The 70,438-nt window shown below is 36.9% G+C and overlaps 2 protein-coding genes and 1 non-coding gene across 3 annotated transcripts; all 3 read left to right on the top strand.

Annotated features, from left to right (window-relative positions):
• Positions 1 to 6,441: 6,441 nt before the first annotated feature.
• Positions 6,442 to 7,890, top strand: LOC128983043 (CD2 antigen cytoplasmic tail-binding protein 2 homolog). Its single transcript, XM_054402172.1, has one exon. It carries the CDS (start codon positions 6,767 to 6,769, stop codon positions 7,796 to 7,798), a length of 1,032 nt encoding a protein of 343 aa, XP_054258147.1. The 5' UTR covers positions 6,442 to 6,766; the 3' UTR covers positions 7,799 to 7,890.
• A 30,027-nt stretch (positions 7,891 to 37,917) lies between these two features.
• Positions 37,918 to 37,988, top strand: Trnag-gcc (transfer RNA glycine (anticodon GCC)). The gene has a single exon. It is a non-coding gene; the product is annotated as a tRNA-Gly (tRNA).
• Positions 37,989 to 50,766: 12,778 nt separating this feature from the next.
• LOC128988091 (protein HEXIM1) lies at positions 50,767 to 69,024 on the top strand. The gene is made up of 3 exons (XM_054409297.1): positions 50,767 to 52,124; positions 62,615 to 62,745; positions 67,818 to 69,024. Exon 1 carries the CDS (start codon positions 50,920 to 50,922, stop codon positions 51,925 to 51,927), a length of 1,008 nt encoding a protein of 335 aa, XP_054265272.1. The 5' UTR covers positions 50,767 to 50,919; the 3' UTR covers positions 51,928 to 52,124; positions 62,615 to 62,745; positions 67,818 to 69,024.
• Positions 69,025 to 70,438: the final 1,414 nt, after the last annotated feature.

Here is a 70,438-nt window from a genome sequence, read left to right as displayed (position 1 = left end):
ACCACTCTTTTACGAGGTGGTGGGTTGACGTGTACGCTCCGTGTTCGGTGCCGTCAACGCACCACCTCGCTCATAGGCGACAACGTGCCACCTCGACAACCCGCCACCATGCACTCTTGTCGTAAATCGGTTAGATTTATATTCTGTAGCATTAAATATATTGTACTTTGATTCAGTTAATTTAGAGAAAGTTAATGTAACTCTTAAATAGCATTTCTGGAAACAATTATTAACATGGTGAAAACCAGACATTTGATAGGGTCTTACGCCCTTAAGGGTAGGAACTTTTAAATTATAAAAGTATAAAACCTTAATTCAAAACTACAAATTGAGCCGAATCTTTTAACACCTTAAACGTTGAAATTTGTCTACAAATAAGGGAGGAGTAGTGTTCACAAAAAACAGTATACATTTTTATGATCTCTTATATTAATACATGAGATATAAGAGATCATAAAAATGTATACCAAAAACAAAAATAGAATAAACCATTTTTTTTCGTTAGGCGTATAAATATATATATATATATATATATATATAAGTTTTTATGCTTACCTACCACCACGTGCGTACGCAACATGTGAAAAGCGTGCATTTTATAAATTTAAACCGGCGATAGTCAGGGATTGCCCATGTGCCATATAAATGGTGATTGCGAAAGCAAGACGCAAAGAAAAGTGTATTCACTTGAATTCAAAAGGTAAAATGATCGGGTGAAATGATCGGTATTCTGTGATTAGACCACGAATAGTAGAAAAGGCTCGGTATGGATTATAAACATAAACAAATAATGTTTTAATCCCGAAATTAAACAAAACCATATCTTAGTTAATGAATTAGTATAGGGGTTTTGTTTAATTTCTGGCCAAAAACGTAATTTGTTTATGTTTTTGATAAATACCGGTATTTTTCCAGTATTCGTGGATTAGACTATTTCACCTTTAAACTTACCACTGATGATTGTTGCTTCGTCGATCAAGTTTAAAAAATCGTAAGTCTGGTTCCGTTGCACAGTTTCCACCGTAGTGACTTCTGACTACTTACGGATTATTTACGATGGAGACCAGGTCAAGTCCCTTCAAACGCACGCACCCCCACAGGTCTCTATCGGCACTCCCGTTTTGCTAACACTATACCTGTACATTAATTCTTATTTAACATATGATATGATTTTTTTACTATTCATTCAATTATTGTTCACTTTATCTTTCTACTAAATACACGTATTTTTTATTATCATCTTGAATTTGTGAGTTTACAACTTCATTTTGGTGACCCCGACGTGAAAGAACTTAGTTTCGTCGACCATATGATCCCCGCTAGAGAAAACTGGGTTTCGATTTGTGCAAACCACAATAATTCTGGATCTGAGAGCCCGAAAAGGGGGGTAATCTTGACTTGAAAATTCTGTCTACTGATTTTTCTCCGTTTGACATCACGTCGGGGTCAACCCCTGGCAAGGTGCTGAAGTTATGGCTCTTTTAACTTTGAACAAAATGGTACAAAACAACCCCCATGACTGTGGAGGTTACAGTACAATGGTTATTATCATGTAACAATGGTCAATGTTATTATTAACTTTTGTGATTTAAACCACAAAACTAACTAAGCTGAATTTTTATTTCCTCATTATCGAACCACAATTTCTCGAATGCTAAAATACGTATAATTCACTTATCTTAAATTAATAAAGATGCCTTCTCACATACATCTTGCAATTCTCAACTTCATTTGATATTTTGTAAAATAAATTTTAATAATCTAAAATACAGTTGATATGATCTGAAATTAACACGATGCTTTCTTTAGATTAAATCGATCGATTGTACCTATTATATCTATTGTAACTTAAGCTCATGTTGAAATTAGTCACTTTACGCCCTAGTTTTAAAATGTATTATAAATTGGTTATAATTCGATCATTTAGTTAGTCATCACGCCTTTTTTTATTTCGCCAAAATGAAAAAAAACACGTATCAACAAAGACACCAGCTGACTAAGAGAAATGAAAGAAGAATTATTGTACCTCACAAGCGGGCCCAGCAAAATGTTTATATGTTACGATTAATGTTCATATTTAGTCCAGTCAATGAATTATCCAAAAGTAGGTGTAGAGTGCGTGAGCAGGTAACTAAGCGATTCCTTCAGAAACTTGTTCAGGGGGCTTAGGGTGTTAACATACCAAAAGTCCTGACTCCTAGGTGGTGAGCCAGTGGGTGGAGGGGGGAAAAAGGGGGGGAAAAGGTACGCATTTTGGTTTTTTTATTATATCTCGAAAACTATCAACTTTTTGTATACTATAGTAAATTATAAAATTGAAGAAGATTAGATTTTCTACAAGAAAAGTATATAATGTGTTTATTTTGGTTCAACAGATTACGAGTTATAACTTATTTAATTGATATCTTATTAAAATACTCCTTCCATAAGAAATACATGTAAATTAGTATGCGAAATGGGGCGAATCCTATCCACCCAAAGGAAATATAACTGATATTCTGGAAATATTGACAAAATTTCCAGTAATTTGACACTTTAATCATGTAATTTTGTCAAAAATTAAAGCGAGGGTGAGCGTTTAAAAATGGGATGATTTAAGGATTTTTTTTATATTTCCAATAAAAAAACACCAAAACTCGAAATTTTGTTACCTCGCCCTCGCCTTAATTTTGGATCAATTTTAATGATTAAAGTGTCAAATTACTGGAAATTTTGTCAAGATTTCCAGAATATCATTTATATTTCATTTGGGCGGATAGGATTCGCCCCATTTCTCATACTCATTTACATGTATTTCTTATGGAAGAAGATTTTAATAAGATATAAATTAAATAAGTTATAACTCGTAATCTGTTTGAACCAAAATAAACACATTATATACTTTTCTTGTAGAAAATTTAATATTCTTCAATTTTATAATTTACTATAGTATACAAAAAGTTGATAGTTTTCGAGATATAATCAAAAAACCCAAAATGCGTACCTTTTCCACCCCCTTTTTCCCCCCTCCACCCCTGGCTCACCACCTAGGAGTCAGGACTTTTGGTATGTTAACACCCTAAGCCCCCTGAACAAGTTTCTGAAGAAATCGCTTAGTTACCTGCTCACGCACTCTACACCTCATTCCTTGACTGGACTAATTAAGTGTTTCATGACAGTTGTTAGTCCTGTTCTTCTGGCCGAGCAAGGGAAATGCTGCAGGTGTCACCTTTTCAATCCATTTATCTTTGAAATATTATTGAACGGCTTGCGAATTAACGGCTATTTTATTCTCCCCGTCAGATATACGGACTATATAACCTTTTGTGTTTATGGAAAGTTTTATGTCAGGATTTATAATGAATCTCATAAAACCATGTTTTGACGTTTAATAGTGTCACACCATTGTAACAGTACATAACTTACAAACCAACTAAAACAACTTGTTGAAGTATTTGAACATTTTAAACCAGTGCTTCCTCCAGATATTATCACTGGATAAATTAATCACAATTACACAAGGAAATATTTCATTGAACACCCCATGTTAACTCTCGTCAACCCGCCACCTCGCATGTAAGCGACAACGTGCCACCGCGTCAACCCGCCATCACTATTTTATGAGGTGGTGGGTTGTCGTGTACGCTCAATGTTCGGTGTCGTCAACCCACCACCTCGCACGTAGACGTCAACCAGCCACCACGTCAACCCGCCACCACACTAAAGAGGTGGCTGGTTGACGTGTATGAACACGTCTAAGCACCACCAGGACAACGTGCCACCACGACAACCCGCCACCACACAATTTTCCGAGGTGGCGGGTTGTCGTGCACGCTAGAGTCAACGTGCCACCCCGACAACGAGCCACCACGTCAACCCGCCACCTCAAACTTCTTCTTCTTTTTGATGGCGGGTTGACGTGGTGGCTGGTTGACGTGGTGGCGCCTTGGCGCGTTCCCCCGCCTTTAACTCCAGGCCGCGGCCTTCGAAGTGGCAACGTCGCAAGTAGTGTTGTAACAGCTATTTTGTTTGGAAGCAGCTAATTTGTGTATTTACGAAAGCTTGGTTACTAGACTATGAAAATATTTACTCCAATTTAAATGTACAAATATAGGTTTTAAATTCATATTGTTTTGGTTTTACATTCTGTATGTTTTATTTTCAATATTTTTATAAATTTATGTTCATAAATTGAACATAAATTTAAATCAATTAAATTCGGGTTAATGAGCTGATGTCACCTGTCTGTCATGATATCTTATGGGACGTCTGACACTAAACAACCCTACACTTGCAACGTTGCCAATTTTACCAGGCTACGGCCTTGTAGAATTAATTGGCAACGTTGCAAGTAGTGTTGTCTAGCGCCAGACGTCCCATCACCTAACAGGTGCCCATTTTATCACCAACACAGTGTTCAGTGTTGACATTTTTTCGTAGCCATATCGACCAATCGATTGTAAACCGACCGAACAGATCGTTTTCGATAACCAAACCAGTCAACCAGTGATCAACGTCGACAACCAACCATCGGTCCATCGACCGTTTTCTGCTGATGTCCCGCCAAACAAGAGCAAAGCCAAAGCCAATCCTCGCCTCCTAAATTGCACTCCTATCATAAAAAATATTTCTTGGGCTAGCCTAAGTTATTATTAGCACATACAAAATATATGACTTATGATTCTGAATTGTTATGTGGGTACTATATTCACTTTGCTGTTGGGTGGGATTGTTCAGTTAGTGAGGTCCTACATCTGACACTGTTGTGTATCGAAATATTTATTTAGCTTACATTTTTGAGTCAAGATGGGCTATTTATTATCTATTTTGTATCGAGAGTGAAATAGCCTATTGCATTGCTTAGTGGCCAAATAAATAATTGAAGCAAGTTAGGCCTATTTAAATAAACACCGAGATGGTTCATTAGAACGTATAGGCCTATCGTAAACGGTTTTAACTTTAAAACTTTCTATGAACTAATATATAATTAACAATAGTTATCAGTTTTAGGTTCGTTCCAGCCAGCATGTGAATTATTGAAATGTGCAATATATTAATCACCCTTGTGGCTGGAAAATGCTTTAATAATAGGCCATTAAGGCTGCTACAGTACTACGAAAAGACAAAAGTAATGTGATACAGACTTTCACTTGCTTTATTTTAGCTAGCTTGTGGGTAAGGGTGTAAAAGAGGACTAGTACAACACAATAAATAGTTCCTTCTCTTGAGTTTCGAGTCAAACTACCCCGTCGTATTTTGCTTCCCTACTTATTGGTGTTTAATACCTAGATTTCTCATCCTAATGGAACAGCTGAAGACAATTTTATTGTTAGTTCTGTACGGTTTATGTAGAGGTCGTGTTTTGTTTACAATTTGTTTCCCGTTAACAGTCATTTAAAACCTCGTTTAACCAAATAATACGATCTAATCACTGAGCTAAAATTATAACTGGAGGTAGCACTGCCATGGCAGAAGTCTGTCAAAAGCGAGTCGCTGATTTTGTTAGGTTGGTATAGCAGTAAGTTTTCTTACCATAGCAATAACATGGCTTCTTATAACTAGGTTGCATAGCAGTGAGTTTTTTTGTCATAACAATAACATGGCTTCTTATGGACACCTACCTCACGCAAACATGGCGGCTGGCGACACGCATCTTTGACATTCAGTGCTACCTCCAGTTAGAATTATAGCTCAGTGGATCTAATCATAAACAATAAATTGTCCCCAAGTTATTTAACCAAACAGTTAAGTACAAATCAAGAAATTAACCCTAAAATAATATAAACAAAATTTCGTCGACACCAGCGCCCAGTGTGGCGTACATGAACTAGACATGAAAAACGAGCTTCTAAATTTACAATGGGATGAGAAGTCTACTTATGTTGGTTAGTCTATGGTATTATCATAGATAAAACATACTCCCTTAGATAAAAGGTCAAAAAGATTCTTAGTTAGTTGTCAAATCATTATTTTAAAGGTTAGGTATACCCAAGACGCGTTATTTAAGTTAAATATAAGTTAATAGGGATAAAAGGCAGACTATAACATTCCGGCGTTAGTATTAAATTAAATTTAATAATTCATAATTTTTGTTTCCTCATTAAGTTTTACCATACGAGTATGTTTTATCTATGGTTTTACACCAGCACACTCTGTCAGTAGTTAAATTCAAACTACAGTACCTACATACCATACATTTTCTATAATTTAAACGTAAGAATGGATGGTCTATTTATATCTATAGTCAAGTTTTCACATGCATCTCCTTCCTTAATTTCCCACTAATTACCATGGATTAAACATACTTACTGCATATCCAAAGTAAAACCAAATGTTTTAATATTCAATGCTTTAAATCACTAAAACTTATTTAAATGTCTTTGACTCGCTCATTTTGCTTGTCTTTTGGTTTACGATTACGAACGACATTGACAATATTGACATCGTTCAACAACAACAACAGTGTCAAAGAGAGTTTGTTAAGGTTATGTGAATTGTGTATTTGTTTTCCCTAAAGGTTTTCAAATGTTAGGCATTTAAAATTTTATGAAATGATAACTTCCGTTCTTCCCTAAGTTGTGAGTTAGATCTTTATTAAGATTAGTAGATTGTAATAATAAATCAGACACTATCTAGGCATTTGATAAAACTGACCCCGAGAACCTGAACTGAATCACTTATCTCAATTTTTAATTAAGAGATAATTCTTACCTTTAAAAATACTTTACGTTTTTAAAAACCATCATTTATACAACCAAGACAGATAGGCTTAAATTCAATTGTAGCTATGTCGTCTAAACGTAAACTTGATGAAATGCTTGAAACAGAGTCTAAACGTAAACTAGATGAAATGCTTGAAACGGATTGGAGAAGCAAACCCATTCAAGAGACAAAACATTCTTTGGATTCTGATGAAGATGATGATGATAATGGAAAAGCTTATGACATTCTTGATGATGAACAGATCGAAGGTCAAGAAGATGGTGTTGCTGGATTTGAAGGTGGTATTCAGATTACACCTTTTAATATGAAAGAGGAAATGGAAGAAGGCCACTTTGACACAGACGGTATGTATCATTGGAAGAAAGATGAGAAATTAATCAAGGATAATTGGCTGGAAAATATTAACTGGGCAAAAATTCACACAAAGAAAGAAAAAGACAGTGAACTTCAAGATGATGACAGTAATGACTTGCCGTCTAGTGCCCCTAAGAAATTTGATGATATTTCTGTTTACAAGGAGATGCTACCTTTTATGAAACCCAAGGAAACAGTATCAAAAACTCTTCGAAGACTCGCTGGCAATAAAACAGTGTCTACTGCAGAAAGATGGAAACGCAAGAAAGCAGGAATCGACTCAACAAAGGAAGAAGAGGAGTCAAAAGAAAGAGTTTCCAAGTTAACTGAATTAGCTAACAAGATACTTCAAAATCTTGGTAATATGGATGTTTATCAAGAATCGTATGAGTATATATTAGAAAAAGTAGAAGCAGCCTCCAAGAAGGAAAGTGCAGCGAAGGCACCAGAGCTTGACATGTATGCTGATGATTTTGATTCAAAAGAAAAGGAAAGGCTAGATACAAAGGAGTCAGGGATGGAGTCTAAAACAGAACCAGCTAAACCTCCAGAAGACTCTGGTGATGTAACTTGGGAATATAAACTAGAGAAAGAAAGTGCAGAAATAAGTGGACCCCATACATCTGAGCAGATGTTAAAATGGACAGAAGATGGGACTTTCAAGAGTGAAGTATGGGTCCGTAAGTGTGGGCAGAATGAGTTTTACAGTTCAAGAAGAATCGATTTTGATTTGTACATTTAAACACACTTTAACTGACTGTAGATGAGAACTATTAAATAGCCTACTGTACATCTTATTATGCTTTGTAAGTAAATACTAACTATTCAACCCTTTGTTTGTGTGTTGTCTCTTGTTCACTATTAACGTTCACTTTATCCTATTTGGTTTTTTTTAGAAATAGGCTATATGAATTCTCTCAGAAAGCTGTAGGTAGCCTACTTAAAGCTTATTACAGCCTAAGTACCGGTAATGAAACTTTATATTCTGTACTCAATACCACGTTTACCGTTCAGTAGCTTACTTATGGGAAGTAAATAAGTAAACATATATTATTTTCCGGTAATAACTGTGCAGTATAAGGCCCAACTTCAATCACTTTAATAAGTTAGGTTAGCCATGTCTGGCAGTATCTTATTTTATTCACTAGCCTTTGAAATCCTTACAGTATTTTAAATGTTGTTTGTTTCCAGACACAAAAACTAAAAGTGATGAATTAAAGCACAAGTCAGTGTTCTGAAGGCAGTTTGGACGAGTCCCTTAGCTGTAACAGATGTTGATACCTATAGGCCTATGATCAAACAAAAACTAGGCCATATGTAGGCTGGGTGAATTAGGCTTAATTATAAAAGTTTGAAAAGTAGCTGGCATTAAGTGAGCCCTGACTAAATGAGTTTTGGTTTAACCAAGGGACTGCTGTAAGCCAGAACATAATTTTTGTTTTGCAAATAGGCCTAACTGAAACAAACATATTTGGGATAGTCTTACTACGCACATTAACTTAAAAATAACTTCTTGATCAGCATTGGTACGTGTTATTAAAGTAAATAAAATGAACGTCTTTTAACAATTAAAACATGTATTTACGCTTATACTGTTACTCACAAGACGGTAAATATACAAAAAAGGTAAGTGGGGATCGATTTCGATTGGACACTCCAACCATCTTTTTTTTTATATTTACCGCCTTGAGAGTAACAGTATAAGCTTAAATATATGTTTTAAGCGTTATAAGACGTTTCTTTTATTTACTTTCCGTACATTAACTTACTACAACTTAGCCCAGCCATTCCCAAACTACGGAGCCAGAGGAATTTTGGTGGGTCATGGGAAGAGACCAAACATTTTTTTCAGGACTCATAATTTTGTATCTCCAGAACGCTCTTTTGAGCACCAGAATAGTACCAAGTGAGTTTTCTATATTGTGATTAAAGAAAATTTGTTCAACATTTTGGTGACCAAATATTGCCACAATAGGCAAAGGACGAACCAAGCCCATTCGTTTTTGGGCCACTCTTAAGGGGACGCGGACGTGGAGATGATCACAATGTTAATGTGAACGAGGGAGATGATTACGAAGTGACCATGATCATTGGAGATGATCACTGTTCAGCTTAGTAACTACCGCGATTACGGAATATAGTTAGGACGGATTGGCAAACAATTTACTAAACAAACTTGTAAACTTATGAAACGTACGGTTCTTTATACTTCTAGCTTTTTTTAAACTTGAGTTTTTGTAGTAAAATCAGTGGGAAGACTTAATTTAACTTAATTGGGTCGTAAAAACATATTTGTGATATAGTGGCTAACCTTCTTAAAAATTATATACAGATATAGGATGTAGGCATACAAAATGCCCAACACATACCTAGTAGTAGTCAGCATTCAATCCACATAAAGTCTCTTTTATTTAATTAGTACCGATAGGCGTAAATTTCAGATAGGCTATAAACAATTCAAAGTTTCTCAAACAATAGTGTTTTGGACTAGATGTGTTACTTTTAATAACATAAACCTCACAATTTCCATTTGGTAGGTCGTGGAAAAAATTCCAAGGTGGTGGTGGGTCGCCAGACCAAAAAGTTTGGGAACCGCAGACTTGGCCATTTGGCTTACCGTACTAAGTGATGACACATCTGCAGTTTTAACAGGAATGTAGAAGGATAGGCAAGGCCTGTCTGATTTGGTCACTGAAAAATTATTTGTATGGAAGAATCACAAACACTTAACACTCTTAAGGAAAAGAAATACAAACCTCTCAAATGTCTGTAGAAACATCAAGCAAGAATCAAACCCGTCCCTCTCACTGAATTTGAGGATGCTAACGAAAAGTCCAGCAAAACACTGTGGTTGTGTAAGTAGAGTAGAAAGGGTAGTAAAAAAGATTTAAAATCAGTAACATTTTAGTCAGGTTAGGAATGTTTAATTAGCATCTATTTATTTGCTGTAATCTCTTTTTTAAACAATCAGGCCTATATCTTACTAATTGCCATTATTTTGGACTCAAGTTAAAAATAGCATGTCTCAAAACTCATTTCTTGACTTATGTCGGACGTTCATAGTTTTGTGTTATTGGTATTGTTCATCGAGAGCTGTTTGCTCTCATACTTCCACTTTTACCCAAATTATTCACATCACCGAGAAACTCGCTTATGGGATGACCGTGCATCTTAATCTCTAGTATGTTATGCCGGAAATATACTTGTGACGGGTAAGGAAGAGCCCGAGCTAAGAGTACTATGTGGAAATTCTTATCACATAGGGTACGGTACAGGGTCTTCTTCCACCATGAGAGTTGTAGTACATGAGGCAAGGGGCTGGTTTTGGACTTTGTCCTGGACACCAGCGACTGTGAGGTCACTTGCAGACCACCATTGCAGCTACTCAGTCAATTTTTTAATGTAGCCTAAATTAGTAAAGTTTGGTATCTGTTTTTGGCAATTATTTTGTTGCAAAAATAAGATGTGCAACTATCCGTGTGAGATAACTCATATTTCTTAAGGCATCCTTGCAATTTTCAACTATTTGAGCTCCAAAGGCACGTATATTTCATATCATTAAAGCGAGATAAAATGTGATGTTCCTGATCCCGATGCATATTATATAGGTTCTAATAAATGTAGGTTTACATGTTTGTACTAAATTTAATCAAAATCGGATGATTTTTGCTCAAGTTATGGACACATGGATTTATAAATTTGTAGTGATGGTGTTTTTGGCCTCTGGGGGCATCAAAACAAAAAAAAAATCAGTTCCAGGTCTAGGTCTTACCATGAGACCTACGGTAATATCTTTTATAGGCTATTCGATAAATATTCCCTTTATGGGCAATTCGCTAAAAAGACCCATAACACAAGGCACCAGCAACAAGGTATCACTGATTTCTGAATTACTCACTATCCCCAATAAGCTGGAAGTGGTTAGGCTAATTACTCATAGCAACTAATAAGAATTGTAATACAATAGTACCGCACCGCGGCAGTTAGTCAATGATATGTGTGTCTTTTGTTAAATGTGTCCTCAGGGCAGAGCCGATTTACCAAATAGGCAAGGTAGGCACGTGCCTAGGGCGCGAGGCAATTGGCTTTTTTGGGGGGCGCCAAAAAATTGGGAAGTAAAATATTTTGTGGTTGTATTTGCATACGATCACGTTAAAACTCTGATAATCCCTCACGGCCGTGTAGACATCATAATAATTGTCTCCCGTGATTGCGGCAAAATTCTGACTATTTTCTGCTGTCGTGTAGACATAATTATCGTCTTCCATGATCGCGGAAATATATGAACATATCCCGCGGTCGTCAGGAGATTATCATCGTCTACCGCGAACGAGGCAACATTCTGATCTTTCCCCGCGGTCTTGTGGACATTATCATCGCCGTGCACAATAGCGGTTAAATTCTGACCACCACTCGCGGCCTTGAGGACATCGTTATATCATCCCCCGCTGCCCCGCGGTCGTGTGGACATAGTAGTTGCCTCCCGCGATTGCGGCAAAATGGTAATCATCACTCTGTGACGCATAGCGGCACGCTATATTTTTTATAGTGTGTGCAGTTCGCGAAGCCGGGCTGCATGTTCATCTCGTTGCCTGCCGCGACTGCATCAATGCTCCATCCCCACCTTTCCTAGTTTTGTCCTCCTTCTTCGTCAACCTTCATCTGGACGGAAAACCTCTCCGGAAAACACCAGGCATTCTCTCGATATGATGGATAAGTTAATTGATAGTTAATAAGTAGTAATAAGTTCAAATTATGGTTGGCTAAGTCAGGTAACTAGCGGGGAGCCCTTCTGGCTCGCCCGACTGGTGAAATGTAGGAAACAAAATGTTAGCCGGGTTCGCTACCCTTAAGGTAGCGGACCTTCTCAAACCTGTTAGTTAAACCACATGTTCCCAGAATGTAGCTTAGCAATTATCCATCAATTTCATACATATTAGCCACTCAATATTCAATCTACATATTATTTTCCCTCACTCATCAATATTAGTAAGTAATTTCCCAAGTTCAGTTCATAGTTTGAAGGATAGGTTAATATTTAAATAGTTAGTTCAATTGGTTCAATCAAAGCTGGCTAGGCAAGTGTTCTGATCTGGGTAAAAGGTCTCCGTCCCTCTGGTCCCCAGCAATCTTCCTAATTTTATTGGTAGCAGATTCAGCACGCTTATGTTAAGTTTGGTCCAGACACACCTTCTCCTAACCTATTACATTACCCGGTTTATTCCCTCCTGATTACCCTAATTTCCCTCCTCCATCCCATACCTTAACTTGCACAGATGTCAGATCAGTAATCCAACGCCTCTGCGACTCAGGACTAACTGTCAATCCGGAAAAGATCACAGTAGCCTCCAATAAAATTCAGTTCCTTGGCCATGTTTTTTCCAATCACACTATTTCCATCCACCCTGACAGGACACGACCAATAGATGAATTTCCCATCCCCAAGAACATCAAACAGTTGTCCCGCTTCCTAGGAATGACAGCCTTCTACGCCCGTTTTATAAAAGATTATGCATCAATAACGGCACCTCTGAATCAGCTAAAGAAAAAGGGTGTCCCTTTCGTTTTTGGCCCCGACCAGATCACAGCCTTTCAAGCCTTAAAGAAGGCATTGGTTTCCTCCACCATCCTCCGCATGCCCGATTTCAACCGTCAATTCGTTGTCCACACGGATGCTTCCGGCTCATCAATCGGAGCAGTCCTTCTTCAGCCCCATGGTGATCAGTTGTTCCCGGTTTCCTATGCTTCCCGAGCTCTAAATAAGCACGAGCTCAACTACTCTACACTTCAACTCGAATGCCTTGCAGTAGTCTTTGCCTTGCAGAAATACCATCAGTACTTAGAACACCGAGAGTTCGAGCTTCACTCGGACTGCTCAGCCCTCACTTGGCTTCTTAATCACCAACGTCAGATCGGCAAGATTGCACGTTGGATTTCTTTCATCAACTCCTTTCAGTTCAAAATTTACCACATTCGTGGAAGGGACAATGTTATCGCGGATTGCCTGTCCCGACTCTTTGAAAACACAGAACCAACAGAAGTTACACCCCCCACAACACAACCATCAATTTTATCTCTTTTCTCTTTACCCGAGGCCTTCAAGGACATCTCAAAGCATCAACTCGATGATCCCGACCTCAGGAAAATAATTAGATCCGCAAACAAACCTCCAAATTATTCAGTTGACAATAACACCCTTCTTTACCGTCTTCCGAACCAAACAAAACCCAGAGTAGTTGTTCCTTCCAAGCTTTTCGATCTTTTATTTGCCTACTACCACGAGTCTCCCACTTCAGCCCATTTAGGCATCAGCAAGACCCTTGCCCGCATCGAACCCTTTTTCTGGGCACCAGACCTCAAAACCGTCATCGCTGATAAGGTTCGAGCTTGTGTCAAATGCCAAAGGTGCAAGCAGGCACCAAACACAAAGGTGGGGAAACTCTCTTCTGAAATAGTAACTCAACCGTGGGAGAAAATATTCATCGACCATATTGGCCCTCTGCCACTCACTCTCAATCGAAACCAGTACATCCTAACCGTAGTGGATTCCTTTTCTAAGTTTTGCCTCATGATCCCTGTCAGGAATACCAAGGCCCAAACCACCGCATCAGTGCTAACCAAGCAAGTTTTCTCAATCTTTGGTCCTCCAAAATTCCTAGTTTCCGACAACGTCTCCTCCTTCAAGTCAGTAACAGTCAAAAACCTTTGCATGGGACTAGGCATTCAACACATCTACACCAGTCCCTATTACCCCAACCCTTCCCACGCCGAAAGGGTCAACAAACAAATAAAAATAGCCATCCGAATTTTCCACCATGAACACCAAAAACGCTGGGATCAGGAATTACACTGGTTCCAGCTAGCATTCAACTCTGCCCGTCACGACTCCACCAAAACTTCCCCAGCCCGTTTATTCCTTGGTCGAAACATATCCCATCCTTTAGAGCTCCACTGGAATCTAGACAGGCTAATCGACGACCAGGCTTCCCCACAGTCTTCAAATGAAGAGTGGGGAAGAGCCGTCGAGAACCTCATCAGAGCTAGACAGCTTAGGCAGCAGAAATACGATCTGGACAGATTGCCCAACCCGTACAAGACCGGGGACTGGGTAATGTTCAGAGAACATCACCTCAGTAGAGCTGCCGATGCCATCAACCAAAAATTGCTCCCTGTCTGGTCCAAACCTTGCGTCATTGAAGCATTTTCGTCCCCAGTCACTGCACGTTTGGTAAATCCATCAACAGGAAAATTCATTAGAAATGCACACGTGTCACATCTGAAACGATTTTTTCAGCCACAATTTTAAAGAAACAACAAGATCAATCTCTTTACCCAGATCAGAACACTCTGCTAAAGTGATATTAGGTTAAGTCTTCTCAATCTGTCGCTGTCCCCGCCAACGCCCGGGGGAAAGTGAGTCTCGGGGTATCCTTCCTTAGGATGGGCTGCCCTACACGTCTTCCTCCGTGCGTTGTCGGCCAAATCTTTTACCCCTCCCTCTTCGTCTCTCGCACCCTCACTGAGTTCAGTAAAGAATTTTTTTTATTGAATCACGTTTTTTGTGATTACTTTCCACGGGAGATTTAATTTTATTTTTTATTTTGCTTATTTTTACCCCCGTAGGAAAGGGCTCAGTGATGGCACCTTCTGTGGCGACCTAGCTAGTCGAGTGTTTAGAGACAAACTCTCTTTCTATTCTTTCCTTTACCTCCCTTATTTTCTTTTCTTACTTCTTAGCTTAATTAGTCACTAAGGTAGAGTTAGTTAGATTTAGGGGAGAAATAGTTACCAGTTTAGTTAAGAAACTCAGTACTTTTATTTTTTACAAAAAAACAAACGAACCGGAAATCTTGCCTCTCAAGGGAAATACTTGATAAGGAAACAATCTCCAGAATCCCAAGAATACCTATTCCCACCTTTTTCTAGCGCTTACCGACGCACAATTTTCTGCATGCGTAATAATTTGCATGCGAAACGTTCTTTATAAAAAAAAAAAAAAAAAAAAAAAAAGGGTTTTAACAAGAACAGTTTATTATCCTTCCAAACTCCTTCAACACACAGACCCCAAAACGGTACCCGCGAGTTCCATCAGTCTGGTTTTGAGTAGCTCGGCCCCAACGAACCCATGGTTCACCTTTTGAGTCCGAGCCAACCCCTCAGTGATCGGACCTCCACCTTGCGACCAACCCTTCTTCATTTCCACAACGACAGTCACCTTGAAAATAATTTTTTTTACGATCATCTGCGATCTGATTAAATATTCATTTCCCCCAGCATTATTTAATAGACACCAGACAACTGCACAATCAAAGCAAGCAAAAAATAATAAATAAATCAAATGAAAAAGCAAAACTCAATTAACAACTCTACAATTTTCCCGCATACCAATCAATCATGAAATATCGTGCACATCTGTTTTGGACCACAAGAGACATTTATCTTCTACATCCCCCATCATCAGTCAGCGATGCTCCGGCCTTGTCCGCATGAGTCATCAGCCAACACACCTTGGGCGCAGCCAGTGATGCTCCGGCCTTGTCCGCATGAGTCATCAGCCAACACACCTTGGGCGCAGCCTGCGATGCTCCGGCCTTGTCCGCATGAGTCATCAGCACACAACATCTCTTTGCCTACACTCAGCATGCTGCCTCAACACTTAGCCCATACCATCAGCACCTCTCAAGACCTGCATCACCAGAAGACACACCAGCTGATCTCAAATTCCCCCACAGTGCACCAGCAATGCCTTAGGAAGAGAACCTTATATAAAAAAAAATAAAAAAAAAAAAATAAATAAATCTTTTGTGCGTGCAGTTGTCCGTCCCTTTTTATTTCACAACAGAAAGCAATTCAATTCCAATTTTTGCCAGGTTAGGGAAACAAACTGTCGTCCCCACAATGCCTTCCTCTTTTCGCAGGGGGGGTGGATCCCGCTCTCTGCCGTGGTTGGTTCGGGAAAGTCCGGTGGTCCGAGGTGCCTATTACAGCCAGGCTGGTCAGAACCTTCCACATCTGGAAGCAAACCAAACGACAAACTTCCCCACAAAAAAAAAAAAAAAAAAAAAAAAAAAAAAAAAACACACCAAACCAAACCCTTTCACCAACCTTCAAAAAAACTGTTCTGTTCTTTTCTTTTCTTTCGTCGTAAGGGGGGTGGTTGTGACGCATAGCGGCACGCTATATTTTTTATAGTGTGTGCAGTTCGCGAAGCCGGGCTGCATGTTCATCTCGTTGCCTGCCGCGACTGCATCAATGCTCCATCCCCACCTTTCCTAGTTTTGTCCTCCTTCTTCGTCAACCTTCATCTGGACGGAAAACCTCTCCGGAAAACACCAGGCATTCTCTCGATATGATGGATAAGTTAATTGATAGTTAATAAGTAGTAATAAGTTCAAATTATGGTTGGCTAAGTCAGGTAACTAGCGGGGAGCCCTTCTGGCTCGCCCGACTGGTGAAATGTAGGAAACAAAATGTTAGCCGGGTTCGCTACCCTTAAGGTAGCGGACCTTCTCAAACCTGTTAGTTAAACCACATGTTCCCAGAATGTAGCTTAGCAATTATCCATCAATTTCATACATATTAGCCACTCAATATTCAATCTACATATTATTTTCCCTCACTCATCAATATTAGTAAGTAATTTCCCAAGTTCAGTTCATAGTTTGAAGGATAGGTTAATATTTAAATAGTTAGTTCAATTGGTTCAATCAAAGCTGGCTAGGCAAGTGTTCTGATCTGGGTAAAAGGTCTCCGTCCCTCTGGTCCCCAGCAATCTTCCTAATTTTATTGGTAGCAGATTCAGCACGCTTATGTTAAGTTTGGTCCAGACACACCTTCTCCTAACCTATTACATTACCCGGTTTATTCCCTCCTGATTACCCTAATTTCCCTCCTCCATCCCATACCTTAACCCCGCACCCCCTCACAAACGGCCCCCCGCTACAACTCGCGGTTTTGTGGAGATCATCATAGTCTTCCGCAAATGAAGCAAAATTCTGATCTTTTCCCGCGATCGTGGGGACACCATCGTCTTGCGCAATCGCGATAAAATTCCCTCGCGGCCGTCAAGGCATCATTATCTTCCGCGCGGTCGTTTGGACTAATCGCCCCCCGCGATTGTGTCCAAATGGTAATCATCTCCCGCGGCCATGTGGAGATCATCGTCTTCCGCGAATGAGGCTAAATTCTGATCTTTTCGCACGGTCATGTGGACATTATCATCGTGTTGCCGTGTTGCGTGATCGCGGCATAATTCTGATCATCCCTCGTGGCTGTATAGAAGTCATTGTATCTCCCACAGATATCGAAATCGTCTCCCGCGGTCGTGAAGACATCGTAATCGTCTCCCGAAATCGCGGCCAAATGTCAATAATATGACACAGTCATGTGGAGATCATTTATTTATTTATTTATTTATTCTTTCAACGGTAACACCATTTTTACATTCAAATATACATTAAATAGGATTAAATCGCTTTATAAAATAGCATAGTCTTCCGCGATCGGGGCAAAATTCTTGCTGTTTCCCGCGGCCGTGTGTGGACATTGTCATTGTCTTCCGTGATCGTGGCAATATTATGATCATCCCTCGCGGCCGTGTGTAGACATATCTCAGCATGTCTCCCGCGGTCACGGAAACGTCACAGTTGTCATGCGCAATCGCGGTAAATTGAAAATTGCAGGTAGAAATACTAAGTTCACGCATAATTTCCGGTTTAAACAAAACTCACGCATAATTCCCGAATTTCCCGACTTTCCCGGTTGGTGGATACCCTTTTATATATAATGCGAAGGGGCGCTACTATTAGTTGTGCCTAGGGCGCTGACAGGGTCAAAAACGGGCCTGCCTCAGGGCCGCGTTAAGGATCAGTGGAGCCCTGGGCATACCCAAAAGCAGCGCCCCTTTTTTTCTTAGTGCGGGCGGGCCAGTCTGCCCGTTTATAAAAGTGGGCCTGTGTCATGGGCGTAACCAGAAAGGGGTAGATTAGAAGCCAGGATAAGGTATAAAAAATTGAGATCCAAGAAAAATTGTATCAGTACGAGAAAAAATTTCTACATTAGTTTTATAAACAGGCCAATTTCTTGCAATATGTATAAACTAACAGCTTTGTGTAGTATAATGAATTAATATATACCCCCGCCGCAGCAAACCTGCAGACTTAGCGAATTTCCATTTGCCTGATTGGATTTAAACTAAAATGTCTCCTTAAAAATATCACATTTATTCCCTATTTAAACAGAATTAGTTTAATGAGTACTTAGGTTTGCTGCAATAGGGAGGGTAAAAAAGTTTTTTTATATAAAATATTAAAATGTACTGTGGTTTAGTAATAAATTAATGTATTTTCCAAATTTGATCAAAATATGTTCATAAACAAGCAAACTACAACAGTTGACTTCTCCATAAGAATAACATGGGAATTTTAAAATTACAATTTTTTTTCCGTAACAATTAGGCACATAATAACGCTTCAATATACTAAATTATTTGTTTTTTTAAGCTCTCCAAATGGTTTAAAAAAAATTGTGAAATTTTGTGTTTTTAAGGTCAAAAATGGGAAAAACCTATTTTTACCCCATAAAACCCCCCATAAACCCCCGTTCCTATAGTCCGATCATGCTGGTTCGCGAACTCATTCAAGTTTATCCCGCCTTACACCCTCAAACCAAATTTTATCAAAATCTGACAAAAATTACTCAAGTTATCGTGCGGATGGACACATATATATATTAAGCTAATTATATATATATATATTATATAGCAATAATACCTTGTCTACCTTGTCTATTAAGCTATATATATATCTATATATAGATATATAAAAATTTGAACGAATGGTGTTTTTGGCCTCTGGGGACATCAAAATGAAAAAGTAAATCGGTCCCGGTCTTAGGTCTTACCATGAGACCTACGGTAATAGCTACTTCCCTATAGGAAATTCGCTAAAACCTATTTTTTGTGACATTATTTGTTTTCATTTGCCTTCAACAATAATGTAACGAACAAAATTGCTCTATGGCATAAGTTATCAGGCATTCTTCAAAATAGTTTACCACACATTTCGGGTACTATAAATGGATGTGAAAAGTTGGCATGGACACAAAAATAAAGTTAAATGTTTATTGTACAATTGTTAATTGCTAAGCAACCTGACCTGAAGTTATTGACTATTGATGGACATAAAGCTACTTCATAAACTAAGACTTAAACACTGGATTATCGAGCTAGGTTTGTTATATTAATGTCTCAAAATAGCGTAAGATACGCTAATTTCAGCATATTGTTTTTAAAATTTTCCTGGACCCCCCTCTTTGCTGGGGGGTCCTGTTTCAAGTACGCTTTTGCCCCCCCCCCCCCAGACTTGATCCTGGGTTCGTCCTTGGCCTGTGTGTCCTGTGTTTTAAATTTATGGAACCTGAGAAGAGGATAAACCTGATGATATGTTAGTTGCCACGAAACTGAAACATGTCGTTTGCCAACAACAAATATGGATATCGTAAGTTAACAAAATAATTTTATTAATATAAAGCAATATCCAGAAGTAGGACGATGAATTATGAATTCAATAGTATTTTCAAACAATTTATGATGCCAAGAGCACTCTCAGGAATTTCTTCAGGTGGCAAATTGGTATCTAGTTTAGACTTTCTGGAGTCTGAGAAAAACTTGTACTGTATACGTAAACTGTAGCACTAGACCCATTGTATTCACTCTACGCCAATCTGTATGATAAGCAGAACATGATAATATCTCTGAGTAATACTTTATGGCAATTTAAGGATGGCTTGTCGCTTATCGTACGATCTATAATCGTCCTATGAAGTTTGTCCATGTTGACCATGTTACAGGGCCAGCCTGAGGAAAAAATTGCATGTATGCAAGACCCATATTTCATGCCCCCACCTGGGGGGTATGGAATATCCCCCAGGTGAAATAGGGAGTTCGGGGGTCCTTCCCCATAAATTTTTTAAGATTTAAGGTCTAAAAACACAGTTTTTGTACACTTTTCAGCCTCTTGTAGAACATTAAATCTTTGTCCCTCAATTTGATGTAATATATTGATTGACTTGATAGGTTAAATACTCTTTTTTTGTACCTTAAACCACTGATGTTAAGCTTCTTAGTCACTTAACAATGAAATATGTCACAACCACAACCCTTCCCACGTCCCGCCTGATAGGTAGACGTAGACAGGCTTTACTGACCTTGGGCGTTGGTCAAGTGCATCAGGCTAATGTATTTCAGAACTCGGTTTCAACTTTGAAATTCAACTGTAACAGTTTTGAGACAATGTTACTTTATATTTTTTAAATATTGCTGCCCAACATTTAAATAAATTTCTACAAATTTGCCAATTTATTAAAAAATTTTTGATCAAGAATGGTCAATTTTATGCCCCTCCAAAAAGCTTGAGTGTGCGGCTGCATACGTCGCACACCCCTCAGGCCGGCCCTGCATGTTGATGTTGAAAGTCCTTGGTCTGGCACCAAGAATTAAAAGGGCTGAGGTGACATCTAGCTTAAGATCTCAGTCTACAAAGAATATTATTCATAACCTGTAAGCTAATTTCCAGTATACTGAAACTAAAGTTTGAACCCATTTAAATATTGATAAACTGGCTTAAGAAATCTTAACAATTTAATTTAAATTCCATTTTAATGATTGAAAATGCTTGTTTAATTTGGCGAGTATTAGGTTCTTGTGGTACTTTTCTACAGGTAATGTAGTCTCACGATGAATGGTAATAGTAAATATTAGTCCTTAGTAATGGTGTACTCAAGATCAATCTCTCACTAATAAAAACGCCTGCCCCTAAAATATTCAACATCTTAGAAAAATCCAGCTTGGTGTGGCACTTAAAAAATCTAATAAAACTATGTACTCCATCTTCCGATTCAAATCTTACCCTCCTTATGAGGAACCGCATGGGAATTTCTGAAGCCACGTCCATGCAGATTTATTTGCTGGCTGATTCCCAAATGTTTATAATTATTTCATTAAGGGGTGTTTTTACACTTTTTAAAAACAATCTGGAGACAAATTTCATACTGCAGTATAATGTTTGCATACAATTGACAAACAAATCTTGTGTTTCTAAAGAGTTCTCTGTTAATGGCTTGTGTTAGAATTCGTACTTGAATGGCTCCAAAAGTAATGATCCTCTAAGCTGTCTGTGCTTAGGGAATACTTTTTATCTTGTCTGTGTTCTAAGGCACAGCTCCTAAAATATGTGTCGGTTCAGTACCTTTTGGAGCAATGACTGAATCACTATAGGAATCACCTCTTATTTGTAGGGGTCATTCAAGTGATGTTCACTGAAAACCTACCCATTTTTTTTTTATTTAAAGGTCTGTTTTGGCCGTAGTGTGTACCTTCCTCAAACACCACCTCCTCTTCATTTGTATAGTAAAGCTGTCTGTTGACACATCGAGAAGTACAAAATGCCTGCAAGCCATGCAGAGTCCACCTCCACCGACCAGCGTCTTCTTCACTCGTTATCGCTAGAAGCACTGACTGCGAGGATTAGGGTTCTAATTCTGGTATGGACACAAAACAAGTGACAACTTTTGTCGGAAACAAAGTTTGGAATCAGTTTTCAGATTTCAAAAGTCAGGTTACAAAGTTTCCTAACAATGCTGCCAGTGTGGATGAGGCTGAACCAACTAAGTAACTTGTAGAGTAGTCTATATAATAATTTTTGGTTGGACGTAAAATGCTCATCTAATTATTGTTATAACCTTCCAATTAGCCCTGCTGATTTATGCCCCTGTCCTAACCCTAACATCACACAAGAAAGATATTTTTTCAAACATATTTAGATTATTTCAATATAAAACTGAATGTTTCTATACCTATCTTTCTAATTTTGTGCAAGAATAAGAGTTTATGTTAATCAATTAATTGTCCATTGTGCTCAGTTAAGACTAATGCTAATACTAATAATGAACAGTGTATTTCATAATCCGAATAAAGTTAGTTGCACATATTCTAAGAGGAACACAATGTACTAACTTTTCAAATTGCAATAGAATAGCATTTTATCAGAGGTTCAGCAGGAGTAGGTTCTACTTGTTCTACTATTGTTCATAAATGAAATATTTTGCAAGGTATTAATGGTAAGTAATACGTAATACTGTAGCTCATAAAACTAGATTTAATCATACCTTTTACTTGAAAATAAGTCAACCTTTGCCAAAATAAAAGTTATACCAAATATTTAAATTTCGAGAAAAGTAGTTAGGTAATTAATGTACAGTAGCTCCTTCAAAGCCCGTGCTGCTCAAGACACTCACTCCCGTGTTAAGAGGTGATGAAGGCATTTTGCAGGCGTTAACATAAGTCGGGTATGCTCTAATAGTCTAGCCACTTCCAATGTGCTGAGGGTTGTTGTTTTCTGAAACTAATGTGTGCAGTCAGCGTCGTATGTAGAACTTGCAAACTTTGGTATTTGTTACTGCTTGCTGTACTCGTACAACATACTTGAATCAATATTGAATCATTCCATTAGCGTTTATTTTACTGAGCCGAATTATAAAATGAAATTAAATACGTTTATTTATCCCAATTACATTACGGAATAATAGATAAAACAGAGAGCAAGATTATAACTACTGTAGTACAACATTAATTGTAGGATGAAATCTGCAATGCTTATAGGATAGGCAGGTGCCTATGCCTAGTCGTCATCCGAGTTTTTTTCAATAAAATTGTGTAAATTTGAGGAAGCGTGTAAAAAACTTACTCGCTTTAGGGTATATGATGCAAAATGTACACCACGCGGCATTTTTTCCTACTTGTAACACGCTGTAACTCCTAAACAAGTAGCTTTAGAGAAAAAATACCTAAAATAAAAACGTTCTTAAATTGGATTTACTTTCGTACAAGATCATAAAATATAGAGTCTTTTATAAGACGAATCAAAGTTGGCCGCCATATTGGAAAAATGGCTGCTAATAGTAGCCTATATTTTATAACTAGGGCCTAAAAGTGACTCTTTTTGACCCGAGTTTTACGGAAAATGAGCGAGGGTTATTTAAAAAGTCACTCTTTGCCCGTGTCGTGAACTATATTTTACGTCATATTTCATCATTAATTTCCAAAAACAAAGCTAGAAAACTATATAATGTTTATGTAAATATAACCTCTCAAAACGACTTGCAGCTTGTTTTCAATTCTGCTAATGCAAATACGCAGCTGTTAAGTATGTGATTCAATTATTTCGTCTATTACGATTGTGTTATTATACCATCGATATGTCGAGAAATCGACAACAATAGGCTAAAACCTTACCAAATAAACCAAATCAATAAATAATGTTGATCGATACTATTGCCACAATCGAAATTTACAAATGTTTACAACAGCTGATTTTTACTTCCTAGAGACTGAAAATGATTGTTACTCCCTAGAGTAAAAATTCTACTTTACACCTGCAAAGTTCATTTTGACTGGGTATAAATATTAGATCCATCTTAGATCCACCATATTGGATACAATTTTTTTTTTCAAATGTAAAGGTAAGGTATCGCAATCAATATCAATCGGAATCCCATCGTTTCAAACTAGATTTTTACGTCGATTACAATGCTAGCTGCAATACGTTTTTAAAAATCTTGATCCATTCTAAAGTTATGAGAACATTTTATAACTTTATTTTCAGCCCATTTTAATATTGTGCATTTACAAACTAAGACATTAATCGCAAAATAGTGCTAGATAAAGATAATTATACAACACCAGTCATTTTCAACATATTTTCACTTGGTTATGAGGGGTGTATTTTTCGGCCGCCTTCTTGGATCCGCCTTTTTGAAATGAGATAAATTATTTTAAAAAATATGAAGGTGGTGTTGTGACCCATCATTTTTAATTACACTTTTTTATGCTGAACTTAATGGCGCAATCCATTTTTCATTTTCATATTTTGTTTTTGAAATATTGACATTTTAAATAAAATAATAGTAATATTTCATCAAGAAAGCTTGATAACAAAAGAAAAAACTGATTGCGGCATTGAGTTCAGCATAAAAAAGTAATTCAAAATGATGGGTCACAACACCACCTTCAGACTCAGATTGTAAACAAGAGAAAGACTAAACAGTTTATGAAAATGTATTTTAATTCGTGACTTTAATTGTAGCCAAATTGAGATGGTTAATTAATTCACTCATTAGTTTTAATTTTCTAGATCTTTGAAAAGTATGATACCGTAGGTATATTATTTTTTTTTAGGTATATTAATTAGGTTAGAACCCTATAAAATGTGCAATAAATATACTCATGGATCCCCTCCAAAATGGGTGGGGCGTTTTATTGAAGCCTGATTTAGTATGTTTTTGAAATTTAAATAATAAATAAAAAGGTCCTTTTCTAAGCAAGCACCTTCCAAAACACGTACAGTTCTTTTCTAAACGACTCTCAGGCCGGATCAGACAAGCTTCTGCTGAGGGACAACTGCCCTGGTAGTTTGTGTATTTGCCGCTGACTAATGTAGCGCTAGCAGTTTGTTTGTTCACCGCTAGTTACCCAGTGAAGTTGATTTATTTACTCTTAATTTAAAGTGTATAATAATTCAAAACAAAATTGACTTCGGCTATAAAGAGAATAATAAGCTATACATTGAAAATATTGCATATCTTTTCAAATTAAAGCCGTGGTATTGAACAAAGACACCATTGTATCCGTTGACTCTCGCAGTGAATTTTGGTGACTGACTACAAGACTACCTGTCCTTGTGAATAATAAAATAATAATAATAATAAATACATTAAATTATTTGAGAAGCCGAGAGTCGTGTCTCTAGAGAGACTGACAATTGGCTTATATCATATCGAACATCGACCATAAACAGTGACTTGTAAGTTCTATCTAGAATTCGCGTCACCATGGTTGTCAATTTAACATTTAATTTCAAATTTCAATTAAACAAATAAAAAACATATAGAAATAGGCTACAATTATTTTTATTTAGGCTTAGGATTTACTAGTATAACATACATTAACGTAGGCATTAAATGTTTGTTAATAGTCCAGGCAAAATACGACAAATTACCCTTAAACCTGGGCAAAATTGCTTCACAAGCGATTGAAGTTGTATTCAACAGAGAAAATAATGCTTTATAACATATCAAAATCCGACCATTGGAAATTACTAAAAAACCAAATTCAAAATGGCGGAAAAATTTCAAATTTTTGTGATATTTGTTTTAAAACTATAGGCGGTATGGGATAACGGAAAGCACATATACATAAATTAAATATCAGAGTGGATGTTGAAATATCAAATAAATACAAGAATATACTTTATTAAAACGACAAGGGCATATTAGTATGTACATTTTAGTGTCCTCCCCCATTGCAAACGCAAAGCTTGAGTATAACTGCAATAAGCATTTTCAACCCCGTACGAAGGACACACTCTGCTAGTATATTTTATTTATGATAAACAGATGTAGCATTGACTTTAAACAGGTGTTGGATTAATATGCTATCTCCGCTCAATATTGCAAGCAGACAACTGTATCCTTTATTCTTTTCTTTAGCACCATTGTATCCGTTGACTCTCGCAGTGAATTTTGGTGACTGACTACAAGACTACCTGTCCTTGTGGATGATAATAATAGTAATTACCTCGTTTTCGATTGAAAAATTATTTGAGAAGCCGAGAGTCGTGTCTCTAGAGAGACTGACAATTGGCTTATATCATATCGAGCATCGACCAAACAGTGACTTGTAAGTACTATCTAGAATTCGCGTCACCATGGTTGTCAATTTAACATTTAATTACAATTAAACAAATAAAAAACAGATAGAAATAGGCTACAGTTATTTTGATTTAGGCTTAGGATTTACTGGTATAACATACATTAACATACATTAAATGTTTTTAACGGCTGATTGGAAGTTTAATTATTATGGAATTTAAGAAACGTTACAAAATCATAATATCTTCATACTAAACTTACTTATAATATAAGTCGTGAAAGTGTGTGTGTTTTGTTGTAAGCAGAGAGAGCAGAATATAATTTCTTATTCTGTGCTCTCTGTTTGGGCTCACACGAACCACGCAAAGGATTTTTTAAGGTAATGTTTTTGTGGAAATCTAACGAGGTACTGTATATGTAAATGGAAATTTTTTTGATCTGCAAGTTTGATGTGGCGGGGGTATTATATATATATATATATATATTTTTTTTATTTTATTTATATTTTGAGTCAGTCGTTAAGGGTTACTTTAGATTAGTGATGAGAGAATAGAAGTAGGTGTGAATTCAAATGCAGGCATCCGTTAAAACTGAGAATTTTTTTCTGTTAAAAAATCCAGGAAACAGTAGTAGTATTTCAAAACATATGAACTCATTGAACTGTTATTATAATTTATACATTTTTACTTTCTCCCCCTATACCATAGTATATGGAGAAAGTATTGTTTTCGTCAAAAATTTCGAGTTTGAGTTTTGAGTGGATGTATTCGTTTTGGGTCCCCCTGGACCCAAAAAAGTGGTTTTCGAAGTGATGTCTGTGTGTCAGATGGATAAGTACAGAGCTAGAGACTACACCTGTGGTCCGATTTCGATGAAATTTGGTATGTAGGTTCTAATCCATGGTACAGTATCTCCAGGCGTTTTTTTCATTTTTTTGAAATTTTTATTTTTAATGGGGATTTTCCCATAAAATAACGGAAAAAAGGATTTTTCCAAAAATGGCCCGAACGATTTTGATAAAAATTGAGTATGTTATAGTCCTTTATATTCTGAAAAAAATTGTACAAATCCCATTTCTGTAAAAATTAAGGTTCAAAAGTTATTGTAAATTATGTCATTTTCCCATAAAACCCCCATAAAATAACAGAAAAATCGGATTTTCCCAAAAATGGCCCGAACGATTTTTATAAAAATTTAGTATGTTATAGTCCTTTAAATTCTGAAGAAAATTGTACAAATCCCATTTCCGTATATTTACTCTCACCGCTTACACAGGATAAAGGTTGTTGACAAACTTATGGTAGAAAGTATGTGTCAGAATGCTGATACCGTTTTTTTGGTTGTCTATCAGTTGTTCTTTGTTTTGATATTTGCATTTTGTTTTTGAGTGTTACTAAAAGTCTACTTGACTTTAGAGTGTATTGAGTAACATATTGTAACAGTAACAAGTAACAAGTCAGGCAGGGGAAGGGGAATGTGAAGGTGTCCAACAACAAGGAAGTCCAACAGCCTAATGAGAGCCACTTATCGGCATCATTTCACTGCATCGCTTGTTATGGTTGTACTGTAGTATATCGTCGTTTACTACTCAACACTGCCGCTGCATGTAGATAAGATAGCACCACCACACATAACATAACCTCTGAACTAGAATTGTCCAAACACTTGCATGTTTGGAAACTACACTAGTGACTCGCGAGTTGACCCATTGATAAAACTAATCGAATAATTTCTCAGTCTGAGTAGTACTTAAATATTCTGAACCTGAACGGCTCTATCACTTATTCAATCGTTTGATGTAACCGTAACATCTAAACCTCGTTTGATGATCGTTTTGAATAATAAAATCAATCGATTAGTATTAAACTAGGTCTAAATATAGGTTGTTTTTTAACGAACATTATGCACTTCTTTGTACATTTACTGATAAAAATGTCAAATGTTTGTATTAGAAAAAAATCATTAAGGTGATTCTGTGAGTGTGTAACCCTGGCCGTACAATCAATCCTATGATGAAGTCGCACCTGTCGCAGTATCAAGATTAACAGCCGAGAGTCGTCATGTCTTGTTTACCTCCAACACAGTCAACAAGCGGTTGGTAAACAACAAACAAGAACAAGCAGCAAGGTGTAGTGTACCAGTTAGATGGGAGCGGATATATATAGGGCGGAGGCGAGGCGTCACGTTCCATTGGATAAGGCCTTTTCACACCGGCGTACTGGACGTACTGTACGTTTGGTACGTTTTTTTTTTACAAATCGCTGTCCATGTTATCATATGGGCTCGTTCACACCGCGCGTACAGAACGTACTGTACGTACAGTACGTACGCGATGGTTTTGTGAGAATCGCTCGGAGAGCGATTTTTCTAAATCGTACGAGGCGTACGCGAGCTCGCGCATGCGCAGTGGTCACACCAAAACCACGTGCTCAGCCAGTGTTACTTGTCTGACTGCAAACGAACAAGTGTACGTTTTGGAAGTTTCTGTGCGGTGTGAAAGGACCGCGTACTGTACGAACTGGCCGTACCAAACGTACAGTACGTCCAGTACGCCGGTGTGAAAAGGCCTATACCTCTGTCGTACACAATACACAATACACTGTCACTGTGGCGGTGCGGTCAGTCTCAGTCAGTGTCACATATCGCCATAGACAAATGTCTATGTTATCGCATAGGCTATACAAGCACAATTCACAAACTGTGAATATCTGTGTGGCGACACGATTTGAAACTACACTGCCTTTTAGTCTTATAAGCGCCACACACCACAAACACACAAACACTTACATCACAAAAAACGTACTACACTACGCACAGCTGTGAAGATCTGTGTGATGTGATGTTATGTGACAAGCACCTCTATCTCACATCGCATACACAATACAAAATACTCAACTGTGACGACGTACCCAATCAATCTTTTTAGCGTATTAAAATATGTTCATCGTATTCATGTTAATTCCTCAAGGGGACAGTATTGTCAAAGCTCAATACCCATGGCCTAGGTAATTTACCATACCTTAAATAGTGTCTTAAATGTTAACAGTAAACTGTTTACCTATCTTACGGTGAACTGACTATGCAGTGGTATAGACGAGGAGTATATGGAGCACTGATACATGATACTGGTCAAGATGTTGATCGTAATTCGCCAAACGTAAAGGTAATTTGCCACACCAGTTAGTAGTGTCGTTGAGTTATATACATCGATGGTAGTGTCGTAAACTGTGACCTATCTTAGGCCCCGGCCACACGAGGTGAATTTAAGCCGCGCGGCTTATCTTCGCGCGAAGTTAAGCCGCGCGAAGTGCCTGGCCACACGGGGCGGATGAACCGCTTCCTGTTGGATTTTCCCAGTATCAGTACTCTATTAAAACATAGTTGAGTTCACTCTTTTTAATCATGGGCGAAACACATGTTAGTTTGTGCATTAGAAGCCAGGTGATCTGGAACCAAATGTTAACATAAATCATTGGGTCCATCCCTTCATAACGGAAAACCCATTTTTTTGTCTTCCAAACCTTTTACGAGCACATGCGAAATCATAGTTCGTATCAAACATTGTTTGAACACCACACAACCGGTAAAAAAACACACAAAACAAACTCAAAAACCACTGGAAATGTCCGAAGAATATCTCCAATAAGCGCGGCTGCCGCGCGGTCGAACCGTATCGTGTGGCCACTCTCATAAGACTGCATGTGTCATCCCCTCCAACGCGGCTTAACTTCGCGCGGTCGGGGGACAACATGTCGCGGCTCAACCGCACATGCGGCTAAACTTCGCCTCGTGTGGCCACTCTCATTTGATTCAATGTGTTGTCGAAGCCCTTAACTTCGCGCGGCTTAACTTCGCGCGGTTAAACCGCCTCGTGTGGCCGGGGCCTTACGGTGAACTGACTATGCAGTGGTATAGACGAGGAGTATTTGGAGCACTAATCCATGATACTTGAAGGTCGGGATGTTGATCGTAATTTACCACACGTAAAGGTAATTTACCACACCAGTAGTGTCGTAAACTGTGACCTATGACCTATCTTACGGTGAACTGACTATGCAGTGGTATAGATGAGGAGTAGATGGAACACTGATCCATGATACTTGAAGGTCGAGATGTTGATCTTGAGCAGGATATGGGTCAACATCTCGGGGAGGCTCGGTCGAGATCGGCGATGGTCCAGGGGGTGGTACCCTCCCCCCTATACTGTCCCTCATGTCACCCCTTTGCCCACTTCCCTCAGTAGTACATGATCATTTGCCAGACAAGACTCAGCTTTGATTAAAGCGCGACAAATAACGTTGAGCGATTATGTTACTTTAGCTGGACCAAAGGCTGTGCGTTCTTCCTCTAAATAAGATTTTTAATCGGTATCATAACTTTTTGATTCTCCAAACATTTCACAAAGTGTCTGCTTGTTGGTTTGAACTTACAAATTAATGCCCGGAGGGCATATTCCCTTGTATAACCTCACGCAGTAAGTTACTGAACGAGCTAAGTTTAAGTCAATGATCGGACTCACTCAGATTTTTTATATTTATCCTGCACGCCTTCCGTAGAATATTCCGTTGAAGAATGAAACCAATGAATACTGTTGTGTAAATAATTGCGAGTCTAGATTGTAAATGTGTAGACTGCAGATATATTGTAATAACTTTGACAGTTCATAGGACAGATTAAACTTTGCTATCGTACTGTAGAAACAGTGTGTGAACTAATCTCAATGCGTCTTCTACAGTTATAAATTATAAACTATGCAAGCTTAGACTACCAATATAGCTTATTCATCCATCATATAAAGTACTCACATACAGTATTTATGTCATCAGATGAAATAATATTATTACAATTATTCTTTCAGTTGAGTTTAAATCGTATAATATCCGCTAAATTATTAGTTCATCTATCTTGCATTATCATAGTCAATCAGAGGTGTTCAAATTTAAAATAATCATTAATCTCTGTAGAGTGTATCTACTACTAAATATACGCATTTGTGAGTCTTTTCATAAAAGCTTCATGTATACAAACTTGGTTAACTAAAGAGGAAATCTCAAATAATTTTGGTAAGCACTTCCAGTATAGATATAGCACAAAATATCAACGGAAAGTAAATAGAAAATACACCTAATAACAATTAAACATATACATTTATACTGTTAACCTGCAAGACGGTAAATAAAAGATGGATAGTGGTAATCGGTAATCGATTTCAATTGGACACTCCAATCATCATCAGACCCAATAGGCGAATCTATAAAGGGTAAAATAAAAATATCAATGCTGGATGGAGATTAAAAATGTAAAGTTCACAAACGAACTTGATTAGGCCTATGTTGTATTGACATTTATTAAGCAGATAACTACTAACATTGTGTGAGTGGATCAGATGCCACACAGAGCTGATCAGCTGTTGTGCTGTAATTATCTTCTACCACAATCACGTGTTGGGGTTTGTGTGATCGAAGGTAATTGATTCAATACCATCATCACATATCTACAGTATCAAATTGATGAAGGATGTAGGGTACATAGCGATATTACCGAAGTGTAAAGATTTCGGAACAACAGGACAATGAAAAGGGAGCTCTTTGTTTAGCGTAACAAACCTGTAATGAAACACTAGTTTTCACTTTAATAATGTCTGTTAAATAGGTCGGTGACGGTCGGTAGTTTTCGGCAATGTTCGGTCGCGGCTGCGCTCCTCACTCCCATAACTTGAATTACTTCACTTCCTGTTTGACAACAACACTCGGCAGACGACAGACCAAACAGGAGTGACGTCACTCGCTTGGATATGCTGGTGTCGTAACAAAATTGTGCTCTCGCCCTTGTCTATTTGATTGTTGATGTGTTGTGGGATTTATGATCTAAGTTAATTTATTTTAAAACCCTACACATGTGCCGTAGTGCCCAGTGCTGCAAGAGGCTGCATTTAGACAGCATAAAAGTAAACATTGCGCCCCGTCTTAAGTTTGGACTTGTAATTCCCACGAGTTTACTTGATTAATAACCAGACAAATGATACAATCAATACCACAGAAAATATACTACTATAACATACTACAAGGTTATACAGTAGTATGTTTTCTGTGACTATACCTTTAATAAACTACTACTATATCATCATAGTATAAAAAGTCCTTCTCTATCAGAGAGTTTACTATTTATTATTTGATAGCTCAGCCCATACGGTTAGTTGAGTCGGCATTAAAATTGATTTCGTTATAAATCCCTCAATATTGTTACCTTGTTACCTTACATACAAAATTTGGTTTTGTTATTAAATTTACAAGACATGTCTCTAAGAAAATCTTAAATGGATTGTTTTTAGTTTATGGAGCGCAGTACTTGCCAAGTAACACTTTCATGACAATCAAAGTTGAATAAAAAAACACTGAATTAATAATGTATACATATTTACTAACAGTATGAAAATGGCTGGATCAATTAAATAACGTTTGTAAAAAGTCGGAAATCATTAAAAATAATACGAAAATTGAGCTATGACTAGGAAGGAGAAAACATATAAACACCTATAAACACACCGTCCATAAACATAAGTACTGCACAGAAAAGGATTTTATACACCTCAAAATACTAATTTTCGAGCTCGTCAAGATCTCGATGACAAGATAAGCCCCAATACTATACGAACGCCTCCCGATTGTTTTATAACTAGTTTGTAATTGCCAAACAGTTATTATCTAAAATTGGGATTGAGATTTTATTTGATATGTACTGTTGACACCATATGTGAATATGAACATCAAGTGTTTGTAATTGAAAATATCGTTCTTGGCGACATACAGTATGGCCCCGGGTACGATACGAGCGGCGAGCGGTGAGCGGCGAGCGGCATGAGCGGCGCCGCTCTGACATCGGGTCTCATTTAGTTGCGTGTAAATTTGTTGAGGGTGGCCACGATACGTCTGAGCGGCGAGCGGCGGTGAGCGGCACCGCTCAGCGCCGCTCATGGTTCCAAGTCAAAACCGATTTTCGCGAAAACGCCGCTCGCCGCTCAGATGAGTCATGCTTTAATTCGGCCTAAAATGACAGGGAAACAGCAGCAAACATGCGATACGAGTCGATACGTGAGGTGCAGTCCAGGTAATGTTTGTGGAATGACCAGCAAAGAAGTTTTAAAACACTTCAGTCACCAGAAAAGTATGGGAAAAAATTAGGGTTAAGGTTTTTCTTTAAAGGCAAACAATTGTCAGATAGCAACAATAGTTGCAATACGTCTTGCAGGTAAGCATAGTTTACCATTTTATACTAAACTAACTCATAAAACTTGGGAAACTTGATGAGCGTTATAAATGTGCCGCTTGTATCGTAGCCACCACCGCCGCTCACGTGCCGCTCAGGTTGCCGCTCACCGCTCGCCGCTCAGACGTATCGTGGCCACCCTCAACAAATTTACACGCAACATGAGACCCGATGTCAGAGCGGCGCCGCTCATGCCGCTCGCCGCTCACCGCTCGCCGCTCGTATCGTACCCGAGGCCTATAACATCCGAGGAACGCGCAGTGCGGGATGAAATGCTCCAATTACATGTTTTAAGACCCATTCACAGAGATCTATTTAAGATAGTACCAAGGTGGTGGTTGTTTGTCAGCTGTAGAGGTGCACGACACAGCGTGGGTCCCCCTCCCGCCGCACCCAGCCTATACCCGCCACCATCACCCACCAATGTCATTTCCAATCCACAGATGTTTAAACGGCTCCGCATACAGAGTGTTGAGTCGACATTCACTTCTTTTGTTTTAAAAGAATGTGCGTTTTTATCAGTTTTCCTGCTCAAGAGTGTGTGTTAAATAAAAGTTAATTATTTCATTTTAGCTACAGGAATGGTCGCGTATATCAGCTGTTTCTTGAATATTATTTTATAACCTTGTCCAGCCAGCAAAAAATTAGGGAACCAAAAAATTCCTCAAAGAGTGCTCGAAAGGAAAACAATTAAAAAAGTAAATAAATTAATTTTGCAAAAATATATAGGCTACTATAAATTTCAAAGGCTTGTGTACGAATAGAAAAGGTGCGCATTTTAATATTTTGCTACCAATTCCAATTTAAGAAAAATGAATTATCTCCTGTTGAGGAAAATGTTAATTTAATTAAATTCTAAGATAGTTTGTTGGAGTTTGTTGGCACAGTGAGTTTAGGTTTGCTGCTTAAGAATTAGTTTTAAGCTTAAGAAACATTCTATGTAATCTGAATACTTAGGCCTAGGTACCAAATTTTGTGTAGATAAATCCATAAACAAAAATCTCTTACATAATATGAACACATTTATTGTAAATGGATCTATTAAATGCTATAATCGGATGTTCGCAGAAGTAGTGGTAGTGGTAGTGAGTTGGTAGTGAGTAGCGAAGTGTGAATGGCCTTGACCGAGCAGTAAACAAGCTTTCACTGACTGGAGTCAACGAACGACCCAGATGTGAAAAATAACTTTCGACTATCGGCGATTCGGATGCATGTTAGCATGTTAAAAAGATAAAATATGATCAGCCGTCAGCAACCAACAATATTATTTTTATCCGTAGTTTTCTATAGAATAGACGCTCTTCTTTACATTATAACATTGATGATTGTTCGAACTACAGTAACTAATAAATCCTCTACCATTGATTTACAAGATGATTTATTTATTCTTTCAACGGTAACACCATTTTTTTTAAACACCATCATTCAATGATTCTATGATGATAGTTAAAATAAGTACTGTACCCAACGTTTTTATTTGAAGAGATGCGTATTCGTGATTTTCATGGCCCTATGCCCTATATACGCAGCTTATTTATTTCTGTGTATAGTCAATGATTATACTGACTGGACTGGGTTTTGATTAGCCCGTATTTATCGTAAACTACCATTGTATATTTTACATCATTCAGGTGAATAACTTAACTGTGCCACCATTGGTGTCTCATAAACTCTTAGATTTAGAGAAAACACAAATCTAGAGCTTTCTAAAAATATGATAAAATACATGTTATTCTCTTATAAATTAATACAGATGGCAAACAATTCGAAAGGCAATAGTAGTTAAGCCAAATTGGATTAATAATCTTTCAGTAGTCACTTGAGTCTACGAATACTCCAACGTAAGTGGTTCAATTAGTTTACTAGTTATAATATTGTAGTTAGAACAAAGTTGCATTAACTAAAAAAGTTTAAACAATTGTGATTAACATTATCATTGACTGCCATGCGTTATCAGTAATAGTAATTGGTGGCTGAGGTCAAATGTTATGAGGAGGGTAGTTAGTTTTATGACTTACATTTAATTGTCGTTGTTGTCGTCTGATAAGCGCACACCAAGAGTGAAAGCAGCGATCTACAGCTGTTAAGAATTAATTTCTCAATCTATCTATCTATCTATCTATCTATATATTAATAGGCAAGCATGTTTCTTTAAAACCTTTTTTCTCAGCTCGTGTGCATCGTAGGGAAAATCTACGCATACCGTTGGAAAGCTATTTTCCTGTAGGTGTGCAGAATCCCTTTATAAATTTAAATAGGCTCAAAGATAAGCACAAAAAATGAGTTTAAAAATTTGAAAAAATTAACATGGATCTTATGCGTTGCTATGCTGGTTACGAAATAACAACGAAATATAAACAGAAAATCAAAACAAATGGAGGAAACTCCAATCACATGTTTTATTTACAGTGTGGGGTGAAAATAGATAAGTGAGTACATTACATATTTTTGGTCGAGTTTCGACCACTGGACGACCTCTCGTACTTATTTAATACGCAAGCAGATTCTTTGTGACAATTACTCCTCCGAAACTACTGAACCGATTGACATGTTTTTGGAGTCATTGGAAAGAGCGTAACGTGAAGTTGTGCAGGAAACTTTTTTTATAGGGAAATAAGTAGAGAGTGAGGCCCTGGGGCCCTTTAAAGTTTTGTATTTCTCCATAAGATTAACATGGGAAACAAACATTGTTATGAAACTCCAGCTGTTGTCAGAAATGCTGTTCTGCTATTTAATTTAATTTGTTTACAAGGAGAATTGTTTCTTGGTGCCATGTGGTCAATGAGTTATACTTTTGCATATATTTTAAATGATAAACACTATATAAAATGATGGTACTGTAATACATTAAGAGATATTCATTTAAATAATCAATAGGTATGATTGAGCCTTTGCCTATATGTTTCCTGGTAAGTGTGTTGTAACTGTGCCTTATAGTATATTATAGTATCTTAAAGTAAAACCAAATTATTCTTTTCTGCATTCTCACCCCGTAGCGAAGCACGGGCAGAGCAACTAGTTTATTTTACAAGACACACGAATTGTTGATTTGGAGTACAAGGCCAGAATAAAACTGTGCAGCGCCATAACGATTTTAATTACAGTATCACTAATAACAGCCCCGAAACTTTACTTAACTGCATTTACAGTTATGTCAACTGGTAGTCTACGTCTACACCATTGTATCAACAACAACGTCTCTTGTCTCTAGTAATACAATGACCAACGTTTTACTTTGGATTTACTTCAATTTACATGTAGGCCTACAATAATAAATATAATTCAGAGTTCAGTGTAACTGCATACCTCCAGACTGCAAAATTAATCTAACATCTTTGACTATACACCTCTACACAAGGTAGAGGTGTATAGTCAATGCTAACATGCATTAGAATTATGGGCTAGTAACTTAAAGAACATCCCAGATAAATTAAAGGCAAATTTTGAATTTAAACACATAAAATCGATTTGAATATACCTTTGTTGCAAAGGTTAGTCCTGTTGTATTATTGTTATTTCAGTTTCAATGTTGTAGGTTAAGACTCAAGTGATAATTGCACAGTACAGATTATTTTTCAATATTAGTTGTTTTTAATCCATACTTATGAGAATTGTACGTTACAACAAACATTAAATTACTATTCAGTATTCACTTTATCAATTTAAACTTAAAATCGGAATCCTAATACAATTTTATTCTAATGTGATTATGTTAATTTTTCCATCTGGTATTTGATTTAGCCTATCACCGCGCTAACTCATCAAGTTCTGTCACGAAACAACGTAGGCATGGACTAAATGCCATCTAGCATGATGTTATAGTACTGATGTTACAATGGTGTAATAGCATTAGTACTGTACTGTATAACTTAATTGATATCAGACAAACATGGTACTGAACTGACAGTGTCTGCACAGTAAGAGGCAAGGCATATTCAATGAACAGACCCGGGCTGGACGGGTGTTACGACAATGCCAGCGACCAGCGACCAGGGCAGCAGGATACTGTAGTAGTTATTAACAACACCACTACGGTACAGCACCATAGTGGTCCCACAACACCAACTATTTCCATCCTACAGCGTCACAAACACTTTACAATCACACTACCTAAGTGCCAACTATCGCACTCCAGTGACCTAAATCCAAACTGAATAAATATAACATTTGTCTATGTTTTTTTAATATAATATTGAACCATTCTAACATTTTAAAAGTGGCATGTGTTTTTGGACTGTGGGACACAGCTTTTTGAACGCAGTATATTTCGCTTCGTACTTGAAATTAAAAATGAAAACAATATCCATCACGGTATTTAATAGCTTAATAGTATAAATACCCCCGCCGCAGCAAACCTGCAGACTAAGCGAATTTCAACTTGTCTGATTACATGTTTACTAAAATATTTCCATAAATAAGACATATTTATTCCCTATTTAAATAACATTAGATTTAACGAGTGCTTGGGTTTGCTGCTACGGGGAAAGTAAAAGTGTTTCTTGACCATACGTCGATAGTATGGGATGAAAAAAATACATTTGCCAAATATTATCAATATATATCCATAAACAAGTAAACTACAACAATTTTCATTTTCTCCATAAGAATAACATGGGAATTTTAAATAACACTATTGTTGAATTTTCTACGTGACCGTTAGGCATACAACAGCGCTTCAATATACTAAATTATTTCTTTTATTAAGCTCTACAAAACGGTTTGGAAAGAAATTGCAAATGCTTTTGTTTTTAGGGTCAAAAATGGGAAAACCCCATTTTTACCCCATAAAATATATAAATAAGTACTAGAACAATTTCAGTTTATATTAAAGAGAATTTGTTGAGAAAGCTATTTCCATTCAAGTAAAATATATAAAAGGCTATCAAGCAAGCATCGGTGGTTCAGTGGTAGAATGCTCGCCTGCCACGCGGGCGGCCCGGGTTCGATTCCCGGCCGATGCAGTATCTTTTTAGCCTGGTGTCGTTACATGAAATATCATTGAAACAATTAACAAGATGTTGCAGCATCAAAATTTTGCTGAATTTTTGGGGAGAAAACTTTTTTTATTGACAGAATATTCATTAAAAAATACATCATAAAAGGTGTGAAAGGGGATCACCTAACGTTTGTATTTACTTCGGAAACTGTCTATAACAGCCATAGCCGATACTTATTATACTACTATTGAAGGTTTATTAGTCTAAAATACAATCATCATCGAATTACATTTCCTTATAATATTTTATCTTTAATTTTGCCACTGAAGTATATCAAACTTTGTTACGAACACACTCATCAACTAAAATACGTAAGGTAACATGAGGAATGTTATTTACAAATCTCCTCGCATTTATTTATTAGTGGGTCAATATAGATGGATATTGATGTTGGATTTAATCAACAACGATGGTTAAACGTAGACTCATGTAGGCTACGTTAAGGGTGTTTGGTCGCAAATTTTCATGTCTGATTTTTTGTTATTGTTTAATTGTACTAAAAATTAGAGATACAAATATATAAGAAAAAATGTTTTATTTTGAATATTAAGCGAGATATGGAGCTTGAAAGTAGTAAATTTTTAATCTTTGGTACCAGTTCACAGGGAGAATGGGTAATGCGATTCTCACCAAAATTTGCATTCAGGTGTGGAAAAATAAGATAATAATCACTAGCTATTTAAAATTAAAAAAATTAAAAAAAAATTATTTTTTATTTTTTATAATTTTTTTAAAAAATAAAAAAAAATTTTTAAAAAATTTAAAAATAGCTCTTTGTTTTTGGGAAAAATGTATCTGTATGTTGGAATAAAAAAAAATGTGATATGTTAACTCGTTTGGGCTGTGAATTCGTACCTTTGATGCCTTGCGCTGTCGGAGCACTACTCGTTGAGAGTTTGTACACTAACACCGGGGCTTTAGAATACTTTAACATCACGTAGTTATTAACATCCTTTAACATTGAAAGAATACGTTTATCGTTGTATTCTAAAGCCCCGGTGTTAGTGTACACACTCTCAACGAGTAGTTCTCCGACAGCGCAAGGCATCAAAGGTACGAATTCACAGCCCAAACGAGTTAACATATCACATTTTTTTAAATTCCAACATACAGATACATTTTTCCTAAAAACAAAGAGCTATTTTTAAATTTTTTTTTTAAATTTTTTTATTTTTTTTTTTAAATTATAAAAAATAAAAATAATTTTTTTTTAATTTTTTTTTTTTAAATAGCTAGTGATTATTATCTTATTTTTCCACACCTGAATGCAAATTTTGGTGAGAATCGCATTACCCATTCTCCCTGTGAACTGGTACCAAAGATTAAACATTTACTACTTTCAAGCTCCATATCTCGCTTAATATTCAAAATAAATAATTTTTTCTTATATATTTGTATCTCTAATTTTTAGTACAATTGAACAATAACAAAAAATAAGACATCAAATTTTTGACCAAACACCCTTAAGTTTTACTCTTATTTCGGTTCTATTGTTGCAAGAGTATTTCATACTAGTGTACCTGTTGCTCGAATTCAAGCAATTTGCGATGTATTAGCGTTATTTTAAAATGAATAACAGTCATAATTTCCGATGACCTTAAAAAAGTCGACTCAAGATTGTGGAAATACTCTCGATGTAGGCTATATGTACGAACAGTTCGATATAAACCACATTTTTGTAAATATCCATTTTTCAAAAGCTGATCTTGGTTTTAGTGTTTTCTACAAATGTTCCCCACTCATAGCCGCATTAGTTTGTCAATAATAATGGTTATAAATTCTAAAAAAAACCATTATTTCTATTTCTTCTACCTGGTGGTGTTCTATGACTTTCCAATGTTTCCATAGGTTAATTGCAAATCAACTCTTTCAATGATTGCTAAAAAATGCAGCACACTGTAATTAAGTTTTATTTTTAGTATATCAAACATCAAACTGCCCAGGCTTTCTTGCTTCTAGCGAATTTCCTACATAGGGAATAAGCTATTACCGTAGTACTCATGGTAAGACCTGGACCCGGGACCGATTTCATTTTTCATTTTGAGGTCCCTAGAGGCCAAAAATACCATATGAAATTTGGTACAAACGTGTAAACTTACGTTTATTCTAACGAGTTCGCGATCCAGCATAATCGGACCATGAGAACGGGGGTTTATGGGGGGTTTTATGGGGGGGGGAGGGAAATGGGGGTTTCCAATTTTTTGCCCTAAAAACTAAATATTTTGCAATTTCTTTTTTAACCGTTTTGTAGAGCTTAAAAAATAAATAATTTAGTATATTGAAGTGATGTTGTATGCCTAACGGTCACGGAGAAAATTAAAAAAATATTGTAATTCAGAATTCTCATGTTATTCTTATGGAGAAAATAAAAATTGTTGTAGTTTACTTGTTTATGGATATATTTTGATAAAATTTGACAAATTTATTTATTTCATTCTATACTATTCACGTATGGTCAAAACACTTTTTACCTTCCCCGTAGCAGCAAACCTAGGCACTCGTTAAATCTAATGTTATTTAAATAGGGAATAAATATGTCTTCTGTATGGAAATATTTTAAAAATGTAATCAGACAAGTTGAAATTCGCTTAGTCTGCAGGTTTGCTGCGGCGGGGGTATTTTCTATTGTAATATTTACGCCAACCCAAATTCAAATGGTAAATATTTCATTTCAACCAAGTCAATAAATGTTTGTAGCACACTTCTAGTAATCGTGTAGCACACGTTTCCAATTGCAACTAAAATATTAACAGCAATTAAATTATCCAGCTGATCATAATGTAAACAAATATGTTCTTCCTAAAGATAACATGGGAACTTAAAAAAACATTGGGGCAGAGCCCAAGGAACCTTTTTCCAAAATGTAAGGTCAGTTTTCAAATCTACACACTTAGACGAACATTTTGGTACATAATATGAGGGATTAAATCTTAAAACAAAAAAAAGCCTTATTGTTCACTAAGTTTCATCATAGACTAAACATACTCCGTAAGGGAGTATGTTTAATCTATGGTTTCATGTAGCGAATTAATAATATAAATAAATGAATAGATTGTCCCATTAAATTTTCAAATGAAGAGTTATGTGATTACAGCTTCGTTTGTTAAGTGCTTTACGTTAAGCTTTTAACGCAAGAATCATCTCGTTTATAATAGTTTACCTCATATGGTGTAACTAGGGTGATGGTCAACGACAATTATTTGAAGAACGCAACAGCTTTGTATTTTAACTCTTTTTCCATGAATAAGTACTGCAGTATCTTTATAATTAATTGTAATACAATTTTAGACCATTTAAATTTAAATATGGATTATTTAGCGTACTTGGTACCGTATTGAACATTTTACCAGTCTAGCGATGTGATAGGAAGGTCGGGGTCGGGCTGCTGTGTGGGTAGTGGGGATACCCACACACATGGTAGGGGATAAATGAGTACCAGCACAGAGTTGGTACTCTGTGGTGCCAGAGAGTGCAATGTTTAAGGTTTGTATTGGGTTTCAAAAATGAATAAAGAACTCAACTTGGCAGTAGCCTTTAAAGGTGCATGTGAAACTCATATGCTCGAGTCGGGCCTTCCCATCTTCGCCATTTCACTGTTCTGGTTAGCCTTCAAGTAGTTCACCCGCATAAGATCATCCTTGTGGAAGAGACTATTTGGCACTTAATTAAAATGAATGTGAACATTTGTTTTTAAGAAATCTAAATTGAAACATAAAATTGTCAAAGCAAGCTTCATAAAATACAGGCAGTGACAAGATTGTCACTTAAGTTCTCTCGCACGTGATGCAATGCAGTGTCATCATACTTGAGGTCACTTATCAGCAGATATCACGGCACACCTGCTAACTGCTAACCACTGACTGCTAACTGCTAACTGCTACGTCACCCCGCGGCTGCAAGGCATGCGAGGCCTTGAGAGAAGCTGCGCGTTTCCCTTCACCAGACCCGGGACACGGGCCAGCCTCCGAACCTTCAAGTTGATCTACGTTGGTTTCATCACGCCGAATTTTGCAAAGGCGATTACAAAACTAATAATGGAATATTACTAATATGAGAATTGCACAACTTTTTATGCAAGCGGACCCTCTTCAGCCATGGAAACTCAAGTAAATATTTTTATCGATTATATATTGGATTATATATTATTGTATTGGATAAACCCTCTAATTTGGAGGTCATGTAAAGGAATGAACTCGCCGACTCCAGGTTGGTTACTTTACAATAAGTTATCTCGAAGTTCAAATACGCATAGTAGCTTTTGCCTCCAGTATAAACGAAGCATTTATTGTTCTTGTATCTTGTAAGTTGTTTACACACGGATGTCAGTGGTTGAACTTATTAGCTACTAGCTGTAACCCGCGGGCTTTGCCCCGTTGAACTTCTTAATTTTCAAGATTATCTCGTTCGCATGGCTCAATCACGTCCTGGTTGAAGTTTGTTCGCTACGCTCACTCACCTTTAGGTTGGAGCTCGTTCGCTACGCTCACTCACCTTTAGGTTGGAGCTCGTTCGCTGCGCTCACTTGCCTTCAGGTTAGCTCGTTCGCTACGCTAACTCGCCTCCAGGTTGAAGTTCGTTCGCTACGCTCACTCACCTTTTGGTTGCAAATTAGCTGTTGTCATAAATGTAAAAGAAATAATAGTGCTGCACCCTGTTGGTAATTTTTGTAACTTTAATGCTATTGAACATCACAGAACAGAACCGACTTGTTTAATTGAAACAGCTGTTAAGATTCAATAATTTCATTTCTCATAAGGTTAACATGGGAAACTCCAAAGCCACTGGGGCGGAGCCCGAAAGGATTTTTGAAATAAGAATATGCCTATATGTTAATCGGGAATGTGAGCTATCATCATGCCAAATTTCAGCCCAATCCGACCAGTATTTTTCGCGTTCACTTGTCACAAACATACATCCATACATCCATACATCCAAACTTTCTCATTTATAATATTAGTAGGATAATTTTCTATATCATTGTATGGAAAGCTCAAATCGATTTTCAAGGAATACCTCAAATGTTGCATGTTGTTTGGACGATGGTTTGGGCAGACTATATATATCTACTGTGACTGTGACTGTGTTGTGTTTGTGTCGAAGGTGAGGAGGTGGACACTGGACACGCACGAGCCATGTTCAGTTCGCTCACTACGCAGCTAGGTAATGGCGTTGTTTTATGACCTCTCATTCCGCCTCACCACCAACACCAACAACGACCGCGAGCTGCGGAGTACACCAGTCTTCGCCGGTGACCTGAGCAATAACACCAGGGTCCTTATGTTACCAATTATTGTTACCAATATGTTATACAATAGTTCTACTCTATAAACTGCCGTTCAATCATTTTTAACCGCACTGTGTGTGCGGGGTATTCGTTCCCCGCTAGGATTCAGCATCATCACTGGCCTTATCTTATCGCTTTTGAACAACGTTTAGACTTTGGAGGGAGAGTATATCTGTATATATCTGTCTTTTTACTCAGATGCCATCCTATAGGAATGTTCAGACAGAACGCAGACACTGATTTGTACCAACCACGAATTCGTTTAGTCTAGCTAGCGAATAATCCAATAAAGAGAAAAGCACTGAGTGTTTTACAAACCCGGCAGTTTGTTAAAACGAAGATTTTTCGCTTAGTTTAAGGATCTGGATATGTTTTCCGATACAACCTTTCATAACCAAACAGAGAAATAAGTTTTTAAAATAAATTGCAATAAAAAGATAGATGTAAAGGTCCTAACAAAAAATAAATTGTTCACCAAACAGAATGCGCATAGGGAATATACTATTTTCACGGAACACGGGATTGATTTTGGAAACATGTACTGGTCAATATTTCCTATGATAAATCTATAGTTTGGTACTCGCCGGCCTATAGTAGTGACAAAAAAATACTGTTCGACGATCCATGTCTCTGATTAAATAGTGTAACTGCACTACGTTAGCAGAACTAAAACACTCAATGAAAATGTTAAAGCAGAGACCTTTTGTAATCCAAATACACAAATAAACCGTGCAAACAACTAATCTGTCAATTTTTGAGATGGGAAAAACTTCTCTCCGAAACATGAAACAGTTTCAAATGGCGTAACTGTGTGATACATAACAGCCGGTACATTGCAGCTTGGACCTGCAGATACAATATGGTCGAATATGACCGAGTGATTTCCATAAGGAAAAACTAGTATTACGAGTCAAAGAAGGAACTGTATGAAGCATGAAGCTTGTCCCCACTCCAGCGACGTGTGCTGTGTAAAGGTAGGGCAAGGGTCTCAATGAGGTCCCTCACACCTGGACTTTGAAGGGAGAGTTAACGACAGATGGAAGTACTGTAATAGCATTGAGTCAGGAACTGAACTTGGTCTATTGCTGTAACAGAGGGAGCTGAGGTTTTTATTGTTCATGTATCCGTCTGTTTTCTTAGAGACAATTCTACATACAAATCTTCATCGTTAAATTCAATTGTCTGTGTTTCTTAAAGTTGTAAACAGCAGAAATGTACAGCATTTGTAAATTACATCAGTACATTATAAGAATATAGTTTGGCCATAGAAACGAACGGGTTTTTAAGAGAGGAATTCATCATAATGTAGCCTATGTAATATATCTCTTGAGTTTTATAGTATATGGTTGTATCGTGACGTCTGCCTAGTGTGTGTGTCTGTATGTGTGAATGTGTACAGAGCTACAGACTACACCTGTGGTCCGACTTTGATCAAATCTGTCTCCAAAAACCTCCAGGCATTTTTCTTACTTTTTAGCTTAGATTTTTAATGGTGATTTTCTTATAAAACCCCATAAAATAACGGGAAAATAGGATTTTCTGGATAGTAGCCAAAACGATTTTGATAAAAATTTAGTATGTTGTAGCCTATTAAATTCTTAACAAAATGGTAGAACCCATTCTTCCAAAAATTACTGTTTAAAAGTTATTGTAAATGATGTTATTTCCCATAAAATAAGAAAAAATCGTACTTTAGAAGAATAACGGGTTTGATAGAATTAGTATGTGATGGTCCTTACAATTCTTACAAAACATAGAGCAATCCCACATTGCTATAAAATTGCGGTTCAAAAGTTATTGTAACTTTTGTTATTTTCCCATGAAAAAAACTAAGAATTGGATTTTTTTAAACCGACCCTGCATGAAATTTGTCTGTTATGGTCCTTATAATTCTAAACAAAATAGTGTAACCCCCCAATCCTGTAAAAATCACGGTATTCACGGCGTGAACATTTACACCTACTGTATTTAGATAGGTAATGTTCGATCCATAAACTAATACCATTGACTCTCTAAACTATACTCTATCTGTGAAGGCTTGTTTACAAGTTAGCCCCCCATACACTATCGAACATGCCACCCGACCTGACAACCTGACCTGACGACGGACCCATCATCCAACCTGACTTATGTCGGGTGTTTCCCACACACTATCGAGCATGTTACCCAACAAGTCAGGTGAAATATTAGTTTTGAGATGGATTTTGAGACGACTGTTAGCTGTTTCAGGGGGATTTTTAGCGATGATTTTATGGATTTTTAGAGCCTATCGAACCAAGATCTTAAATTTTCAATTTTATTTTTAACGAACTTTTAATCACACTCTGGATACAGTTCCTTACACTTTTCCATCAGGATATCGTGCCCCTATGTGCATGTTTGTTGCAATAGAGTTTACTTTTGACATCCCACAACGCCTTCTGGTCTCTGTAGAATTAAATAAATTCTGGCCATAACTGTTTATTATTATTAAATGACATTACGGAAAAATGGTACGGTTATCATGCACAACTCGCTAAATACAAGTTAAACTGGAAACTGTGGCTAGTCGACTGTTTCCCACACACGGTCCAGGGTCCAACATGTCAGACGGACGGCTCGAGTCGGGTGGTGCTACCGGACCGAGCATCCGACCTGACATATCCGTCGAGCATGTCGGGTCGGAACCCACACACTGTCCAATATGTTCGACAAGACGTCGGATCCCGACATGTCCGTCCAACATGTTGGATAGTGTATGGGGGGCTATAGAAAGCAGTCTTGTCGGCGAGTACGACCAACAGTACGACAAGCAACTACCGCTATTAACAAATCCTCCGACATAATCACGACTAATCCTACATGTGCTCCAACAACTGTGAGTACACGCGTCACTTGGATAGTTTTACCGTTTTACTGTTTTACTTCATTGTTCGCTCCAAAGCCAAGCCAGTGAATGACGATACATTCCAACGATTCGTCGGAATGTAACAACGAATACTACGTTGAAATTAGTTTGTTAGTAAATTTACTATGGGGTAATTTATAAGGTTAATTTGTATTAATGGACCATGTGGTCCTAAATTCGTCTCGAATAAGTATATTAATTAATTTTATAAAAACAGCAGATACAGCTATTTTGAATAACAGCTATCGAGCAATTTCGACAAGTACATTGGACTAGTTTTCTAGCTGATTAGTCAAAAACATATCTAGGAATCTATAGCATTACGCTAATATTCTCATGTATGCTGTAATATTGTTGTAGCTGCTATAGCGTCCTGCTCCCCTGATTTTGCGCTAGCACCATTACCCAAGGAACAGTTTATAATGAAAACCTTCTTCAGTCAGTTTATAACCCGTTGGTAAAACATGAAGTTAGAAGTTAAACATGACTATATAAAAAACAAAAACGCTATAATATTTTGACATAAAAATACCTTAAAGTAATGGGCCTACGACTACGGTAGACAGTATGTCGGACTGTTGAATTACTTTTTCGCTGGAATATAGTAAATTAGTTAGTTATTCATTAATTCATTGTCTGGCCAGTGGCCACAGAGAAACGAATTTGTTGTGGTTGTGGGATATGTACATGAAGCGTAGTTGCTACACTGTTCTGCCATCCTGATACTGCCGCAGCGACACTAGACTGCAATAGTAGGCGCAGTGATGCAAACTGTACGTATATACTTACAGTTAGGAGAATATACCCAACCTGTAAAACAGGTAATTTGGCCAATGTGATAATTTGATAAACATAATAAAGACTGCACTGTGTAATAAAAGGGTTTGCATTTGTTTTATTGATGAATACACATACTACATGAACTGGTATGATTTCGAAATACAGTATGTATTTTGTGGCACTCGATTCATTGTTCTGTATTTTTTTTAGTTGATCAACATTTTTTTTATCAATTTCGAATATTTGAGAGGACTTATTTCAACACTAACATAATGGGCCCCGAAACATAATCCTATAACCGTTACGTATGGAAATTAGATACCCTCAAACAAGGGCTTCACCACCACCACCGAGGGCCCAAACTTACTTAGCTAATATTACTGTACTTGCTTCACTGTTATAAAGTGTACACGATTGTGTACGGTCCTTCAAATAAATAGTTATTTGCTACGGTAGAATGTTGTTTTTGTGACGTTTGTCGGTTTGTGTGTTTCCGACTTAAAACTTTTCCATAGTAAAGAACATCAAATCGTTGGCTGCCTTTAAATAATGTTGTATAAACCCATAAAATGTATATGGTGCGAGAATATTTTAATTCCACTTTGAGAAGTACACAAACGCATTAGTAGAAAGCAACTCCCACTTTTGCAGCGCTAAAAGACGACTTTACACTAATGTACTATTATACTTGGTCGGGTCGGTACATCTACACTGGACAACCCCTGGCCCCTATACCAAATGTGATAAATCTAGGTCGTATATGTTTTGAGATATAGTGATCATCTCTCAGTCAGGCATTTGCCGTTTGTAAGATTTTTCATGAGCAATTCTTGCAAGTTGTTGCTAACTTGCTTTACTAACTTAGCTTGTAGCATAGACTTTGTAGTTACAGTAGTTACGTAGGTCGTGAGCCCCCCCCCTCTCTCCATCACAAACCCAGTGGCCAGTACACAGATGCAGCGGACCGTTGTCGAGTGACCTGCTGTGGATTAAGATGTAATAAGCTTTTTGTTAGCAGCAAACGTATAAAGTGTTAAAATTGATGATTGGAAAACAAATATCTACATTTGAGCGATATTATGTCGAGGGGTAGAGATTATTCCATTCACTACAATATACGTGTAGTCAATGACTACTACAGTAGCCATAGTCATATGAGGCAGGTCCGGATATGGTATCGTTTGTGTTCGGTTGGAGCGTTTGCATCTGTGACATCACGACGTCGCAGTCACCAAAGCTCTGCCTCCCTTGTACAGTACCAGTGCCGTAATTTTAAACTCGTCTCGTCACGTCATTCGATCTAGTTGTATTTGTCTAAAAACCCACTTTCTGGCTGCTTACAAACATAATTGGATAACAATAAATAAAAGTTTAGGAAAATGCGTTTCAGGATGCTATGACAATCTAAATGTGTACATATATCCAAAACAGGTTGCCGTATTCACTCTAGAACCCCTAAATAATAATTTCACTACACCCCTAAATTATTTGATCAACCCAGAAGATTAATGCATTTCGTAACGTAGTAATAGTTTTTAGCGAATTTCCCCATAGGGAAGTAGAAAAAGACTTTATTTACCACAATGGATATTTGACAGAAAAAGTGTAGTATAATTTGAACTCAAAAATAATTTTGACACTTACAAACAATTTGGAAACCCAGCTCCATCTTCAAATTCCCCCTCTGACCCCCATTTCTTTCTTTTTCGTCTCAGGCACCTTCTTGTTACTTTTAAAACTATAAATAGTTATTGACCTTATCCAATTAATTACTACACTGTATTCTATTTAGTTATACTTCCTTATGGGGAAGTACCATCTACTCTTATGGTTCTTTGGTTACCATAAAATTTAGGTACTAATCTATAAATAAAATATATTGGTTTATTCTTTTCCGAGCTCATTTGAATCTTCTACCCGACCGACTTTCTTAATTTTGGCCTTGAATTAAAGGTATGCCCGCAAACATTTGCAATCAAGCATCATCATGCATTATCTACTGTAGGTATTACTCTAAAAAAAAACATTAATTTAATTTTTCCGAACTCTTAAAGGATGTTTTTCGCCAGTTCTAATTACATTATCCTATATGGTTTGGTCTAAGAACTCCAGAGAAATACCAGCTTCAATTTGAGCATTTGATTATTTAATGTCAGACGTACCTGAAGCACGCTGCAGAATCACGAATCAACAATAATAATTATTATTCTATGACTTATCTGCAATTAATGATACGTCGTAACTCAATTTTTATTTGAGTTATTTTGTAAATATTGGTCTTAAAATACTCCTAGAAATAAATGCGTTCACATAAAGACTACACGTCCCATTTCATTTATGTGAAGCAAATGCAGCATTGACTTTGGGTACTGCATGTTCATATACCATTGACGTGAGCAAGAGATGTACAATTGACTTGAGAACTTGAATGTGCAGACATCCCTTTGAGTTGGGTACTGCAAGTAGACAGAGACAACCGTATAAAGAGGATAAAGTGTTCATATTTTTTGTATAAAATTTATTTACGAAATTGGCCAGACGCGTTTCTCATGGTTAGGATCATTAAAAAAGACCTAAACAAAAAGTTACCGTATTCAAAACGTCACTGTTATGGTACATGTACAGTAACAATAGTTATCAAATTCAACTAACTAATCTAATTTACTTTTGATATTTTCTAAAATAAATGTGGAAAAGGTGTACAATCCGACAACACTTATATCAATGAAAATATTTAGCGTTTTCGTACAGGGGTACGAAACATAAATCACGATTATGGTTTTGGCTTAAATAATGTTCTGTGGTACTTGGTACGGTGGTACTGTACACTGTACATTATGGCATCAGTTTTGCCTTGTGTTCTAAAGCCGCGTTTACACCGGAGTTTCAAACAAAAAGTTGCAAACTTTTATTGCAAACAGCAGTTGCAAACAGTAGTTTCAAATAAATGTTTGCAATTTATATTTCATGATTTGTTTCCATGTTTCATGAAATTGTTTGAAATAATTTCGACCTTGATTATGACTCGCCTCGTTCTGGTTCCTCGGATCAGTCCTTCCAAGGATTTCAAGTGTAGAGGATGTTATTTTAGCCACGGCGGCGTGTGTCGTGTTGTCAAAGAAACGTAGGCCGAGACGATGCTGGGTGAACATAAATTAAAATTATTATTCATTTTTAAAGATTACAAGGACTTAATTGTAACCCTTTTAATTCACATGAGACGTTATTGTGATTTTTAAATTAGACGACCTTGTCATTTGAGGTTAGTGTTAATTCATTGACAATCAAACAGCATTTTTTCCGATTAATTTACTGAGTCGAGACACATGGTGGTGCGAGTGATAACGTGAGTGAGGTGGAGGTGGCAGCGTAGGGGATGGTGGAGAAATCTTTCTGTTTCGTGTTTCAACGGCTCATATTGACCGAAACTAGTGTTGCAAACAGAGAGTTTGCAACTCCCTTTGATCTTTACCGACTTCAAGTGGAAACAAAAATTTCTGTTGCAAACACTGAAAAACTGTTTGCAACAGCGAAATGTTTCGCCTAAAAATGTGCGTTTTTAGAGATGTTTGCAATTTCTGTTTGCAACTCGTGTTTCAAACTCCGGTGTAAACGCGGCTTAAAAGCATACACAGAAGAATGAATGAATTATTTCATAATAAATTATTTATCAAAAGGCAAATTTTGCATAATTTTAACTAAGCTATGATAGGTTTATTTCCGATTACTGAGTTCGACTTCGACACTAGCGTTCCGCCTTTCCGTTTCCACGGCAGAGAACAGAACTATAATCGAAATGGCTGTCGTTGTGAAGTCGTGTTGGCTTGGTGGCGAGGAATTGTGTGAGTTTTATCGTATTTTGAGTGCAATGCATCAGGTGAAATCGTGTTAAAGTGATTACTCGTCTCTTTTAATAGTGTTCCAATAGGTAAGTTGGCATAAAAATGGCTGTTGTTAATGATTGTCAAGAAAGCTTTGCTATGGCGGATGAATGCTCTGTAAAAAATAACCACGAATCAAATGATTCATCAGTGCTACCTGGCGGAGAACCGATGAACTCGCACGTTTTAAAATCTAGCGGGAATGAAAATGTTGACACAGAACCTTGTGAAAGAAAAAAGAAAACAAGACGAGGTAAGCCCAAGCGTAAAAATCCTTATAATAAAGAAGGTAATGAATCAAGAAAAGCAGTTAATCGAACAAAAAATCGACCTCGTTTTGCATGCCGTCATGCAGATGCACCATATAATACTAATGAGTTTCTTATGGAAGATCACAATACCTTTGTAAAACTTAATTCTCCTCCAACAGCTAATATTGGCCATCAAAGGTCCCCAAGAGTTAGAGATCCCAGTTTTACAAGTGTTGATTCAGATGAGGACCATTTTTATTCATCACCAGAAGATGAGGAAGAGTTTTTGACTAAAGAATTTTCTAACACTTACCAAGATCTGCATGTAGAGACCTTACAAAGTATGAGCAAACCTGAGTTGATACAACAAGTATTGCAATTGGAAGAAAAATTGGATATATTGGAAAAAAGATTGGGTACAGGTAGTCGATTAAAGAATGAGAAAGATGACAAAATAAAATCTATGTCGGAGAATTTGACTGAAGATGGCATCAGTGGTGAAGAGATTGTCAGTAACTTGCCAATAGACAAAATCAAACAGTTTCAGTTAGAAATAGGAAGACTGCGATTAGAGAACGAAAAATTACAAATTGAAAATGAAAGGTTAAGGAGGCGTAATAGGTCCTCCTCTGTCAGCTCTGTCGATTCTGAAAGTGACAGTACAACATCATCACCAAGTAGTGTCAGTGACTTGTCTGATAAAGAAGAATTAATTCAATGCAATGAGAATGAAGATATGGATGATTCAAGAGAAAAGAGTAGTGCCATTGAAGAATCAAATAATGCCGACATTGTGATGGAAGATAAAGACACAAAATAAGAATGTTTTTTGTGGCATAGATTCAAGACTCGTTAAATTTGTATATAATAGGCTAAGTAAAATTGTGATATTTATGAACAGTCATGTTAAGTTAGTATACTGGTACATTATGAGAACTGAATCAAGTTAATGAATTCCAAACATTTTTACCATCAGAACAAAGTGTATGTCACAAGTTTGAAAAGCTTTATAAACAGGTAAGTACGGAATACCTGTAGGCCCTACCTATATCCTAAGATTAATTTGTGGGTAATAGTCGGAATGGTCTTGGATATAATATGACCTTAAAAAAATTGCAAGAAAACGTTTTAAGTTTATAGTTTTATTTATTTAGTGGTGGGTGTGCAGGCAGAGTGACATAATTTAGGTACCGGTACAGTTGCCAAAAATCGGTCTACGGAAAACCCCCTAAAATCATTATTAAGAATGGCGGCTTTTGCGTTATTAGACAAATTTTGAAAAAATATCAGTTACCGTACCACATACATTTTGTATACACATTTTTCGAGAAATTTACTTGGGACCACCGCCGGTATTTATTGGGTGGTATGGTAAATACAAATTTTTAAACGTAATGATAGTGTTGTGACACATCATTATAAACTAGATTTGCACGCTGATTTAAATGCCGAAATCTGTTTTTTAATATCTTTGTTCGTATTAGATATAGGTATTCAAACAAAAGCCCTCCCCTATATATTTCTGGTACTTACGTATTAAACGGAGGCCACATTTTGTCAGCGCGCTGCGGCGGTTATGTTAGGTTGGGTTATCGTAAATATTATGTGTGTAGGACTTTCCTCGCTTCGTTATGAATCGATACCAGACGAGTTATACTTTCTATTATGATAACCCAACCTAACATAACCGCCGCAGCGCGCTGACAAAATGTGGCCTCCGTTTAATACGTAAGTACCATATTTCTTATGGATGTTTCGTACTTTGAACATTTTTTAAGATTATTTTTCTTATAGGTATCTCCAGTTCTTATTGACGCAACTTGCAGTTCGTTCTAGCTTTCAAATATTCAGTGATCATTCAAATCGACCGAGTTAGAGACGAGCTACAAACCCCAACACAATATTAAATTTAACATTTTAGAAATCAGTTTTATTCCAAATATTTATTGGGTCCGTTAATATGTCACCAGGTTCTTTCTGGTCTCAGATTACTAAGTAAATGTTTGGCTTTTATATTAGGGTAATCACTAAATCAAATCTGAGAACTTTAAAATGAGTCATGGACCTTCATTTAACTTAACATTATTTTCATTTTTCAATTTGTCGTTAGTTAAAGACATATCCCCAATTCTAAATAACTCGCAATAAGTAATCCATAGCAAAAATAAAAGTCAACAGGTAGGCCTACTTTGACAAATTATTTAAGACTAACTTATAAAGAGTTTTTGGAGTTATTTGTAATTGGGGATATGTCTTAAACTAAAGACAAATCAAAAAATAAAAATAATGTAATGTTAAATGAAGGTCCATGACTCATTTTAAAGTTCTTTGATTTGATTTAGTGATTAATAAAACTAAGGCCCAGCGCACACGGTGTGACTGTTTTACAACAACTGTTGCAAACCAGTTGCGTCTGGAACCAGTTTACAACTGAAACAAAACTTCTGTCCGCACACGGTGTGACTGTTTTACGTTTTACAACTACAGTTGCGTCTATTGTGCAATCAGTGGAGTGCAAATTTAGTGCAGTTACGATGTTTTAAGGCCTTAAGTGCGCTTACTACGTCGGACTCAGACGAAGAAGACTTATTAGCTATTATCAATACCGAAGACAGCGAAGGGTACTGAGAGAGCATTGGGTTCACCCTTATTTGAGCAAGAATGTTAGTACTAGGCCGTTTGTAGCAGCTAGAGCTAGTCGGATAGGAAATTATAAACACTAATAACACTATACGGCCGTCAAAATACCACCAAACACCACAAAACACCCCGTGGTCTCGTGCAACTGAAGTCTGCAACGCAACTGCAACGTCGGGCCCACGGTTGAATGCAACTGGTTTCAAATGTTTTTTGAAATCGCATACAACCAGTCAGGCCCACTTTTATAAACGGGCAGACTGGGCATATGCCCAGGGGCGCCGGTGGTTGGGGGGCGCCCTGAACCACCGCCCGGACTAGGAAAAATAGGGTTTTATCAGCCGGGATTTTAAAAATAAAATGGGTGATTTCAACTTCTAGTTAAGTGATTTTCCCTTATTGCAAAAGTAAATAAATACAACAAAATTGAAAATACTCGACCTTCAGGTTATACCTTGTGTAGTCAGGGAAAGGCAGGCAGCAGTGTGAACCGGGCGCACTCACTATACTATCAGAGGCAGGGAGGCCTGCATGGTAGAAGGAAAATACATAGGTGTGCTATTCCCATCATATGCTGACCTCACTCAGATTGCAAACACCATTTTACCATTTAGAAAAATTGTAAAACAATAACAATCAAAACAAAACAAATATATACTTATATGGCAATACATCAGCTGATTTTTTGTTTGCAATTTGGGTAACGTCAGCAAATTACGGGAATATCATGTAGGCCAGCTGTAGTCTACAGGCCTACGGTTGACGTGCCCCTCCTCTCCCTCCCAGTCCCACCTACATCCCCACAAGTCACAACTACCAACTACCGCCCGGTGCCAGTCCAGTACAGTAGTACTCCTCCCTCAGTAGTCAGTAGGTTATTGTGTTCGTGTTGTGCTTGCTGCACAGCGTCATATCAGTTTAATCAGTCACAACACAACCTAAACTGTGACAGTCACTAGTCAGTGTTGACACTCACACTGCAGTTAGTGAACCAGTAATAAATAAATAGAGAAGTGTTGATACAAGTAGGCCTATAAACAGTGAAAAATGCATAAAATACCTAGTACAGCCGAGAGACGCAAGCGGTTGGTTTAAAGAAAGTGAAATATATTAACCAGTATTTCCATTGATACGGAATTGAAAACTCCCTCCCGAAACAAAACTGGTAAAAAAACACGCAAATGTATAAATATTTATATTCATAGGCCTGTAGTAGAATCATGGAAAAAACATACTCCTTGGTGGAATCTCGTTCAATACGTGTGTAATACAATGAACTGCTCACTGTACTGTACTGAACAGTAATCACATCACTACGTAGTGCGCTATTGGCGCAGGGCAAGAGGCATTCGCATAGCAACCACTGTCAAGTTCATTGCACTCACCCCAACCCCCAACCCACCTGCAGTGAATTTCGGCGAACTGATGAGTCAACCCCCCTTCCCTCTTCCCCTCCCTACACTGCTGTGGTCAAAACCTTTATAGTTATATATATATATATATATATATATAAGGGAGGGCGCTGCTTTTGGGTTTGCCCAGGGCGCCACTGACCCTTAACGCGGCCCTGCAACCAGTTGCGTCGTGTGCGCTTCCCCACTGCAATACATTGCCGAGGTCACAAAACAGTTGCACTCGCTACTAGTTTGCAACGAAAGTTGTAAAACAGTCACACCGTGTGCGCTGGGCCTAAAGCTAAACATTTACTGAGTAATTTGAGACCATAAAGATCTCGGTGACATATCAACCACCCAAGATATAAATCTTTTGTTTAAAACTGATTTATAAAAAGTTAAATTTAATATTATGTAGGTGTTCGTAGCTTGTCTCTAGCTCGTACGATTTTAATCATCAATAGCTCAAATGAAAGCCCTTACATCAGTGAATATTTTAAGGCTAGAACAAACTACAAGCGTTAATAAGAACGGGAGATATAAGAAAAACAATCTTTAAAAATGTTCAAAGTATAAAATGTCCATAGGAAATTTATAGGGGAGAGCTTTCGCTTGAATATATCTTTAAAAAACGAACAAAGATATTTAAAAAAGGATTTCGGCATTTAAATCAAAGTGGGAAAATCTAGTTTATAATGATGTGTTACAACACTATCATTAGGCCCACGTTAAAATTTTTTTATTTAAATATCCAATATTGCAGATCCAAGATGGCGTCCAGAAACACGTTCCCTATTGAAATGAGGTACTGACCACCCAATGAATATCGGCGGTGATCCTATTGTAGGCGAGAGTTAAGAAGTCCTCTGAGCCAGAGTGATATGCAGCAATGTTTGTATGTTTCCGTGCTGTATTTGCAGGTGCTCTTTTGGTTTTAACACAGTAGATGTGAGCCCTGACTGCCGCGTGGAACATGAGTAAACCGCCCGGCGCGCCTAGCCCTCGAGTAGCAAGCGCCTGCATTTTTAGAATAGGCCTTCGCTCAGAGGACTTCTTAACTCTCGCCTACAGTAGGTCTAAGTCAATTTATCAAAATTATGTGCACATAAAATATATGTGGTATATTTTGTTTCAAAATTTGTCCTATTGGGAAAAGCCTCCATTTTTAATCGTGATTTTCGGGGGTTTTCCGTGGACCGATTTTTGGCAACTTATAGTATGTCACTCTGCTCACCCAACACTACAAAATAAAACCATAAAACGTTTTCTTGCAAATTTTTTAACGATCCCAGTTTCTGTTTTTGTAGTTTGCTTGGACTATAACTTACACTTCCGCAGAGAACTTAGACGATAAGTTATATTATCGGATCAATGAGTTACATATATATTAAAACTTGTTCGGTTCGATATATCGATTATTTTTTTTTTCCTATGGTATCATAATTGGTTTCTGTAGAATACGTTTTTTTATTCTTAATATTTAATAATGAACTAGGCTATATATATAAAAACAAAAACACAATTTATTATAAGTTATGAAAAATTTACAAAAAAAAACAATAACCAAAACATAAGAAAAACAATGCAGTTTTCAATAACTTACTATCTTAGTGTTGATATGGTAAGCACAAATTACTTAGCCTGATCTTAAATTCACAGTATCATTCATTTTTAATAGGTTATTAAATATTTAAGTGGATACAAGGGATAAAATTAATAAAAAGATTTGTTAATGTTAATATTGTTGTTTTTTATTAATTAATTAAAATCATTGTAAAACGATATTAAACTTATTATCAAACCAAATAAAAACCGATATATTTTTATATACCTATAGGGTCTTGATATTGTAATTCATCCGATATCGTAGGTTCTCTTCGGAAATGTACCCATATTAGTTAAGCTAGTACACTAACGCCGAACATTCGCCTGAATGTTAAGATCAGATTGCGACCGCGAATGTTGACTAATGTGCAACCCTAATCACCCAAACTAACCAAGTAACTTACACTATCGGCTGAACTATGTTGAACCCAATATTGCGTATTCGCAGCAAACATTCGCGTCAAATTTTGTGCAACATAGACGCTGACATCCTAGGCAATTCTAGAATTTCCTATTGGTTCTAGACGCCACTTGAATGTACGATATCCGGCTGCACTTTAGTTTCTGTCCTACATTTACTTACATACTGCATGTTTGGTTAAGGTTAGTTTTAGTTTAGAACATTTTCATCAGCTGGTAGTTAATAATAGTAAAATGTAGAACAGAAACTAAAGTGCAACCCGGCAACCTCTGTTTCTTACTTCTCTCTTGCTTTAATCATTTTTAATTTATGCTTAACATATTTTTTATTTAAGTTGCAATTTATATGCAATTAAATTAGGCCTATCCCACGTCCACTAAATAGGCTCACTATGGTATAGTTCCAAAAACACCAGTGTTTCCTCTATAGACCAAACTCCATAATTTGTACAATTCATCTCCAAGATTTAGTAGTAGGCCTACCTAAATAATAAAATACCACTTATTAAAAGTAACTTTAACAACACAAAGTTCTTAAACTCTGTAGTAAATGCTGTAGAGAAAAAAGCGTCATGACTATGAATGACAGCGAGTGCGTACTGTCTATTTTCGTGCCTGTCTGCAATCGGCATTCGTCCTAGTTTGTCTCCTTTGATCCGTGACGGGAGACCGCCAAAAAAGCGAGTGCACTCAAACACGAATGTTGGCTGTAATGAGAGTAAGAATGAATGAAAAGAACTTTTATTACCTTTAGAAAGGTTTTTAATAACTTGAACAATACTACATTGAATTATAATGGACTTGTTTACAAACACAACAAAACAATAATAAAGAATTGAAGACACATGTTTTTTTACTACATTCTTCCTCCCTAATGTTAATGAACGTAGTCATTTAAATAATTAGGAGGTCTTCTGCTTCTGAAACTTCTTCTCGGATATGTGTTATGGTTCTCTCCTCTAGAAGCTTCTTGTCTAGGTTGTAAATTCTCGGCAGTAGTATTCATTTCATCTTCTTGGTTCTGTGTTGATGATGGACTAGGAAAGTATTCAGGTTCAGGTTGAGAAGTGGGTAATAGAATATTTTCATCACTCTCAAAATCGGTTTGCTCTATGTCGGTTTGGTACTCACCAACCGGAGCAAGATGACGTGTAGACACGGTAGTTTCTCTTCCGTCAGGCAACTTAACATGAGCATACTCGGCATTCCCGTGAAGAAGTTGGACCTCTTCAACAAGTGGCTCATACTTGGACGTACGATTGAATCTCTTCAAGTAGACAGGGCCGGAATTGAGAAGCCATGAAGGAGCTGAAACACCATTGTTCCCAGATCTACGTGGATGTAAGAACATACGCTCGTGAGGAGTTTGATTTGTGGCCGTGCAAAGTAATGATCTCACTGAGCTGAGGGCATCCTCTAAAACTGTCTCCCATTGGCTTATTTCTAAGTTAAGTGATTTCAACGCCAGTTCAATTGTTTTCCATAGAATGCCGTTATACCTTTCAACTTGCCCATTACCTGCTGGATTGTACGCAGTGGTTCTACTAGTTGAGATTCCAAGTGAGTTCAAGTAGCTTTTTAAGTCTTGGCTCAGAAATGATGTTCCTCTGTCCGAATGTATGTAACTAGGAACCCCAAAAGTAGAAAATAATGTTTTTAGTTTCGACTTAACTGTTGACGATGACATGTCTGAACAAGGGAAAGCGAAAGGGAACCGTGAAAACTCGTCTACTATTACTAATAAGTAACGGTTTCGACTTGATGAAGGCAGCGGGCCTTTGAAATCGATATTCAGCCGTTCAAATGCAGAAGTGGCTTTAATCAAAATCCCTTTGTGTTTGAAGAATCTAGGCTTCACAGCAGCACACACATTGCAGGAGTTTGTTATTCGTCTGATTTCATCAATCGAGTAGAGCAAGTTTTTACTTCGAACCCAGTGTTACAAACGTGTCACACCTGGATGACATAGATTCGCATGTAAATCAATCAACAGTTTTTCTTGATTTTGGATTGAAGAACATACTCTAGTCAGGGCATCTGCAGCCATATTATCTTTACCGGGTCTATATACAATATCATAATGAAAGCACGACAATTCCAGTTTCCACCTCATTATCTTTTCATTTTTCACTTTGCCATGACGGTTGTTATCGAACATAAAAGAAACCGACCTCTGGTCAGTAATCAGCTTGAAATGTTTACCAACCAAATAGTGACGCCATTTCCGCAGTGCTTCCACAATAGCTTGTGCTTCTTTTTCAACACTTGAATGTCTTTGTTCTGCTGGAGAAAGTATCCTTGAGAAGAATGCGACTGGACGGTTCGATTGAGTCAAAGTAGCAGCAATGGTACTCTCAGATGCATCAGTTTCTACAATGAACTGTGCTTCAGGGTCAATGCAGCTTACTACAGATCCGATGATTTCACTTTTTATAGTTTCGAAAGACTGGAGCCCTGCTTTGGACAAAGGGAATGTAGTACGCGCAAGTGGAATCACTTTGGTAGCATAATCTGGTATAAGTGATGCATAATGTGAAAACATACCAAGGGTCCTCCTCAGTGATGCGGTGTCTCTGGGTGGAGGTAAATTTTTCAAAGGATCTAGGCGACTGGGGTCAGGCTTGATAGTTTTGTTTGATATATGATAGCCCAACAAGTTGATCGATCGCAGTGAAAATGAAGACTTCTCATTATTAATAGTTAGGTTGTATTTGGATGCAGCTTCGATAAATTTTTTTAAGTTTATATCGTGTTGTTCTTGTGTTTTTCCACAGATTGTGACATCATCAAGATAGGCGTAAGTGTCTTGTAACTGTTCTGTTCGGATGACTTGGTCAATTACACGTTGGAATGCTGCCACCCCATTAGTGACCCCAAACGGGATACGCTTAAACTGGTAGAGTTGACCACAGGCCTCAAAAGCTGTGTAGTGCTTTTCTTCATTTCTTATCTTTACTTGGTGGTACGCACTTTTCAAGTCGATAGTACTGAAAAACTCATAATTTGCAACTTTGTTAACGATATCATCGATTCTAGGTAGTGGGTAAGCGTCCAGTAATGTAAAACGATTTATAGTCCTGGAGTAGTCAATGACCATTCTTTTTCTATGATTTTCAGTAGTAACTACTAATGCTTGAGCCCTCCATGGAGACATACTAGGCTCTATAACATCGTCTTTAAGCAATTTACTTACTTCGTTTTCAATAAACTTTAAATCATCGGTGCTATGGCGATGATACTTGATTGCGATTGGCTTACATTCCGGTTTTAAATTAGAAAACAAAGATACCGGTTCTACAGTTGAGGCTGCCACGCTACATACGGTTAGTTGTGACTTGTTGCCACCAAAGACTACTTTAATACTTGCATGGTTTTTCAAAATATCATGTCCAACAATTATATCTGCACAAAGATCTGGTAACAATGAAAGATTAACTTGCTTGTAAAAGTGATCAAGAATGACAAGATTTACTTTGCAGTGACCTGTTATGTTGGATGTGATTGATGTAGTAGCCATTGAAACAGTACCCCTACCTGGTTTTATAGGAATGCCTAAATTAAGAGAAGTAGATTTGTTTATAAAACTTAGAGAGCTTCCCGTATCTATCAAAGCAGAGACAGATTTACCATTAACTAGGGCTTGTACTGTACTCTTTGTTAACCCACCGGGCGAAGCTGCTAGGTCAATAGAGTTCATTACTTCTTTAGATTTATCCAATTGCTTGGTTTGTAGTTTACCTGCCCTGCAGACCTTAGCAAAATGCCCCTGTTTACCACAGTTATGACAAATTGTATTTTTAGCTGGACATTTGACCCTAGGATGTCTTAGATTACCGCAAAAGAAACATTTTTCAGTCACAGCAGCTAGAGAACACTTTTCTAAACTGCTTGAAGTTGCATCAACATTCTGATTGCTCGCTTGAGTTTCTTGGGACGAAGTTGCATTTACTATAGATTGGAAAGATTGAAAAGCTAAAGATTGCTCATGTGCAAGTTCTAGGGATCTGGCTTGACTATATGCTTGATCTAGTGTCAACGAAACATTTTCTAGTAAGCGCTGGCGAATTGCAGAAGATTTTATTCCTGCAATAAATGTGTCACGGATATAATCATCCTTATTCTTTTCTGCTGTGACAGCTTTAAACTGACAGTCTTTACTTAGTAATTTTAAAGCCTGGAGATATTGGTCAATAGTCTCCTCAGGTTGCTGCTGACGTGCAGATAGTTTATGTCTGGAATATACTTCATTTACAGGTTTTACATAGATACTTCTTAGCACAGATATAGCATCGTTATACGTACCGCTTTCACTTATGTACTCGTTGATTTCTGGAGTAATAAAGTTTATAAGTATTTTGAGTTTATCGGAGTCGGATGGTTGTGGTGTGATGCTGGTAACAAAATTCTGAAATGTTTTGTGCCAATGTGTCCATTCCTTACTTGCAGATGATGAGCTTTGATCTACACTAAACTTGTCTGGCTTTAGGATCTTATCCATTTCACAATATCAAGTTATTAAAATTGTAATGAGAGTAAGAATGAATGAAAAGAACTTTTATTACCTTTAGAAAGGTTTTTAATAACTTGAACAATACTACATTGAATTATAATGGACTTGTTTACAAACACAACAAAACAATAATAAAGAATTGAAGACACATGTTTTTTTACTACATTGGCAATGCGAACTACCCCAAATGTACAAAAGCAAATCGAGTACCTACACTATCCCGCTCGTCTTAGTTAGCCCAAATTCGGCGATAGTGTACTGCTGGCATTACAATTAAGCTACAAATCAATTAGAATTTGTAAATACCGTAGTCTACGTTTCAAAATATAGTTGATGGTAAAACTTAGGCTGGTGATAAATTATGTACCTACCTAAGCCTAACCAATTAGAATCTCAACGTAAATGGACAGTAAAGTTGTTCACAATGCATAACCGGAACTCGTATACAGTAGGACCTCGATATCTTGATTCTAAAGTGGTTGTACATGATAACAATTTGAGTTAGAACTAACTTAGGCTGTATCGATTTTATCGAGTAAGCAAGGCTTGAATTATAAAGATGCTGTACCGAAAATCATTATAAGTAGGGTACCTGGGGAAGAAAATAAATTAAATCTACTATGCTTACAAATGGCATAGTATGGTATAGTGTATATACACCAACTTAGGTAGGTACTGAATATAATTTTCTTGCAAAATCCATGTTTCTATCTCGACACTGTTTTAACTAATGTGTTTAAGTTAAACTAGGCCTACATTATTCCACAACTTTTAACTCATCTTTCTTGTACCTTTTTCTTATGGATTAATCCACCTTCAGCTTCATACTTTCCCAGTTGTTTTTCAAAATCCTTAATAAATAAAGTGTTTACATAAACGGAATTCCGAATTAACTGTTTATTATAATATGTACATGTAAGTTAACAGTCTTATGATTTCAGGTTTTCATGGCTTGGACGGAACTGAATGTACAAAATGAATGGTGTTTAATCTTAACTGTGGAAAGAAGGAACTATTTCTGTCAAAACCTTGAAGCTAAAAAAGCCAATGACGCTTACTCTGTGAAATTAAGGTAGGCCAACAAACATATTGCATTATTTTTTCATCTGAGGTTGTATAAAAAACCTGTAGATTCAGTGAATTTCCAAATGCATGAAAATGTCAGATTTATTCCCTTTTTAAAAATGAAATTAGGTTTAACGAGAGCTTAGGTTTGTTGCTACGGGCAAAAAAAATTAAGTGTTTTTCTTACACAGGAGTCAGTTGAAACTAAATTCAAAACCTCAATTTGTTTGCATTTTAAGTTGGGCTTTTTCCAGGCAGGCAAAACAGTTATACACATAACCACCGAAAACAAAATATCTGTCAGGTAAAAAGGCAAACCAAATGCCTCACAAATGTTATGTGGACATGTATCATTTTTACTCTTTATTTGATATCTGACGATAAATAACATAGCAGCTTTAAAAATCGTTGAACTATTTTAACCCTGAACAAAAATTTAAAACTACTTTCCACACTGGTTAAAAGTGGGTAAATACTGCCTCACCATTGTACACTTTACACCGCTTGACATTTTCATTCACAACAGCGCTCTTGTCTATGAAATGCTGACAAATAAGGGCACTAATGCATTACCAACAGACAAAGGCCTACAAACACACCAAATACAAGACAGAATTGAGTTAGGAAATTTACTACTCTAACCAAAGCAATGTGGGGAGCGAGCTGGCGTAGTGGTGAGAGCGCGGGACCTCAGTGCCTGAGGTCCCGTGTTTGATCCCCGCCAAGTCACCAATGGATTTTATCAAAGTGATAATGCCGCAACCCCTAGGTCTAGCCTGAAGTAATGTGAAAAAAAATTGTTATAAAATTATGGTGTTATAAAATTGTATTGTTTTGTACTTACTTATCGACTTGTAATGCAGTTAATATGCCGTTAAATTTATATTTGCTCGATTCTAAAGATCTTCTGAAATGGTTTTAAAGTGACTGTTAATTAAGTTTTAAGGCAATTTTGATAAAAAGTTGAGGTCAAGAACTAGCCCACACAGGCTATGAACTATTATGTAAACAACGTAAAGCAAAAACAATTCATAAGTTGATTGCTCAAAAAATGTTTCACTCAAAGGCATTAATTGTTTTCATGGCATAAACTACTAACATTTGGAACCCAGACAGAACATTTGATGACAAAATAGATCTACACATATTGTAATTATTATATCTACGGCCGTTTTTTAAAGTAGCCGTTTCAGTTCAGTTCTTCGAATTGAAAAGTTTCACATAACAATTGTTTACTTTCATAACAGTATAGTTTTACTCATAACATACTGAAACTCATTTTACTCATTTTACTCATACTGAAATCATAAGACTGTTAACTTACATGTACATATTATAATAAACAGTTAATTCGGAATTCCGTTTATGTAAACACTTTATTTATTAAGGATTTTGAAAAACAACTGGGAAAGTATGAAGCTGAAGGTGGATTAATCCATAAGAAAAAGGTACAAGAAAGATGAGTTAAAAGTTGTGGAATAATGTAGGCCTAGTTTAACTTAAACACATTAGTTAAAACAGTGTCGAGATAGAAACATGGATTTTGCAAGAAAATTATATTCAGTACCTACCTAAGTTGGTGTATATACACTATACCATACTATGCCATTTGTAAGCATAGTAGATTTAATTTATTTTCTTCCCCAGGTACCCTACTTATAATGATTTTCGGTACAGCATCTTTATAATTCAAGCCTTGCTTACTCGATAAAATCGATACAGCCTAAGTTAGTTCTAACTCAAATTGTTATCATGTACAACCACTTTAGAATCAAGATATCGAGGTCCTACTGTATACGAGTTCCGGCCGCGGCGTTTGGTCGGGCAATCTTATTTTTCCTTAAAATCGTACAGCCTATATCCCTAAGGGATATAATTGCCCCGCGATTGGAAGTTAGTATCAGTGTCATTGTCAGAAAGTGAAAAAGTTCGTTACCGGCCAACGCAGTTCCGCCATTTGAAAATTACACGTTCGTTTCACGAGTTCAATTGATCGCGTCTTGTAGAATACCGGCTAGTTACATTTCCCAATCCCTTCCCCTTTATTTGTGTCATATTTGTGGACGTCCAAACTGTAAGTAATTTGTGTTATTTATTTGTTAATTTAAGATTTCAGTGAGTCGCACCTTTGAAAATTTTTCCTGTCTTGTTTTGTCATTTCATGTAGAGTAAGCACATGTTCACAAGTTCAAATTCAAATCACTGATTTTCACATCCATTCATATTGTAGCAATCCGCTTTATTAATTAGATTGTAACAACCCTATAGTATTAAGAATAAATAGGTAAAAATGTTTTTATAGGGCAATTCAGAGTTATTTAATAAGATTTTTATAGTGTTGGAATTTTACACAGAGTCATTGTTAATTTTCATTGTTGAGCAAATGGTACAATTCTTTTAAAGAGTGTCACAGTCAGTATCTTTTGGGGGAAACAAATTATTATCAGAGAAGGGAGCAGGTAGCTGGTTCGATTGATACGGAAGTGTTGTTGGAAGTTGTGCCAGTTTGAACATAGATGAACCACCAAAGTGCCAAATTAGCTATAAAATAATAAAGCAACATTCTGATAAACATTACTACGATTGAATACAATATTGTTCAATCAGTTGGACTGCGAGACGACCTTCGTTTTTAATCGTTGGCCAACGAAAGGATTTGCTTGGTACAGGTCATCTCAACCATTAGATTAAATACCACTCTTCCATTGATACTTTCGAGATCGGTGTGAAACCGCACCATACCTCCCCTTTGATAAATCCATTCAACAGTTTCAATAAATTTCCAACTGATTGTGTATCTCAAGGTCATTTTTACTTGAAAGAACATAACAACGACTGTAAACTGAAAAAGTGTATTATTAAATTCTGTGCAATAAACTCCAATTGTTACTCACTTTTAGTTCTCAATAACCTTGGTATTCTAGTATATGAAATAGTATTTAATTGATAAACAAAAGGTAATTCAGTAAATCATAAGCCACTACAAAAGATTCACCTTTTAAGTGCAACACTAGTCACTAGTGTAGTAGTGAGCAAGTAAATTCAGTGTAGAATTAAGACTGGTAAATTGATCTCATTAAAGGTATTACTTTATTGGAGGAACTACAAACAGTGCCAGGGGCGTCCCCTAAGGACCTTTGGGGAATATTTATATTTTGCAGGGTCCACTCATATTTTTCAATAACATCAAGCTTCCACTGCCAAAAAGCTCTGTCTGATATTTTTATTTTCTAGAGTTCTTCCAACCTAGGGGCAACCAACATTTGTAAAGAATTCATTAAAGAGCATTGCAAGGAGTAAATATATTTAAATATAATATTTAAATATATGAGAGTCAAAGTCTGAGTTTTTTTTCTTTACACATAACAGTATAGTTTTACTCATAACAACACGGGTAACGGACCAATGAGATTAAAAGGTTGAGAGAGAAGATGTAAAATTTTAATGATTCGAACTTCAACTTCAATCAGCTGTTCACGCCAATTTAATTGTTGAGTGGTGCAATTAGTGTATGGTACAATGTTTTGTTGCATATCACTGTGGGTGGCAAGTCATTAACAAAAACATAAGTTAATCTCTCTTAGAAGTTATGAATTTTTTTGGGGGTAATTAAAACACTGTCCTAGATAATGGAGCTAAATCAATAAATAGAGTTACCTTCGTCAATCAGCTCATAGTATAACATTGTTACGGCCGTTTCAGCATCTTCGTGCCATCATCAGACGTTCAGCCTTAGTGGCGTCGTTAATATACAAAAACACAAACTGTCACACGCAGTACACATACATAAACACGTACATAACAATGTACGTCACGTGTGACAGTTTGTGTTTTTGTATATTAACGATGCCACTAAGGCTGAACATCTGACGATGGTACAAAGATGCTGAAACAGCCGTAACTATGTAATACTACTATGAGCTGATTAACGAAGGTAACTCTATTTTTTATTTAGTCACAAGATCAGCTCAGGGGCTAAAAATATAGATTTTAATTAGATAATGTAGTGTATGCAACTCGCGTGAAGTTTTTAAGGCACCCGCCAAGGCTCATACCTTAAAATTTCTACTTGTGTTGTTAAAACTATCTTTACGTGATCGTTGTGTAAACTAGTATAACATTACACATTTCTTGAAAACGCAAATTATTTACTGTAAGAATATAAAACTTAACATGACTGTAAGAAAGATGTAACACCAACGATAACTAAGATGTAAGTAGTGACGTGTCAATGTTGTCAAAGTGATTCTCTCCAACACTGGTTCTTGGGAAAAGTACCGTTACTAAGAATTGTTGTCGAAATGTGGTTAATGGATAATTTGGTTGGTAACAGTAGTAGATGGACCATATAGGCCTATTGGCAGTATGGTCCAGCGATGGCATTGCAATAGCGATGAGTCAAAACTGAAACTGGCACATTAAAAAAGCGAGTTAAGCAGCATCTGTTGTGGAATTATGGGTAAATTTTGTATTTATGGAATTTTCAATTTACTGGGATTGCGCATGACAACAGTGACGTATCCATGACCGCAGGAGACGATAATATGTCTACACTCGGCCGCGAGGGATGATCTGAATTTTGCCGCGATCGCAGAAGACGATGATAATGTTTACACAACTGCGGGATACAGTCAGAATTTTGCCGCAATCACGCAAAATGATATCTACAGAGCAAAACGTAAGATGATCAGAATATTGCCACGATCACGGAAGACGATGATTATGTCCACAGGACCACAGGAAACCGTCAGAATTTTGTCACAATCGCGTAAGACAATGATGATTTCCACACGACTGTGAGATATGATTAACATTTTGCCGTAATAACGGGAGACGATTATGATGTCATCTCGACCACGGGAGATGATTACGATGTCTACAGCACCGCAGCAGGTACAATAATGATGATGTATACACGGCCGCGAGGGATGATCAAAATTATGCCGCGATCGTGCAAGACGATGATAATGTCCACCGTGCCTATTGGGTAAATCAATCATTCAATGTTCTTTGTAATCAAGCTTTTCTTATTGGCTACAACTTTCGCCGTTCTCTTATGCAATTATGTTTCTGTTTTAGCGAACCAGATGCCTGTCTTCAAACCATTCCTTCGTGTGGCACCCTTAGTATTTTAGCAAGATTTAAATTTAGTGTGCATTTAAGATATGGTTTACTTGAAGTTGAGTTTTTTTTTTTATATCTTGTTATGTATGTTTCCGAATACCTACAAACCGTAGGTCTTTATTTAAATGCAGATAAACATCCTTGTTTTTCAAGTATAGAATATAAGACTGATTAGTTGGTTATGCATTTGCAAATTTGACCGTACTGCAATGTCAACACTTTAATTTGGTTCCAAAATTTTGATTTGTTTGATTTATGAATAAAAAATATTTAACCTTTGAACCATTAAAGATAAAGTGGATTTTAATTTATGATAAATAATATCTGTGTTGGTAATGTAAATAGTGTACTTAATTCTGTACAGTTTGTACAAAATCATACATTTAAATAGCCCAACCTGTAAATTAGCTTTACTGTATCTTTAATTTTATCAGACTAGAACATAGAATTATCTTATTTATCTGAAAATATTCTTAAACATTAATTGTTTGAATCTGTTTGAACAACCAACCAAACAAACTACGTTGTTTATTGAAGAAATGCTTGTTAAGGACTAATTTTTTGTGCCGTATTTATAAAATGCTTTTTTTATTTATGATCCAAGATGCTATTCAATTCAATCTTTCTTAGCTTTCTAATAAAGGGTTATACATGTAGCTATCTTTAATACTCTGTAGCATCTATTTAACATCAAAAAAGATATTTTGGTAAACAGATCCTGGAAGCATAATTGTGTTTTAAATGTTTTTTTTTTTTAGGTTATTAGTTTTTAAGTCTAGTTTTCGCTTCCCAGCAGATTAAAATGTTCAGATTTGTACATACAGCACAATAATTGAGTTACTTTAATATTTTGTAGATTGGTATAAATGTGACTTACGAATAAGTCAATTACGAATGTGTTGGTAATTTCTATGTCTACAATAGCTTACATGTTTGACCACTTTTTTAGTAAACAACTACTGTTTTTCAATTAGGTTTGATTTTAAAAACTGTTATTAAGATAGTAAACTGTTAGAAAGAATAACTTAGGCTACTTATGTTTTGTTAGTTAAGAAGATTTCAAATATAAGTTCTCATTAGAATTAACATTTTTCAAATTCATTCTTCAGTATTTGAACTGCTTGTATAGTAAAAATGAATTTTTATTAAAATTTATGTTCGTGCAAAAAACTTGAGGTTTTATTATAAACCTTCTTCTAAATATATAATAACCCTCATAATAGTTATTAGTTTTTTGATAAAATATAATGCGGCAAAACTCAAATTCAAACAGACAATGAACAAGTCAAAAATGGCAGGCTTTCAAAGATTCAAAATTGCAAAGTTGTTCTTTTGAGCTGAAATTTGCGGCTTTAGATTTTACCATCAAAGACCTTTGATTTGATGTGCATATCAACCTATACTTACACTAACCAAATTTCAATCTGTCTGATTACTACTTGACAATTTCCATAAACAAGCTCTTCTAGAAGTGTGTCCTCAGCAAAGGGATCATTGTCAAAGAGACCTTGGTATCGTTCTAGCAGTGGCTTTGCCTCTTCAGAGAGTCATGCGATGTAATGGGTTCGACAGCCTCTAGGTATCATTTTTCTGGAGACCTGCTGGACAAGCTTAACGAAGGAGTCATACATATCAGGTTGTGGAGGGATATTGACGATTTCTTTGTCAATGATCTCCCTAAAACCCGTCCAGTTGGCCTTTTTGAAATTAAACCTGCGCCTTAGAGGAACAACTTTAGGTTTAACAACAGCACTAACGGTGCATACTATAGGTCTGTGTTGAGTTCGGGGAATCGGATCACCTACAGACTTTTCACACTGTGAGGCAATCCTGCTGCTCACAAAGATGTTGTCAGGGTTATAACCCGTCTTCCATGTTCCGCTGTTAAAGGAGCAAGGGAGCTTAGGATCGTGTATGAGCTGCAGGTCATTTGCCTCAGCCCAGGTTTCAAGTTTTGTCCCATTTTCACTTGTCTCTTTGTATCCACAAGCTATGCTCTGACAATTAAAATCCCCCAAGACGAAATTAATGTCATCATAGCATAGATTATCGGGCTCTGTAAATACACATTGAGAGTGGGAGGCTTATACAAAGAGGTGACACTGTACTGTGGTGTCCTGACTGTTAGTATCTCAGTATTGTTCCTCTTAGGCCCAGCGCACACGGTGTGTTTACAACAACTGTTGCAAACCAGTTGCGTCTGGAACCAGTTTGCAACTGAAACAAAACTTCTGTCCGCACACGGTGTGACTGTTTTATAACTGCAGTTGTGTCTATTGTGCAATCAGTGGAGTGCAAATTTAGTGCAGTTACGTTGTTTTAAGGCCTTAAGTGCGCTTACTACGTCGGACTCAGACGAAGAAGACGTTATTAGCTATTATCAATACCGAAGACAGCGAAGGGTACTGAGAAAGCATTGGGCTCACCCTTATTTGAGAAAGAATGTTAGTACTAGGCTGTTTGTAGCAGTTAGAGCTATTCGGATAGGAAATTATAAACACTAAAAACACTATACGGCCGTCAAAATTCCACCAAAATACCACCAAACACCACAAAACACCCCGTGGTCTCGTGCA

Source organism: Macrosteles quadrilineatus, unplaced genomic scaffold (genome assembly GCF_028750875.1).
Source record: "Macrosteles quadrilineatus isolate MER2022 unplaced genomic scaffold, UCM_ALF_1.0 Scaffold_1__1_contigs__length_201487025, whole genome shotgun sequence".
Lineage (NCBI taxonomy): Eukaryota > Metazoa > Arthropoda > Insecta > Hemiptera > Cicadellidae > Macrosteles > Macrosteles quadrilineatus.
The sequence above is the reverse complement of the archived record's forward strand: the minus strand, read 5'-3'. Positions and strand labels throughout refer to the sequence as shown.

What these genes read in the sequence shown, in the direction of transcription:
- LOC128983043 (XM_054402172.1), top strand. Translation starts at nt 6,767, where the DNA reads ATGTCGTCTAAACGTAAACTTGATGAAATGCTTGAAACAGAGTCTAAA.
- LOC128988091 (XM_054409297.1), top strand. Translation starts at nt 50,920, where the DNA reads ATGGCTGTTGTTAATGATTGTCAAGAAAGCTTTGCTATGGCGGATGAA.